The 62,591-nt window shown below is 48.4% G+C and overlaps 3 protein-coding genes across 8 annotated transcripts; 2 read left to right on the top strand and 1 right to left on the bottom strand.

Annotated features, from left to right (window-relative positions):
- Positions 1-1,980: 1,980 nt before the first annotated feature.
- Positions 1,981-48,147, top strand: PLS3 (plastin 3). Of its 6 annotated transcripts, none has more exons than XM_078380724.1 (18): positions 1,981-2,123; positions 2,313-2,375; positions 31,480-31,583; positions 34,520-34,608; positions 36,015-36,178; positions 37,216-37,345; positions 38,292-38,424; positions 38,949-39,030; positions 39,755-39,920; positions 40,148-40,290; positions 40,727-40,822; positions 41,806-42,001; positions 42,305-42,383; positions 42,521-42,635; positions 43,939-44,072; positions 45,154-45,277; positions 45,907-46,031; positions 46,303-48,147. In XM_078380724.1, the coding sequence occupies exons 4-18, from the start codon at positions 34,542-34,544 to the stop codon at positions 46,433-46,435; spliced, it is 1,887 nt and encodes a 628-aa protein (XP_078236850.1). In that variant the 5' UTR covers positions 1,981-2,123; positions 2,313-2,375; positions 31,480-31,583; positions 34,520-34,541; the 3' UTR covers positions 46,436-48,147. The 6 variants fall into 6 exon arrangements, with proteins under 6 accessions (XP_078236850.1, XP_072837518.2, XP_072837517.2 ...); XM_072981417.2 differs by having other exon boundaries at positions 1,983-2,123; positions 41,806-42,006; positions 42,310-42,383; XM_072981416.2 differs by lacking the exons at positions 1,981-2,123; positions 2,313-2,375 and adding an exon at positions 4,459-4,597 and having other exon boundaries at positions 41,806-42,006; positions 42,310-42,383.
- Positions 48,148-50,335: 2,188 nt separating this feature from the next.
- Positions 50,336-51,928, bottom strand: LOC110080160 (uncharacterized). Its single transcript, XM_020795839.3, has one exon. The coding sequence runs from the start codon at positions 51,662-51,664 to the stop codon at positions 50,351-50,353; it is 1,314 nt and encodes a 437-aa protein (XP_020651498.3). The 5' UTR covers positions 51,665-51,928; the 3' UTR covers positions 50,336-50,350.
- A 3,790-nt stretch (positions 51,929-55,718) lies between these two features.
- On the top strand, positions 55,719-58,541 carry AGTR2 (angiotensin II receptor type 2). The gene is made up of 2 exons (XM_020795806.3): positions 55,719-56,016; positions 56,584-58,541. The coding sequence occupies exon 2, from the start codon at positions 56,621-56,623 to the stop codon at positions 57,806-57,808; it is 1,188 nt and encodes a 395-aa protein (XP_020651465.3). The 5' UTR covers positions 55,719-56,016; positions 56,584-56,620; the 3' UTR covers positions 57,809-58,541.
- The last annotated feature ends 4,050 nt before the right edge of the window (positions 58,542-62,591 follow it).

The following is a 62,591-nucleotide window of genomic DNA, read 5'->3' as shown; positions in this document are numbered from 1 at the left end:
GCAAACGGCGGTGAGAAGCAGCTTGATGGGTTTTGGAGTACTTTCCTCTCTTCATCCAGCACAAAGGAGCAATCTGCAGGAACCACTGATGGTGCTGCGCAAGGGGAAGACCTTTCTTTAATTGCACCATTGATGCATCACTAAAATGCTTTTTCTCTAAGCAGCAGAAGAAAGGGCATCGGCTAAAGGTGATGGTCAGACGGACACTTCTGGAAGAGGTGACACTGCAGGGCCAGTCCAGATTTTTTTGGGGGGGCGGGGGATACAGCACACTAGCAACATCACAGTAGGCTCACAAAGTTGTTGTGAACATCGTGGGCAAAGCCAGTGCGGTCGGGCACTTTGAAAGCTTGAACTATATGACCTGTAACGTTCCCATGACAGAAGTCAGCCATGAATTTATTAGACCTGACATTATCTCTCTGCCTAAAGCATTTTCCCATATTTATTTGTATGGGGGTAGGAATAACAGCCTATCTCGGAATGGGTTGTTGTAAAGATCACAGAGATCATTTGAGTTTTAATTCTTTAAAAAAAAACCCATCAACAACCACACAAACATTATTTTCAAAGTAGCATTAAAATGTGAAAGAGTGTCCATTTTAACACAAACGCATTTGCAAGCTCTGGTTTTAAGCTCTTTGATGTTTACTGTGAATATTGTGGTTATGACAATGTTTTGGATCATGGCATGATTTGGGTGGTTTTCACATTGGATACATTTTCTCTTTGTTTGCTTCTTTTAACATTATGTTTCTGAAGATTCTGAATCCTGTCTTTAGTGGGAAAGGATATAATCTATTACAAAAACGTAACATATAAATTGACACTGACCTTTTCTAGGTTGAGGGACCCATTCCCTAATGGCTGCATATAGGGAATGTGTCCCACAAAATAGAAAAAGATCCCTCCTCTACCCTTAGGGCACTGGCCTGCTCATATCCTGTACATGCATGCGTGCACTTACACATCAAATCGTCCCAGCAATGAGGGTGGTCAAACCAATGAGATCAGAATATCACGCACAACTCCTGCTCAAAAAGATTCAGATTTTTGCTCTGTTCCTACACTACTTCTACATCTTGCAATCTCAGATGTGAAAAACAGAGAGGTGTCTCGAGGGACATGGGTTACCACCAGACTTGGCACAATGCAACCTTCCGAAGAAGATGCCATGGCGTTTGGTTAAAGACTAGACATTTCCAGGCAGGGCAGTGTTATTGATGGCCTGCCTCTTAAGAGGCACAACCAAGCATATAATAAATAAGTTATGGCTTTGAATCTGGGAATCAGCACAGCTCTTAAGGAGGACGCGATGTGGCAGAGAGAACACAACCCGGATCTGCATTATCAGAGGGGGGAAATAAGCAGCAAAGGCAGGGCAAATCATGACACGGAGACAGACGAAAGAAGAGAAGGAAGCTATGTCTCTTTTTGATTCAGAGGATGACTGAGCAGGCGTAGAAAGGCACTTACATGGAAAAGTAAGAGAGGAGGAGAACACAGCGGGTTGAGCGAAGGAACTGCAGATGGTCTGTGGCAGAATGACTTCTTTCTCATATTTATGTCCCATGCTCAATCCCACTTAAAAAGAGGTGGTAGTAAAGCATAACTGGCTGCAAGACAACAGAACGGATTAAAGAGGTTGCAAAAAAACATCAGTTTTATTCAGTAGCATTCAAACCCTCTCCCCCACCTCAGAGTTTCCAAAACCCAGGACTTGCTTAGTACTTAGGTTTGACCAACCCTCTTGCTTCCAAAACAGCAGGCCTCACCTAAAGGAAGATATTTTCCTGGTGGCTAGATTATGCTCCAGTCTGCGGACAGCTGCCGTGCAACTCAGCTGGGACAGAGCATCAGCTGCGGCCACTTGTTCCTTTTTTGGCTCCATGGAGGTTTTATGTTCCGGGGACAGGTGCTAACCAAGGATGCCTGCACCAAGCCAGCAGCTGTTAAAAAGCCTGGTTATCTGGTTTGCAAGAGGTATAAATTTCAAGGAGTGCAAGTCATAGAGTTACTCTGTTTCACCAAGAGTATTTATTTGGCACAAGGTCTTATGGGCTGCAAATGACTTTATCAGAGGCCAGCTGTGGAGACAGGACATGAGCGACTGCTTCCAGCAAGTAAGAGCATTTAAACACATCTTTAGCTGGGTCTGGGCTTTGCTTGAAGGCTACGAATTCTGGTTGCTAAGTGCAAGTAAACCATAAAAAATTCATCCCAGAGTGCTTGATCACATGTAGAATTTATAAAAGAGAGGTGTGAGAAAGAAACAATTCAAATCTATTACACCCCTTCCTTTTTTTTTTCAGGGAAGGGAAAGCCTTATGTGATGGACATCTAGACTTTCTGAAGTAACTGGATGCTCATTGCAGGTACATGCAAATATCTGGGGGTTTGACGGGAAGACTCAAAATATACCTGTTTCAATCGGTCATAACTAAGAACACTGTGTCTGTGGGCTTCTTTAAATAAGGTTTGCTGAACCCATTGACTGTTAGGCAGGAAGGAAGTAGATCACACTTGAGATGAAAATAACATTCACACCAAGGCCTGTATCTACCAGATGGATTTGAGTCACTCAACCCATAACTGGCGCTCACCAAAAACAAAAACCCCAAAGCCCGCGGACCCTGTTTGGTCTGCAGACTGAGCATGGTTTACACACCCATAATACTTGTGAGTTCATTTGCCTGTTTTCTTTTAGAAAAAGCAGCTCACGGCAGTGCAGGCCTGCTGAGTGGAGGGAAAGTAAACCCTCACATCTTCTGTAACAGTAGAGTACTAACTAGAATATTGGGGGGGGGGGGATGTAATTATCCCATGGCACTGCTTGCTACCTGACAGAGGAACAGGTGGAAGGAGGAAAGAAAAGCAGAGTTTCTCAGGATGCTATGCCTGTTGCTTTCAGTGCTGTGTCATATGAATGGCAGCTCTGGGTACGATGGAGAAGAGAGGTGTGTATGTCTGGGTTTGCGTGAGACAGGGAAAACAATTATCTTGACCCTTGGCAAATCCTTTTCAGACTCTCTTTCATTATAAGCATTGTGCAGATTTTGTCTCTCTTTCGAGCGATCACTGAAGTCCGGCAGCTGCGGGTAGGAAGCAGAGATGCAAGCCAAGGGTCTTGGAGAGAGAATATACGGATCTCCTTTGGAGAGGAAGGTCCTCGCCTCCTTTCAGGTCATCCTAGTGGTTGCCAACCTTTGAGAAGCCAGGTATGCTTGGACCGCGATTCCCAGAATCCTTCACCACGGCCCAGGGTTTCTGGGAGTTGCAGTCCAAGAACATCAGGGTGACCCAAGGTCGGGAACCACTGGGCCTTTTCCCAAAACCTCCTGTTAAAGGAAATGTAGATAAATGCTACCTTTCTAACAATACCGAAGTTTGGGAAACTTTTTTTTTTTTGGGACTACAGCTCACCAGGCGCCTTGGGAGAGTCTGGGAAGCATAGTTTGAAAAAGAAGGACATTCCTCCAGGCTGGGGGCTTGGCAGTCGTATCTAGATTTGCTGCCCTGCTGTTAAGGAAGGAAGGAGAAGGAGGCCACAGCAAGTTACAGCAGGCGCTTTCGTTGATTTAGAACGGAATAAATATATCAATTAGGTCTGGGGAGAAACAGGAAGAAAGAGAAACGATTTGCAAAGCAGCAGGGCGTATCTAACAGAGGAAATTGTGGTGTGTGTTTGTGTGTGTGTGTGTGTGTAGGGAGAAGTGTTGAAAGCCCAGAAAACAGTGGCTCACATTTCCCACCGCTGAAACAGCCACCCTGCCGTTCTTCTTCCTTCTGCTGGCAAGCCGCAGGCACCAAACGGAGACCTCGTTGAGCGCCCCTCTATTGTTTGAAAGGGGTCCTGAGTCACTGACCCGTGTTTCGAGGCTGTGAGCAAAGCAGAGCCTGGGGACCAGCCCTAAGGGTCCTGATCCAGCAGAACGGGTTGCTCTGCCTTCTGTGGGGCTCACTTTTCCCCCATGTTTTTGCCATCCTATCCATCGCTCTGTCGAAGAATCTGAGTCCCACCAGGATGGAAAAGAAAAAAAGGCGCCCACTTGCTCCTGAGAAGGAGGTTTATCCACCTGTTGGCCTCCTGTTTTTATATTTATTGCATTTCTTTGTTTAATTCAAAATCCTAGTCACAAATTAGGAAGTCCAGGTGCACCCCCAGATGTTTGGAGGCCCACCTTTCTTGGGCATGCATGCGCACCCAGGGATGTTGGGGGGCGGGCGGGAGAGAAGCTTCCCTCCCGCGGGCGCCTTCACACGACCCTCAAACCCGGCGCCCGGGCGGAGCATCTCGCTCGGGGTGCGCGGGGGGGGGGGGAAGAGAGAAGGAAGGCGGTGCCTGTCCGCCCCTGGGCGGCGTGCGCCCTCTCCAATCCCCTCCCTCGGGCCGCCTGACGGACGGCGCCTTGGCCCAATCGCTCCTCGGCCCGGGGCGGGGCGGGGCGGCTGGAGAGGACGAAGCGGGGGGGGGGGGGAAGGAGCCCGGGGAGGGCCGCTCGTGTCGGGCTCGCGCGGTGCCAGGCGGAGAAGGAGGCAGCCGCGCCGGGACGAGGAGCGAGGACGAGGACGCGGGGCGAGGGCGCGCGCGGGCGGGGTGAGTCCCCAGGCTGGGGCGGGGGTCGCGCTGGAGTCTCTCGGTCGGGGGGGGGGGAAGGATGCCGGCGTGCGCGGGAATTGGGGCGGGGGTCGCTGGAAGGGGGGGGGTCTTTGCCTTGGAAGCGGACTTTTCCCGCGCCGGGAAAAAGGGGGGTGGGGGTCGCGGGGGTCCCCCCCACAGACACCCCCCCCCCCGGGCGACGGAGGGCGCTTTTCCTCTGCTGGGCGGGGCGGCCCCGACCGGCGCCTTGGTCCTGCCGGGCCCCGATCCGAAAGGAAAGGGAAGGAGGCACGGTCCCGGGCGCGCCACTGCCTTCCGAGCAGATCGTGTTCCGGCTCCCACGGCACTCCTCGGGCTTCGACGGCCCCGGGCGCTGCTGATGGAAGTATATCCCCCCCCCCCGCGGGCGCCAGCTTGGGAGTCCTGCAGGGCTCTTCGTCAGCCTTGCGGAGCCGAGAGGCGAGAGAGGCGGCCGGCCTCGGATCCTGCCGCGCCAACCTCGAGCTAGCAGGGAAACCCCCCCCTCCGCCACCGCCCCCCCCCCGTCCCGCCAAGCCCTTGTGGATGGTATTTTACCCACTCTCATTTCTGCGGATTTTGTCTGCGGGCTTTGTTTCCTTTTGCTGCTGTTGTTTCGTACAGGGAGATGTTTAAAAGGATTTGGGGGGGGGGGGGAGAGAGAGAGTCCTGGAGCAGGGAGAAGACCGGGGGGGGGAGGCTGTTCGCTATGAAGCCTCCAGCTTCAGAGGCAGTCTACCTCCTCCCTGTTTCAGTTGCTGGCTGCGGCCACAAAGGGCTGCTAACTGTCTTCACTTGCTGCTCTGGGGGGGTGTGTGCCCTGATGGCGAACCCCCCCCCCCGGGGGTGCTTGGTTTGCGAAGCCTGAGTAGGTGGGCTTTGGGTCCCCCCAGCAGCGGTCTTGCCCACCTTTCTTGCTCTTTCTGTGGCTCCTGCATTCATGACTTAGTCTGTTTACATCTTGCCTTTCTTCCAAAACTGGACCCTGGGGCAGTTCACAACATAAGTAAATGCAGATATGAAGAAAAACTGTAGTTTACTGTATTTTTTTTTTTAATTACTATGTTCAGACAGTGACTCTTATGGAGGCCAAACAGAACCAACCTTACATGGGAGGAGGTAGAAGTAGGTTTAAGGTGGATCCTGAAGGTTGACAGAAGTAAGTTTAAAATTCCCCCGAGGTGGAAAAAAACCAAACAACCCAGCGAGGACAGTGTTTAATGCTTAGTCCGTGTGGAATGCTGACCGACTTGCAGGAGAGGCGAAGGAATGGCCAGAATCCTGATCTGCAGCATTTCATGCTGCAACTTTCTGTTGCAGGCATCCGCTTGCGTCCTTAGGTTTTGTGCTGCAAATACAGGCCAGGATTGCGAAGGCTCTGGAAACGGTGGGGTCCGGTTGCCCATCTCTGAGAGAGAGAGAGAAAAAAGGGGGGGAGGCATTGTATGCATTAGCTGACTCATCCACTCAAGAGTGCAACCGATATGGCAATTGTTATGTAGGTGTGCGCCTTTTCTGCACTACGTGGGGAAACTGTGACCAGCGGAACCTTCCCAGAATGTCTGCATACAGCGGAAAACCCAAATGTTTCCATTCCTATCACATGTGTATTAAATAGACACATCATTACTAATAGCAGGAGTTTGTGTGGGGAGATGGAGGGGCGGCGTTACTTGGATTGTGCCATTTTTTTAAAAAAAAAAGTTAAAACCACAATACATGTTGAGGTTGAACTTGCTCCATCCAATTTCCTGCACTGGGGTGTGTGTGTGGAGGGGGGGTAGGTGGATTAGCCACTTAGAGTGGTCGTAATTGTCTAGATAGGCAGGATATAAATACAATAAATAAATAAAATTAGATGATTCTCCGTGTCCCCTTCCAGCTCCATGTACCCTTTCCATTGTCCCCAGTGTTCAGGTGCCGTCGGCCGGCGGGCAAGCTGGCCTCGCTCCATGTGCAGCGAGCGCCTCCAGCCACACCCTGTTCGACATCCAAACCTCTGGTGGAGCCGGAGTGCGGTTTGGCCTTTTCCCTTGTGAAGCCAGTGCATCAGGGAGAGAGGGAACGAGTGAACGAAAGGTGCCAATGGGGCTTCTGGAGCAGCCCCTGGCTTGCCCATCAGAGACCCCCTCTCCAAGGGTCAGTTAGCCCCCCCCTTCGGGTGTGTGGAAAATTACGCGAGCCTAGCCTCCAGTCCCAAGGCTGGATCAGGGGAGGAGAGTCTGCCTGGTCCTGTCCGGGGGGGGGGGGCAATGCTGTCCGACATCCGTGGGCGGCATTTTGGAGGTGATTCTGCTCCCCTGTATTCAGCCCGCAGGCCACTTTTGGCAGGGTGTGGTACAGAGTGCCGTCTTTTTTCCTTCGCCGTTCCCAGAGTCAGGGAGGTGGGTGCAGCCTTGGTAATCTCTTGACCATCCCGGTATGTCTGACTGGACTCAAGCGGTGTGTGACTCGGGGACTTCCCTCCACCAACCCATCTCTGTGTGTCGCACGCTCCCCAACTGCAGTCTGGAGCCTCGACCAGGGCTCAAGATCTCCCCTGGGAAGAGATGGAGTGCCAGGCGAATCGTGGCCTCTGCTGCTGAGAGTCCTGCCAGCGGCTTCTCTCCTCGCTCTCCAAAGTGAAGGGAAACTCCCATCCTTAGTGCCTTCCCTGCTGAGCCACGGCTGAGAGGAGAAAACTTTTCTTCCCTTTTGATTTGAATACTAATAATTTACGTGCCGTCAACCTGATTGTGATCTCCCCCCCCAACCCCCCGGATTTTCTAGATACCCAGCACAGCTCGCCTGAGGCTGCACACCCAGGCCGGCTCTTCTCCTGGGATGCCCAGTGAGGAATCAAACTCCCAAAATCTGACTCCGCAGCTAGAGGTCCGAGATCAGTTGCTGCACAAGTGAGCTTGGCTGGACTTTTGGGCTCCGGCAGTCCTTTAGCTCCTAAACCCTTGGCGCCACGCCCTTCTTGAACAAAGGCCCCGCTCCTGCACCACTGAGAACCGGATGTACTTCCTCTCTACTTGACTTCCCCCCCCTGCACACACACACAATCACACACACACACAGAGAGAGTGCCTACAGAGATGGAAATGCCCAGCCTGGCCCCCCGTGCATGCCACCTTGCCGTTACTCTGTATTTATTCACTTAAAACAGGCTTACAGTTCCGAAAGAAGTGAAGCAGAATCGGGAGGTGAAAGAGGGAGGGAGGAGTGCAGACGGAGGCACAAGGCTGAAAGTTACACATCCAGGTTGTGATCTAAGCTGTGTGGCTCTGGAGCTTGGTTGGCCTTGCAAATGAGGTCTCAGCTAGACCTTCTCATGCACACACTAAAAGACTCCTTTGCGCTAGATGTGAGCGTTTCTTTCTCCGCTTCTTCAGCTTCACTGTCATGTGGCCTCCCTGGGAGACCCTGCTCTGCTTCTGCAGTGCTGGAGAAGTCTTTCCTGAATGGCGTTATTCATGAAGTTCTCCGTTTTCCTGCTGCATGAAGGTCTCCAAGGGCAGTAGTTCCGATAGATACTTGCTTTGTTGAGCCACCCTTGCAAATGGGAGACTATGCCGATGGGAAGAAAAGGGGGGGTCACTCCATGAAGGGAAGGCACGGACTGTGGGGGTGACCCTTCTGATTTTCTGTAGACCCCCAAATGCACGCTTGGTGTGCTGAGACATGTGGCTGAGCTTTTTCTCACCAAAGACCAAGGACAGCTGCGGTGCTGCTCCTGGACCATGAGCGTCTGGAAGGGGGGAAAAAGGCGAGTCTACCCAGTACATAATTTTACAGAATGGTGCTTCTCTTTCTGTTTCCCTGCCTTCTTTCAAACCAGCCGTTGGAAGCCCCTGGCTTTCCAGTTAGCTGTCAGAAACGGTGCGCTTTCAGAAACGTTGTGCACTTAACGGGTCCACTTTTGGAGATGGCCAAGACCTAGGAGTGTGTTCTTGCCAAATAGACATGTGCATCCTGGCGTGGAAACCTGGCAAACACCAAATTAATCAGCTCCTTTCAGTGGGGCTGAGAGTCCTCCGGGAAAATGTTGTCTGTATTTGCTTGGAAGCATCCATCGCAAACTCTCCTCCGTTCTCTCTCTCCCCACAGAATATTTAGCTCTCCAGTTGTTATTAGACTATGATTCCATCAGCCCCTGAGTAGTTGGTTGTGAGGGATGATGGGAGGTGTTGTGCAGCTGCCCTCCCGGCTGTGAAGAAGTATCGAAGAGTCCCCAAGTAAATGCTGCTGAGTTATAAGACCAAACGGCTCTTAATATGTTGCACGATCGCGATGGAATGTGGGTGTGTGACCCAAACTGGACTTCCTGTTTTTTGCTCTTTTCTCCAGATAACTCTGTTAAAAGCAACCGTTCTCTCCAACGTTAACTTCTTAAAGAGAATTTTATTTAGGGAAGACGGTTCTCCTGCATTTAAAGAAGCAGCTGTAAAGGAGATTCTTTTTTCTTTTTTTTTAAAAAAGAAAGATAATTGGGATTTGGTGTGAATCTATCACAGAAGTCACTGTTTGATCTTTCGGCAGTATAAATCAGGAATTGTTTTAGAGTAGGAAGGGTCTCGGTGCAGGCCCCAGATGCGCTCCAGAAACATCTGGAGGGTTACACTATTCCTGCCCCTGCATTAAAATTTTAAATGCTGTGTTTTGAGCAAGGGAGATCGGGGGGGGGGGGGGGGGAAGTAAGGCAATGTTGGAGTCACAATAGAAGGGAATGGAATGTACGAGTCATAATTTTTAATGTTTTTGCACTCAAACATTGCAGCTGTGGTTGTCTGAGGTCTTTTTGTTTTGTTTTGTTTTTGTAAACAAACTGGTGGTGCGATTACTTTGTTTCCTTAAGGAAGGAACCTCGATCTTGTTTGGAGGCCTGACTTGGAGTGCCTCCCTAAATGGAAGTAAAATTATCACGTTCCCAAGACAGGGCCTTCTCAGTGCTGGCTCCTTTCCTGTGAAATTCCATCCCAAGGGAAGCCGGCTTGTTCCTGCTGCCAGTGCTTTGTTCTTAGATGGGTGACTTATTTCGCCAAGTCTTCTAAAGAGCAGTTGCAGCACCTCCTGCTGGTGTGTTGTTGTTACGCTTCTTGTTCAAGTCTCTGTCATATGTTGGTGGTCTTTGGCTTTTATGATTGTTTTGCTGTCTCCAATTACTGTTTTGTTACAGTATTTATGTCTCCCACTTTTGTATGCATTTGGAATGTTGTTTGTCTCTGTGCAACTGTTGCAGCGAAAATAATTCTTTAGATGGTTCTCATTTTTTTTGTAGACAGAAGGGAGAGATGAGGAAATAGTGCCCGATGCTGGAAAGGAAGCTACAGCTGAAAGGTGACTCTTCTGCTGTAGGTCTTTTAAGAGGACCTTGGAAAACCCGTATCAGACAAAAAAAAATGAAACAGAAACAAAAAACAAGAGACAGAAACATTGTGGCACCCTAAAAGCTAAAGGCTCTGTTTTACTGTGACCTTTTGTGGTTCATTTCCTTGATGGACTTGATCCTCGGAAATTCACATTAAAATACAGCAGGTAGTCTTTAAGGTTCCACAATATTTTTGTCTCTCGTTTTCAGTTTTTTTGTCTCTTAAGCTTGCACGGACAAAACAGGGCTGCTCCTTCAAAAATCAGATTGCATGTCTGGTTTTAGGGATTTTTTTTTCTTGCAGTTTGACTTGTTTGGCTGTCTGCAAAACCCATAGTAGCAGTTTCACATTTATCTGAAGGATGGCATCCATAGTTATTTTAGGATATTTTAATCATCATCATCATCTTAGAACTGCAGAGCTAGACAGGACCCTATGGACCACTGAGTCTAACGCCCGTCGAAGAGACCCAGTGGGGGAATCAAACTCCCAGCCTCTGGTTCCACAGCCAGAGACTTGAACCCCTGAGCTATCCAGCAGTAATGCAAAATGTCTACTAAAATGTTCAGTTTCGGTATGCTATTTTTAATTTTCTCTTGGCTGGCCATGACTTTGAATTTCCTTTCATTCTGGAAACAGCACCTGCATAAACCACTTATTTTATTTACTGTGCCAAGCCGGGTTCTTCCTGACTTAAGAGTGGCTGCCATTGAAAGGACATCCCGTGTGAGTACAGGACTGGCTGGGGACAATGGGAGTTGTTGTCCAGTCTGGAAGAAGAAAGTAAGAGCTGTGACTTCAGTTTGCGTCATGTCCTGTTCCCCCCCCCCACCCTCCCTGATTCTGCACACCTTTTATATTTCCCGTTGACACCTGACATTCCACTCAGGGTGAGCTCAGCGCTGGTGTGGTTTTATAGCATTGTGGGGCTGTAAAAATTGAATGTTGCCGAATGCTTTGTTTCCATCAGTTTGGGCTGTCCTGACTCAACAGCACATCTTAAGGAGAAAGTTGGAAGCTCCTTAATATTCCTCCCCTCCAGGAGAGGACAAAACACATTATTTTGCTTTCATCAAAGCCCCTGTGATTTATGCAAACTCTCTCTGCAAAAAGCTGATGGAGCAAAGCGAATATAGAAGGGCGAACTAACGGCTCAAGCAAAGGTGCCGGTAACATCCCCCGATACGTCCGGTCCTTAAAAGTCGGCAGTTTTTGTGCTTTTGCACAATTTGGGTACAAAAGAGGTGTGTGTGTGTGTGTGTGTGTGTGTGTGTGTGTGTGTGTGTGTGTGTGTGTGTGTGTGTGTGTGTGTGTGTGTGTGTGTGTGTGTGTGTGTGTGTGTTGGGCCTTCTCTTTTGCTACGCTTTAACTGCTAATGCAGTTGAGCAGCGTTTGATTTCCTTTGCCAAAGTGCTCATAGGAAAGGAGGTTATGCTACATTTCTCTCAACCTCCCTTCCTGTCACCTCTTGACAAGATCCGTCTGCTTCGAGAGACAGAGAGGCTGGAGCCATGGCCACGAGCCAGCAGAGTAAATGTACAGCAACGGAGGCTCAAAAGAAGCCCGGGAGCTGCTGGAGAACGGCTGTGATGGAGCAGCCGGGCTCTAGATTTTAGCAATGATGTTTCAGCGGTTGTTTTGGAACAGAGCCACGTCCCCCTGAAGGTTTTTTGAAGGTACACTTTCCTGACCTAGAATATTAGCTGAAATGTGTATGAAGCTTTAAACTATAAGGTGGCTTGGAGAAAGCTGTTACTCCAGCCTAGCCCAACTAGCAGGGGGATTGCGAAGCCAAAATTCCACTTTGATAGAATTAAGCATTTTTAGCATTAATTTCTTTGGGACGTGTGTGTGTGTGTGTGTGTGTGTGTGTGTGTGTGTGTGTGTGTGTGTGTGTGTGTGTGTGTGTGTGTGTGTGTGTGTGTGTGTGTGTGTGTGTGTTTTTGCACAGGGAAATCTTTCTGGCCTTGGTCTATTTCAGGAACACCCATGAAACAAATCTATGGGGACAAAAGCAGGTGTTGCTTAGTGGATTTTCAAGTGGTGGGCTTTGCACAGCACCTGTCCAAATAAAGCCTTTTGGGGGGGGTCTGAATTTCACCACGGCATCATAGAAGGGTGCTTGTTATTGCTTAGCAGCAGCCCAGCCATTTATTTTTATAAATTCTCAGGCTTCTCTAGGGCATGAAGGTTAATCGGTCGGCGTAGCAATGCTACCCGGCAGGCTCTTCCCATCTCCCCTTTGAAGTGAGCCAGTGCACAAAAATTTTTTTTTGTTCTCCTCCTCCCCTGTTTTAGAACAAATGTTGCCAACAGCTGCTTCCTGATGCATGTGTGTGTGTGTGTGAGAGAGAGAGAGAAAGAGAGAGAGAGAGAGAGAGAGAGAGTCAGAATCACCAACCGCCTCAGTTAAGGGGTAGTGCATGCTGACTGGCTTTCCTCCTGTTTGGTCTTGGCGAAGACATTTATAAATGATTGATTGAGAAGACACAAGGCTTTAAATTAGTAACTTTAAAAGCCACATAACTCTAGAAGCACAGCTGCATGAAAAAAAGAGATGCCATCTTTATACAGTCCTTCAGGCGGAGCTGACTGGCAGAACACCTGTTTTGCATGAGGAGATGCCTCATTTCCATCTCCCATCATCTCTGGGAACGACTAGAAAAAAATCACCTTTCAGGCGTCCTGCAGATCCATCACTTCCATTCAGTGTTTACAGGACGAACATAGAGAGAAATTGCCTAAGGGAAGATTGCCCAGCAAATAGGCATGGATTTCCATATACAGTGGTGCCTCGCAAGACGATTGCCTCGTGGGACAATTAGTTTTTGCAATTGCTGTTGCACTTTGCAGGACAATGGTTTCCTATGGATGATTTTTGCAAGACAACGATTTCCCCCCATTGGAACGCATTAAATAGATTTCAGTGCATTCCAATGGGGAACCGCATTTTGCAAGACGGTGTTTTCTCAAGACAGTGATTTTCACGGAACAAATTAACATTGTCTTGCGAGGCACCACTGTAGTTCAGGGTTTCTTTGTGTTTCTGCTATGTAGAATCATGGAATTGGAAGGGGCCTGTAAGGCCATGGAGTCCAACCCCCCTGATCAGTTCAGGAATCCAAATCAAAGAAGATCTGACAGATGGATGTCCAATTTTCCCTTGAATGCCTCCAGTGTTGGGAGTGCTCCCCACCTCCCAAGATCATGGGCTCCATCGTTGTACTGCTCTAACAATTAAGAAGGAATTTTTTCCTGATATTCAGCCTAAATCTGGCTTCCCGTAGCTTTAGCCCATTCGTACATGTTACATCCTGGTCTTTGTTTTAATTGTCTGGTCTGGATTCCTTCTTTATGTTATTACTTGAAGTAATAAGGCTATGTAGAGGTTTTGCCATAGCTTGACAAGTTCTGCAAGAGTCAGCCGGTGCAACCCTCAGTGCCTTCATCCAGAGTTATGAGAAGCCCATTCATTCATTAATTCATTCAATTTTATTAGTATCCCATCTTTCTTCCTAAAACAAGACCCAAACATTACACCACTGCTGAAAATATAAAAGCACAGCAGCCACTTGCTAAGACATAGAAACATCACAGGAAGCAGCCTTCCACAGAGTTAGACCCTTGATGCACCTAGGCTGGCATTGCCAGCTCTGTCTGGCAGCAGCATCTGCTCTCCAGGGTTCCTGGCATAAACCTTGCCTAGTCCTGCCTGGAGATCCTTGATCCTTACTTGTTTGAGATCCATCATTCAAAGACTAGCCCAGCCTCCCTCACTCTGACTTCTGAAAAATCAGACGAGATTGGCTATATTCCAAGCAATGCAGTGGCAAAAGCCACTTTTCTTAGAAGTAGATGTCATACCCTTTCCCTTTTCGGTTTCATGTCAGTTGTCAGCCTCTCTTGTACTTCAGCCCTCCGGTACTGCAGAACACCAGGCTGCTGAATAAACATGGATGCATCCATTTGCATGGGCTGTGGGTGCCACTCACAGACAAGCATTGTGTACCAATATCACCTGTCAGTGCATGGAAAATGTGGCTAGGCAGGTGCGCCTGTCAGGTTTGGTTCCTTTGTGGCAAACACCTGTGTATGTTCCTGGGGGGGGGGGGGGAGAGGATGAAGGTGTCTATAGAACAGCAAACACTTCTCCATTGGGTTTAGTACAGAAGGACCCGAAAACTGATCCTGTGCACATTTTGAGTTGTTTTCCATGCAGCTTCTTTGCAGAACTAATTAACTTGTGTAGTTTAAATATTCAGATGCCTCACTTTGAGAGAAAGAGCTGTTGGTCTTACAGCCAAAATCCTGTTGCGCAGTTCTGCCTGCCCAGAATCCTGTTGGGCAGCTGTGCTTGGCAAGGATGTCGCTGAATCCAAACCAGCTCCAAAGTTCTTAAGTCAAGTTTTCTCCATCCTTCCTACACTGCTTTTCTTACTCATTTCACCTCCAGGGATCAGGTGCAACAATCTGCACATTTTTTTTTTTGGAGGACTTGCGGTTGTGGTTTCCTCTTCCCTTCAACCTCAAACTCCAGGAGAAAGTACAGGATCCAAAACAAGAGAGAACTGGCGAAGTCCGAGCTGTCGACGCTGCCCACCTTTCCTGCCAACAAATTCCGAGGGCAAATGATTTTTCCTTCCCCGCTCGGTTTTTCTGCAGATGTTATTGTAGTTTAAAACCCCAAAGAAGTGATGTCACTTTCTCTAAATAACAGAAGATGGGGGGATCTATAAATAAAGGTCGCCAGGCATTGGCTTTTTTGGAACATAATGGTTATTTTGGCTTTACTAACGTCTGAGGCACACCCAATGCTGGGCTACTGCAGAAAGGAAAGGGGGGGGGAACCCTTTTCCTGTAAAATAAGCAGCTGTTTACACTGTGTTCCCATATCCATAGTGGATCTGAAACTGTCTGGACCTTAAAAGGCTCTGAAGAATGTCAGGAGCTTCTGGGCCAAGATAACTCATGGAGACAAGCTGAAATATTCCAGGTAATACCGGATTGTCTTCAGTGTTACAACTTAGTCTCTCTCTTTCTCTCTGTCTCTCTTTCGCTCTCTCTCTGATCTGTGTATGAACTTCTACAAACTGATTTCCAAACTGATAACTGACTTGTAACTTTTGCAAGGACAGGGTGGGAACGACACCTTTATTGGACCACTATGAAGTGTTACAAAAAGCATTTGAAGGATCCTAAGTTAGACCGGGCATTGCAGGTAGTTAAATTAACATCCCAGTACGGAAAACTATAAAATGTTACAAAAAGCATTTGAAGGATTCTAAGTTAGACTGGGCATTGCAGGTAGCTAAATTAACATCACAGTATAGAAAATGACAGGTGGTTTGCAGGTCTTCAGCTTAGAATCTCAGTTTTACCTACCGAGTTTGCAACTTCCTTGCATAGCCAGGATGATTTCTCGGCTTTCTCTGTTTCTACTCTCCAATTCGCACTCTCTGCCCCGCCTTCTGCAACAAAGTTCTGCAGGGCCCTAGAGGGACGCAGAATTCTGCAGGGCTCGGAATCTTCCTTTCTTAGCGAACTGGCCCCATAAGAAGAGTTCCCAGTCCTGGTTGGGGATTTTGCTCATAAATCGTCTAGTCATATTTCTTTTCTTGCAGATTGTCACCCATCACTTTACAGGACTAGAAGCTGTAGAAAGAGTTATCCAGGATCAGACCACAGACTTGCCTGCCCTGGCTCTCTCTGGCTAGGGACAACCAGGCCGGGGGGCAATCAAAAGCCTTCCTTGATGCATGCCCTCAGCATTTGTGTGCGCGCATGTTTTAAAGATGTACTGAATGGTCCTGGAGCCAAGGGGGTTTTGTCTCCAAACTGGATCTTGCAGACTGATTCCAAACATTTTGACTGTTAGTTGAATAAGTTGCATTAGAAAGAGTCTGGTGAATTCAGGCGGGCAGCAAATTCCCGCTGTTCAGGCTGAGAGTTTTGTTTGGCGCTGCCTTTTGGAAGGCGGTGCTCCTAGTTTTTGAAGTCTGTTGGTTCAAGAAGAGAACAGGCTCCCTGGCCATTCTCCCCTTGGGTAGGTTTCTTTCAGGTGGAGACCCAAGGGTAGGAAATCAGGATCCAGCAATACTGAAACTTTGCAATGGAACAGTGGATAGTTTTGTACATTTCATACCTCAGGAGGAGATGAGACAGATGTTGACTCAGAGGCTGAAGGCCGCCTCTTGCAGAGGATGAAGGAGCGCTGTTTTCCTGTCTCTGGATTCCTTGTTTCCTTGTCTTTTCTAGTTCCACAATTTTAACAGAGCAGTGAAATGAACTAAGCCAGATGCGGTCTCGTCAATTTCACCTAGGAGGAAACTGTTTCAAAAGTGTGGGCTGTGCTGATGCCAGGAATTGTTCGGAGGTGTTATAATAAAGCAGAAAAGTCCTTCTGCAATTGTAGGCTGATCGCTCTGGAGGAACAAGCTAGCCTGTGGTTTTGACTGTATTTGTATTTTACACACAGGCAGGCAGGCATGGACACACACACATCTTTTTTTGCATGAATGCTTGAGCATGCATCCCTTACCCTGCCTAGAAAAGGGGGGGGGGGGAAACGAGACAATCAGCGTTCTCCAGTAAGACCCTAAAAAGCTGTGACTTCAGACCGAGGAAGGAAAGAGTCTGCAGAAGGAACAGATGCCCCTAATATTTGTCTTGTGGTTTAGTTACGGCCAAAAGGTTGTTACTATGCCAGCTTGTTTTGGTAGAGTTAATTTGTATTTCCTTTCCTCATTCCACATATTCTTGAGATTCTGTTTTGGAGAAAGGAGGAGGAGGAGACAGCCCACACTTCTGCAGATAAGTGGCCGGTATCTGCTCAGGCAGGTAGGCAGGTAGCCTCTTGTCTGCCGTACGGAGAGGTAAACACTCCAGCGGGAGCATGAAACGCACTTCCTTTCTGGCCTTTTATGGAAGCAAACTTATTGTAGATGACGAATCTCTCCTCGTGTCTTGCATAATTACCTTCCTGTGGCAACTATCTTGACTCATCTGAAGTCACGGGGTTGGTCTTTGGGATGATCATGGCCCTTTGCTTTCTGCTTAGCAATTTAATATGGGTTCCTGCCCTTTAACCATTCTCTTCCAACTTCTTAGAGAGATGTAAAGCCCACGACTCTATCCACAGTTACTGTATGTCCTGGCTTGCTACCTGGCCGGCCGAGGAGGCGCTTAGCCATGCGGACGGAGAATCCCCACTATCCTAATTAGTTCTGCCTGCCATCATCAGTTTTGTGCTCGGGGCTGTGCGTATAAGTAGGGACATAACTGCTCCAGCTCCTGCAGTATAGTACGAGTTTTCAGTTCCCTTCCCCCAAATCTATTCAATTCGTGCGGCACTTTTCCAGACATAAGCGTTTCCCTCCTTAAACTGATGCCTTTTTATGAATACTTTTCTAGGATATAGGCCTGTGTTCATGCTCTCCCCTTTAATTTCTCCATGCATTTGTGATTGGACTGCAGCACAAAATTTAAATGTATGTAAATACAGATTGAAAGTAATATTCTGGCTCAGGGACAGGTCATAGAAGTACAGCGGCTGCATCCACCCATTCAACTACCCTTCCTTGCTGCGGGCGTTTTCACCAGCAGTCCCAGAAGTAAGGTAAGATGGGTGCTAACATCTTTTAAAAGCTGAGGGAGACTGCTAAGAATGCGCTCCTCCTTTTTCTCCTCTTGAGTTTTCGGTTCCCTTTTACAGAAACAAAGATGCAGAATTGTCGGCTCAAAACTTAATCTGAGCGCAGTGCAGACAAATGCCTCTCTCTCTCTTGGAGCCTCTAATAAGCTTCTTCCACCCATTCATTTCCTGATGCTGACAAGCTGAACAAAGCAGAAGGCATGTTTTAAATTTAGCTCTGAGTCACTGGCTATACTGCAGTCGCCGGTTAAATTGTACAGAGGAGAGTTAAAGACGAGAAAATTCCTCAAAGTGAAAGCCAAAGAGACTTCCGGTACAGGCTTACTGGGCAAATTCTTGACATGCTTGTCTCTTCCTTGGCACTGTGGGGAAGAGAAGGAAGGGAATCTCTTGGGATAAAGGGGAGCAGTTCTAAGAGACACCCCCGGGGGCTGCAAACCCTCACCCCACCCAGCACAGTTAGACTATTCAGGCCTTTGCTCGTTATTTAGTCCCAGCTCAAATGAATTGGAAATGGTTAGGTCCCTCCTTGTGTAAGATCCCTTGTTTGCATGGGTCCTGCTGTGTGCAAAAAATTGGATATAGGTCTGAATATGGATTTGGGCCCCCAGTGGGATTTATGCAGCCTCAGAGGCTGGGTGGACTACAGGCTAAAATGGTCTTTCTCTAAAACCTTGGAAAAGTTCCTTTTTGGGGGACTACACCTCCCTCGAACCTCGTGATGTTAGGAGGATTCTGGGGGATGTCATCCAAAAATAATGAAAAAGAGAGAGCTAAAAAAAGGCTGGCTGACTTGTTCCTTATTCAGTCTGTTGTAAAGCAGAGTTGGGTAACTCCAGGAATATTGTTTTAAGGGGAAAAAATGGTCAGGCTCTGTTGTGGAGCATTGTATCAGCTCTTTGCATGATCGTCACTGCCTTGTTTGCATGATGCGTCAACTGCTTAGATCACTGGGATGGGTTTATTCTGGAACCCTCTTCTCTAGCGAGAGAGCGGTGGGATGAGAAGTCCTATGTGCTTTTAGACCTTTTGATATTTGGCCAACCTCCTCCTCTTGGTCCTGTGACATGATAGATAAACCTCCAGTCCTGTCTTGGTTTCTCTGATCTCTTCCCTTCTCATGGGTTAATTATTGTACTTTCAACCCTCTTTTGCTTTCTTTTACTCTTGTCCAGGGACTGCAAAGTCTTCTCCTTCCCCTGGGCTCTAGATCGTCCCTTCTTATTTGATTAAAAAACCTCTGACCTCAGTGGTCCTCCTGTTCGTGTCCGTATTATTTGGTGTCTGTCGGGACTGTTGTATTTTAGGCAACTTGCAAATAATAAATGATGACGAGACACTGTTTTCTGCATGTAGGGTTTGTTTTTCTGCTTGTAGATTTGAGAGATCTGGGATCGCAAGGGGACCCTTTCTCTGTTCTTCGTCGCTTGTGAGTATTTAGTCACAGGGCTGGGAGGCAAAGCATGTGTCTGCAGTGATGTAGTGGTGGGTTGGGAGTTTGAATCCCCCAGGGTGCCTGCTTGACAGTGGTTGGACTCGATGATCCAGAGGGTCCTTTCCAGCTCTGCCATTCTAAGAGGACAGGTTATAAGTAAGCCTCAGAGTCCTCAGAAAGAAAAGCTGCTCTGTCATTCCCAGGAGCCAAGGTGAATGCCCTAACGAACCCCTTGCTCCTGTTGTCTCCCAAATGCCTTTCCCTGTAGATCGCAGGGTGGCCATTTTTCAGACCTCTTGAGAGATAGCGCCCTCCAGGGGTTAGGGTACGGGGATAGGGATTTGAAATTACACTTGTTGGTTCTAGACCTTGCTAAGAAATGAAACTCCCTCCTTGAGAAGAGGAGGAAAAACCGGGACAGCAGTTATTTGAGTTCACTGGAAGGAAGCCGGGCACGAAGCACCATAAATAAAAAAGTGAGTGAGACGGTGTTGGGGGAATCCCTGGTTAGGTTGGTGTCTTGGAAAGCAGGTGCTTGAGAGCCTTGCCTTTTGGTGATCCAGTAGCGAAGGACGGACAGGTGGAAAGGGTGGAGCAGCCCTTTCGCTTCTGCAGTATTCTAGGCATTCAGATATCGGAGCAAACGGGGCAGGTGGCCAGGAAATTTGTGCCAAATTTTAGAAGCAGAACAGAAGAATAGAAAAAACATCTTAAGACAGTTCTTCCTACTGTTTAGTTGGGAATCTCTATTTTTGTGGTTTCGATCCTGCCTTCCGGAGCAGCAGAAAACGAGCTTGTTCCACCTTCTCTGTTCATGTCCTTTCGGAGATCTGAAGATGGCTGTCATGTCACTGCTTGGATTCTGCCGGTTTGTGAACGGTCTTGCCCCTGGTAGACCGTGGGGTTTGCTTGTTGCAGGAGAGAGAGAGAGAGAGAGAGAGAGGCCTGGGCTTCCGCGATTCTCTTTCCACTGACCTGGTGTATAGCCAAGGTTTTGTGTCTCCACCTTTCTCCACTTAGCTTGTACAGAAGCAGTCTCTCTGTGCCCATGTTGCAGGTGTCGAATCGTTGCCTTGGGGCTATTTTAACCAGCAAGGCAGATGTCATAGTGTTTACATAATGAAGGTGCCGGTGTGAAGCAGCAGCTAAGGCAAAGAGGAAGGCACTAGTTGATGCAAACCCTGCTCACAGGAGGCTTTGCTGAGTGCCGAGAACAACAGAGCACGTTGGTCTGCTTGCTACCTGTGTTTCTCTGGGTGAGGATGGAGTTTATGCTGAAGTAGGTAAGGATCGCAGGAATGCCAGCTGGGAACAGACAAAAGTCCAAGGGATCACTCTTGGCCAGAAAGCTTCCTCTCTCCCTGCCATTCCGCTCCCAAGTTGGGTAAATGCGTTGCTGCTGTATATCCTCATTGAGTTGAATGGTCTTGTTGACATCTTCTGACATGTCGACAAAGCATCCTCCAATGAGGCAGTCCTGATTTTACCCCCTTTCCTCTTTGAGCTGTGGACCTTCCTCCTTGCACCATATCCACAGGGTTTATTCGTCTCAGTCCTAGAGTTGTTACATTTCTCTAATGATCCGTAGCCAGAAATCTCTGGGCTTGGATGGCAGGTAAAGCCCTCAAAGGAACACACACACACACACAAAGATAAAAAAATAACAATTACTGTATATGAAAGCAGAAACAAATCAAACCAGCTGTGGAGTATGCAACCGAAGTGACATCAGAAGGTAACAGCCAGGTGAAGATCTGAAAGATGAACACGTAACTGTGAGAAAACAGAGGTTACTTGGTGCTAAAGGGGCTGCAGTGTCCCTCGAGGGAAGCCACTTTTTGTGGGAGATGTTCCAGAACTGGGGGGGTCTCTACTGAGAAAGTTCTTTCCTTCCAGTAGCCACCAAACTTGTGTTATCAAGAGGAACATCCCTGGAAGGAGAGCATCCAGAGATTACTTTGAAGTCTTGATAAGCATGTGCTGGAGATGATGATCCTTTGGGTAACCTGGCCACGGGCTGCTTAGGAAGTGAAACGTTCACGCCTTCCCTAATTGTCATGACATTACGTGGTGATGGTGGTGTTTTTCTTCTGTTTACGTCCTGCCTTGCATCCTGGGAGAGCTAAGAACTGAGTTGCAGGTATCTAATCACAAACCTGTAACCACAACTTAGACACGGACGAGCTTACAAGGACACGGGCTATACCAGTGTCTTCCAAAAATGCAATAAAAGCGGTGGAAAAAAGACAATTGGAAAGAGCCATCGGGACACTCCTGCGTTCCCTGGAAACTTGTATGAATAGCTATGGTGCCGACGGGCGCCTGAGGAGACCCTCCTCAACCTTCCAGAGGCTTGGAGGGGGTGGGTTAATAATCTACTTCAGGAAGGGGAGAAAGATAACACCCTCCCTCTGGTTGTAATCTGTGCAGGATCCTGGGTTTTAGATTTAACACCCACACAGGCATTCTCAGGAAGAACCTTGGCAAGCATCTCCCTCTTTAAAAAAGAAGCACTGAATTTCTAGGTCATGGCTGGAGGATACCCGTCCAGAGGTGACTCATTTTCCTGGCGGGTGTGGAGCTTCTTCTTGCCTTGAAAGGGGGAATAAAAAGGCAGCAGGACCTGACTGCCGGATCTCTGATCCATCCCAACCCTTAGGGTTTTAACAACGTGAAGCCTTCGCTCCCTGGAGCAGCATGACTTTGTGCTGGTAGGAGAAAGGAGCCCTCTTCCTTTTCTGCAGTCCATTTCGATGCATGGAGCAGAAGGCCCCTTGCAGGGCTCAGAAAAAAAAAAGATTTTAAGTCTGAGGACGCAAGGCAGGTAAAGCAGTGTGTTTTTTTCTTGGACCGATGCTTTTTGGAGCAAGGCCTGCGTAGGTTCTAAAGCCCCTCTATGTTGTCCTCTTCTTGCAGTCAAAAATGCCTTTTTTTGATTCACAAAACCAGATGTCAGTTAAACCGATGCCCCACCCAGCTGGGCTGGATCTGCCATCTGCCTGCGTCAGGCGAGGAGGAGAGAGAGAGGGTGGTGTGCTGGGGAATTTTTTATTTTTTTTTTTGTCGGTGGTGAAGTTTTGCTGTGTAATGCAAGTTTCTAGCTGGGGGTGGTGATGGTGGCAGCCGCTTTCAATGGCTCAGCCTGCTATCACCACGCTCTCTCGCTCCCGCTCTCCTGTTTGCTGGCAGGAAATGTTATGACTTGCTTGCTTAGGATTACAATTGGAGCAGGAATGCTGGGCTTCCAGATTTAACTTTCTGGGCGTGGGAGAAAGTTCCACACTGTGCCCGGGGTAGGCAAAGGAATAAGGCAGCTTTCCTCCAAAATCTGAACCGGACGAGGTAAGGAAACTAAATGCCATTTGTGATGCAAAGCTCTTGAGTTTGGTTTGGATTCTTCTCTTCTTTAACGTTTTTTTCTTGATCTTTCTGTTTTTACGCCAGTGTGTGAGGCTGCTTGAAAGAACCAGGCAGAACATGTAAATTTAATGGATGCAGATCTGCAGGCAATGCTACTGCGGAAAATCCAGGATGGGGGGGGGGAGAAGGTGTCTCTTTTCTTCCTTAGACCAGTATTTTTGCTTTCCCTTTTAGAATGAACTGCCATGGGCTTTTTGGACTAATAGCTCTGTCGTTCTTATTTGCTTCCTGTTGAAAAGAATTCTTTTTCTTGAAAAATTCTTCTTTTTCTTGAAAAATTGGGTTCATTGGTGTCTGGACATCAAAGCTGGTCTCTGCTCCCGGGCAGTCTTTCTGAAGAGTTGCATAAGCTCAGAAAAGCCCAAAATATGTGGTCTTGGTCCATCAAAAGAGTAGCAAAACCCACAGTCATACAATACCTTTATTGGGACCCACCAGAACATCGCAAAATTGTGAAAAGCTTTTGGGGTTTTACAGACACGCAGTTGAGTAGAAAGAAAAGCTACAAGGGTGGCAGGCCTTGGGGGAGGGGGACAGCATTTGGAAATCCTAGGAGCAGGATCCATGTTTCAGAAAGTGGTGTTTAACAAAAAAAAAACCACTCTCGGAATTGCCCTGGTAGCCTAGGAATGTGGCTATATGGGGACTTCTAGTATCTGTAATCCAAAAAATGTAACTTGGTAAGAGAGAAAAAAGTAATTCGGGCAGAATTGGCCTGTGTATGGCATGGAGTTGTTTCTTCACACGAATTGCCGAGTAAATATATATTTTTTTTTGCTGGTCTGATAATGAAGTTGTAACTTGGCTAGGAGCGTTGTTTGTCCTAGTGGGTATTTTGAAGCTGGAATGAAATAATTGTGTGTGTTGAGGCGCTGCAACGTCAGGAGTCTTTTTTTGTCAGTTTGTTTCCGAGGCTTGTAATGTGTTACTAATTCTGCAAAGCGAATTCAAGGCGGGTTTTGGGTCTTTTTTCTCTCCCCTTGAGGGGAAGGCGGGGACAGGAGGCTGAGTCAAAGTCTGGAGCCTGGAATTCCTCGCACTGTTCTTGCCTCTTTCTCTTCCGAGTTCTCTGATGGTCTTGAGCTCATTTTCTTGGGAAGCTCTTCGAATTTGTGGTTGCAATCCTATACATAACGGGAATACTTCGCTTCCCTTGACTTCAGTGGGCAACCTAACCCTACGCTGGATTGCAACCTATATAGATGATCGCACATGGACTGCAAGGGCCCCTCTCTCTCTCTCTCTCTCTCTGTCTCTTTCTCTCTCTCTCGGCACCAGGGAATCTTGTTGTGTTGTGATCAATCTGAGGCTTCCGTCTTGCTCTCTTCTGTTTCAGGAGAGGAATCTGTAGGTTACAAATAAATGCGAATCCTCCCATTGGGAAGGGAGTGAAAATTTGAAAACCAGAAGCTCTTAATCTTGAGAAGGATTTTCAGGGATCAGGCATCAAAACTGGGAGGAGGAGCATGGTTAATAGCAACTTCCATAACTTATTTAGATATGATACACATGGTTTGCACCAGAGTTGAGCCCTCCTCATCTGCAAGCTGTTTTCTTTGCCATGTTGACCTGCGAAGATTTGAAACCTGACCCGTGATCCAGTTCCTCCCTGAACAAACTCGACACATCTGTTCCCTGACCTGAGCCACAATCTATAAATTGACAAAGGGATGCCACGAAACCTCTTTTGCCTTCTTCAGAGCAAGAGGAATATGGGGAATATGCTGAAACGTGGGGAAATCCCCATTTGAACTGCTTATTTTTAGGTCTGTGTCTCTGCAGAGATATCCCTGTGTTTTAAAGGCCTTTGCCATCCAACATAAGTCAATTAGGCAGCAATCACTGGAAAGCAAAGGTAAAAATTATTTTGATTTACCTGGCAGTTAACGTAACAAAGATATTTACCACACCTGCAGATTGGGAGTAAAATCCGGTGTGATCTTTTCATTTCACCCTGTATGTTCCAACATGGACTTTTGAGAAGTAGGCAAAACAGTGAAGAGAGTAAAATCCCAACGTTTCTTCAGAAATACTGAAAGTTTTTTTGGCCGGTCAGGAGTTTACATCCACAGCTAACACTAGTCCACTCCATCCTGCTGCCATGGAGAAACACCTTTTCCCCCCCTCCCCAAGAGAGTTCCTGATTCCATTTAAATATTAATTATCTCCCCTTTATCTTTTAAAAGTCTTTGTTCACCTGCAAGTGGGTGGAGGAAAGGACAGAGAAAGACCATCCTTCCTGCAGGTCTATGGAGCCCCTTTGGGCTGCCGTGACCCGTAGCGCTCTTTTCTCTGTGGGAGGGACGGAGCAAGAGGGCTGGTCTGGTCTGTCAAGAGGAACTCCTCTGGTCTTTGGGAGATGGCACTTAGCAGGATTTGCTCCCCTTTCTTCCCAGACTTTGCTTTGTTGTCCAGCTTTCCAGGCAGAACTCTCTCTTCGTCCCGCCAGGAGACCCCTTATTCTTCCCTCTTGATCCTCCCATCCAAAGACTAGTCAGGCCCCACTGTGCTTAAGTTTCTGAAACTGGGCATCTTGGCTGAGGCTGATGAAAGCGTCGATCAAGCAGTGGAAGTCTTCCCATTGGCTGAGTGAAGGGAAATGCCTCCTGAAGGCGCAGTCTTGACATCTCCTAGCTGGTTGGAGGTCCATCGTAATAATTCACCTGTTTATATATTAGGTATTTGTTACTCTGAAGACAGAAACCACTAAGCTTGGCTGCAGCTAGTGGCAATACGCCAGTGGGCACCAAGGAATAGGTCGGTCACCCAGATCTTAGGAAAGGGTTTGTTATGTTTGCTGTCGCTGTTTTTAAATGGCTGGAGAACTCAGTTGGTTTGGGTATCTAACTGCAAAGCTAGAGGTTGGGAGTTCGATCCCCCCCGATGGGCTTCCAGGGAGAAGAGCCAGTCCGTGTAGCCTTGGGAAAGCTGCACAGTCCCTGGGATCCCCCCAGAGATAATGGGAAACCACTTCTCTACCCGGGGAATTCTAAGAAAGGTTGCCATCAGTCAGAATTGACTTAATGGCTGTTGTTGTTGATGATGATATTTGCCCACAACCCCCCAGCCTATGTGGTCAGTGGTTGACCTTCTACATGTCTTAGTCCAGAATAGTAACTTTTCCAAGATCTGTTACTGAAATATATCTGAGTGTTTGCATCTGGATGAGGCCCGGGCAGCTAGCTTACTGTTTCTTCACTGTAGCAGGTAGGGACAGGAAGCCCATCATCCATGGGGTCCGTTCCGGCTCTGCAATTGTAAGATGATGATGATTTACAGCCATGGCTTCTCAACTTGGCACCTTCTGCCTGCATGGTTAAAACCCCACATCTCCGCTGGAGTTTTCAGACATTCAAGGTGGGGTAGCATGAACACTTAAAAGACAAAAGGCATGCCACATATATTGACTTTTAGCAAAATTTGCCTTCTGTCTCTCTCTTCTGGAGTATAAGCACCTATGGGAGTACAGAAACAGCTGCTTAATGGTGCGGTTGTGTTTCTATTTTGTCTTAGGAATGGCTTGGCTGGCCGTCTGGGAATTCCTTTTTTTTTTTCACCCTCCCTGTTAGAATGCTTTGTTTATCATCTATAATATTTGTGCCCGGCTCGCTCCTAACCTTTGTGGTCCAAAGACTGCCTCCGTCTGACTCCTTGGGAGAAAATGATGACCTTGCTCAAAAAAATTTTTTTGAACAGCCTCCTTTTTGTCTGGAGGAAATTATGCCGAGAAACAACACTTCCAGTAAAGCCATTGGCCGAGAGGCAGACAAACACCCTCCTGCCTTCTCAAGGACAGGAATGTGAAATAAAGTTCTTTTTTTTTTACAGCTGAAAGGAACTTGAGCAAATAAGAACTATCCCAGGAAGCTGGGCCAGTGTCATCAGGCTAGGGAGACAGGGGTGTCTGTATGTGTGTAGGCATATAATGGGTCCCTGTTGTTAAAACAGCTTAAAGATAAGGAAGCTTAACCTTTTTGAACCCGAATTCTCTCCATAAAGACAGTAAGGAACTGACGCACTTGGATTTTCTGGTTTTTATTGCAGTTGTATTTGCTGTTTTACAGCCCAAAGCAGATTTTTTCCTAACCTGATGTGCTGCAGTTATACTGGATAGCAACGCCCATCATACTTGACCAGCAGCAGGACCACCAGGGAGGCTGTCTGGGGATGATGGGTGCTGTATTCTAGGACAACTGGAGGACAAGAGGCAGAGCTTAGAGAAGTTACCCTCCTTGAACTCTCACAGGTCATGGCTGCTGAGCTTTCCCCCAAATACTGGTCCTCAGGCACTTCCGTTTCTTTCCGTACCTGTGGTTGGCATTTTGCCCAGGTTCGTAGATGACAGTATTTGGAGTTTGGGTGGATTATACGAGATGGCTTTGAGCGTCACACCCCGTTCGTCAGCTTTTACATTCAGGAACCGCTGAGCCTCCCTATGACAGAGCCAGGATCCAAACTTGTGTGAGTTCGTGGTGCTGCCTCCCCACACCAGCTTCCTTGCCTGGAATATTCGAACACAAATGACTGAACAGGGTGGATGTGAGACCCAAGAGGAGAGGAGGAAGATAATTTTAGAAAGCAAACAATGTTGTGTGTGGTCCATGGATTTTTGCATTTTACTGGTTATCTCTGTGCGAGATTGCAGCTCGCCTTGACAACTGTTGCAAAACTGGGAGAGAGGAGACTAGATAAGCCCCCGAGGTCCCGCTTTCAGGGCCCACGAGCCATTTATTATACTTTCAGAAAAATCCGTAAAGTGTAGAAGTGGGAAAACCGGTGTGTTTAGTTTGTGTTTTGGATTGCAGCTGCCCATAGGCCTTGACCACAACTCCCATAAAGATGAGTTGGCCAGGGCTTTATGGGAGTTGTAGTTGTTACAGAGGGGACCACGTTTACCCACCCCCAGTTCTGTAAAATGTGGATAGAAACCCAGGTATTGGAAGCCACGGTCCTTGAGCAGGTGGAGCTGAGCCTTTTCCAGACCAGAACCACTTCTAAATGAAATCAATCTGGAGTTTGTCTTTGCCCTGGTTTCTGCTCGCTCTGGTGTGGCCGGCGAGCTGGGCCTTAGTCAGCATGACCTCATTTGGGCTGGATGCTCCCACTGGGTTGTCCTTTTGGCAGGGCGTTCCTTGACCCTTACGGTTTGCATCCAGCCAGTGGAAGCCAATGCTTGACTGATTTGTGAATAAATACCTCCTCTGATTAAACAAATAGCAGCTTTATCACCGGAGCACACCAACTGTATCAGTCGGTCAACAGTCAACATTGTTCTTATGGGCGAGTTCCGCTGAAACTCGCGCTCCAAGTTAATGCAACCCTTTTATGAGGTGTATTCTTAAAACCGGATTACAGGAGATTGCGACAAGGCCGTGGGGGTTATACATTCTCTAGTTCCCTATTAAAACAAGTTTAATGCGTGACAGGAAGATCTTGCAATAGCTGTGGTGACTGGATTCTATGTAGACCACCTGGAGTAAATTCTGCTTTGGAAGGGATGACTCTCTGAAGCCAACGGAACATGGTATCTCTGTAGGAGGCAATTACGGTAGGTAGAGAGGCTAGCACAGACTTTGCAAGAGGAGGGGGGGGGGAAGGCTCAAGGAGCAGGGAATGCCTTTCCCTACCCCAAAATCATGGAGAGCCACCATGAGCCAGAGAACACAACACTAGCCGAGCCGGATGGACAGGCAGCTAGCCTCCCCTGAAGCGTTTTCCCGTGTGTTACCTGACAGAGCTGTTGGGTCTTTGTCGAGGAGCCGGGCTTACCTGTGATGTTAAGAGTGCCACTTGGCATGTATGGAGAACATGCCTTCTGCCGGATGATCTTGTATCTCAACCTGCATAGGAAGCCATGGAAACGGTAAACAGGCCAAGAACTGCGTTGTGTATATGTGCATGTTTGGGGCTGGCTCTGGGGGGGCAGAGTGGAAAACAGAAGTAATAGAGGGAATAAGGAAAGGGGGGGGGGAAGCAGCAAAGCAGGGGTTTGGGTGGATGAGAGAAAGAGAGAGTGACAGCCAGCCAGAGGAAAAGATGCGTTGAGCTTCTTCTGCGGAAGATGGAGCGAACAATCAGATATTTGACTGGTGTTCTCTGCACCGAACTGTAAGAGGAAGTCGTTAGGTTGCAAGCAAAATCATCGCCCTGAAAGAGGAGTCTATCGTGTAAGAGGACATGTGGGTGGATCCCATCCTTAAGTGGCACCTCAACCAGTTCATGCAGGCTCCTTGAGGTTTTCTTTCTTTCTTTCTTCCCTTTTCCTCTCTGTCATCCTGATTTCCAATCTCTGTTTTACCTTTAATGGAGCATGGGAAGGAAGGAGAAGGTGGTTTCCCCCCCCTTTCCTTTCCTTTTTTTAAAAAGGCCCCCAGCCAAGCAATTTAGAGTAATCTTTCAGCAACAAACAGTGCCTTTGGCATAGAAGGAATTTGATAAACAAGGAAATGGGCCGGTAATCCTTCAGGGCTTCCGAGTGGAGTGTTTCCCGCAGTCAAACTGGGGAGAGGCCATCTGGAAAGGCTGTCTTCCCTCCCTGCAGGATTGTGCTTGGTGTGTGTGTGTGTGTGTGTGTGTGTGTGTGTCTGTGTGTGTTTGGGCAGGGCAGAGTTAAAACAAACTGCACAAAAAGTTTATTTATCTTTTGAGGATGCCTTTCAGGCATTACATTTTCGTGTACAGAAAAATAATAATGGTGTTTTCATCTTACATCCAAAAGAGTGTTTCTTATGCTGGATTCTTGAAAAAATCCACTGTTGGCTTTGTTTCCTCTTCATTTATTCCTAACCTTCACGAATCTGCATTAAATTCTCTAGTTTTTTTAATCGCCACAAAGGAATTAGGGCACTCCCCCCCCCTTCCTAAAGCAACAGAGTATGCTTTTATCATCTACCTGCTGTTTACCTTAGGGTTTGCGTTTTTTTTAAATGATTGGTACTTGGTATTGTTTTTATGACTCATGTTAGACTTTTTAAAGAAAATATTTCATGCCATCTGTGTTTCATTTAGTTCTGTTTTGTTTCATGGCTGTGTATGTGGTTTTTAAAAAATGTAAAGAGGATGGTGACCCATACATTTTGGAACTAAATGTTTACACCCCAGCTTCAGACAGAATCGGTTGCGTTTCTGATTTCCAGCGAGAAGAAGCAGTTCTAGATTGTTGTCAGCAGGCTTTCAGGCTGGCCTTGATCTCTTGGGAACTGCAGGATTTTATTCCGTAAAGGTTTGTGAGAGGAAGCTTGCAAGTTTAGTAGGAGGGCAGCTTATGGTTCCACAGGCGCTTCACGGTGCAGTGGTTGGACTGCAGTACTGCAGTGAAGACTCTACTCACGACTGTGCATGCATTTGATCCCAGTGGATTCGGCTAGCTAGCTCAAGGCTGACTCAGCCTTCCGTCCTTCTGAGGTTGGTAAAAAGAGTACCCAGCTCACTGACAGGGATGAGTGTCAATGGTGTAGCCTGCATAAGCAAATTATAAACCACCTAGAGAGAGCTTTAAGCACCGTGGGGCAATATATAAGCAGCACCCTTTGCTCTCCTTCCATAACATTTGCAAACAGCAGGCTTTGGGGTGGCATTTTGGGGCATCCCACGCAGGCTTTTCCTGTGTTAAAGGCTCAACACTATGATCTTGGAGGGAGGGGACGTGTTGGTTATACCTGCGAATCAGAACTCCAGTTTTAAAAGACAGCCCAGTTGAAGCAGTGGCACTTTTGAGCCGGGTGGGGTGGGGTGGGATGGGAATCTGCAGGAGTTACTCTGGCCCTTTGAAAATATCCTTTTCGCAACTGATGCTTCTGTGGGTCTGCTCCATTTTACAGTTCCTAGTCAAAAAGCATGCAGGTTTCTGCAAGGATCCAGTTTTAACAAAGCACATAACGTGCTGGGGTTCACGGCCTTTCATAACTTACCTCCCACCAGTCCTTCTGTTAAAATAGCCAGCTCAGCTCCTGCTATAAAGGAGACAAAAAACTCACCTTTACCAAGAAGGTTTATCCCTTTACGGACATTCATTTACTCATATTTGTCATTTATTCAGCAAGTACGGAGGATGTAACAATCACAGGTTGTGTCGCTGGGAGTAAACACAAACAAATAACAATTCTGTTAGCAATTGAAAATCATAATGACACTTTTGAGTATAAATACTAGGGTTACGCTAACTGCAAAGTAAAAAGGGTGGTAATTTGGGATGTTTTTAAAAAAATTAATTGAGAATAAATTGGATTGCTTGGCTGGATGTGCTATCCACCATAATGATTCTGTCAATTTTATGCTGTGAAAATTATTTTCCACCGGCACAACTTTTATCGGCCCGCTGGCGTGTTGTGCCATGCATTGAGAACCACGGAGTCAAAGAATGTTCCTGCAAGAACAAGGTTACTACAGTAATGGGATTGCCGAGAGATATGATTTTAGGGTTGATTTTCTTGACTGTTTTGAATATTCTTGTTTATTTCGTTTTTAACATTTGTATACTTACTGTCTTTAGCTTTTAAATATTGTCGTTTTGATGATGTAAGCCGCCTTGTGTCCTTTTAAAGAGAAAGGTGGGGGGGGATATTTTAGATAAATAAATAATAAATGACCAGTTGCCAAAACCAGTCCCAAAATGTGAAAACTAGGTCTGACGGTACCTCCCCGCCCGCCCCACAAGGAGAGTGAGTTATGATTCTTTTTAAATGGGTTTTTTCTCCAGGTCTGTGGTGGATTCTCTTACTCTCTTGAGCAGCTACCGTATTTTAAAAAGGGCTCGGGGACCCATTTACTGTATTTTATTCTGCCCCATCTAGAGCTGAACTCTGACCCTAAGGGTCACGTCTGGACGGCCGCCGGCTGGCTGTGCTCCACCCCAAAGCGTTTTTCTTCTGTGGATTTACTACTAAATTCAACTTGCAAAAGCTGGCACTGACCTCACCCTTTGCTGCGCGTTTAATAGAGTCAATGAGGCATGATTAACCAACCCGTCTCTCCATCTTTCTCTCTTTTCTGTTTCCGTCAGGTCCTGAAACACGTTGGCACTGATTCCCCCTCCTGTTCGTCACCCGCTCTGCTTCTCTGTGTTCCCGGCTCACAGACGGAAGCCCCCCGTTACAAACCATACAGGTGAGGAAAACTTCAGAAACGGGCAGTGTTTCCATGGATCGGTCGCATCCAGAACCTGAGAATGTTCCTTCTTATGCACTGCGAGTCCCAGAATCCTCCCTTCCCTCTCCAAGGCGCAGGACGATGGATGTGGTTCCTCTATTTCCTTTTCCTCCGTCTGTTTTCATCCTTGCACAACAACCGTGTAAGGGAGGCCGGGTGGACCAGAGACCGGAGAGCTTAAGAATGGAAGGAGGTGCCTGAGCTGTTTCTCTCCAGTCTTGTTCAAACCCTTAGCTTCTGCACTGCAGCGGATTTTGTTCTGTCTGTGCCTTTTCCCCCTCTTCATTTTGTCCGAATAAGAGGGTATTCGAGTTCTGTTTATGCCGAGCATACCAGAAGCACCTAATAAGCTCTGGACAATAACAAAAATAATTCTGTGCCATTCAATCCATCTGGCTTAGCTAGGCTACATCGGAGGTTCAGCTGCCTTCCTGTGAGTAGAGCCAGCCTGCGTGGCCTTGGGCAAGCTGCACACTCCCAGGGCGACCCAGGAAGAAACTTAAACCGCGGAGCTATCCGGCAGTTCCTTCAATGCCTCCTGCGCGGCTGCTACTCAGCAAGCGCCAGCCCCAGATTTCAGCCCTTTGCCCACGGCCTTGGGTGCACCGGGCGACCGACCGCCTGGGAGTTCCTGCCCTGATGTGTTTACCAGCCTTTCCTCCCCTCCCAGCCCCGGCCTGCCCTGCCCGCCTGGTTCTGTTTACCCTCCGGTTAAAGTGTGGGCGTTGCTCTTGTTTTCAAGGGAGATGCCACTTCCCGGAAGGAGAGAAGCGCAACGGCCGCCGTCACTCCTTTGCCCACTTCTCGCTGGCTTTAATTATCCCCTCTCGTTTAAGTGGGGGCGGAATTGATCTGCCTGTCGATTTGGCCGGAGCAGTTGATGACCCAGCTTAAAAAAAACAAAACCAAACCAAATAAACAAACACACCGTCCACTGCGGAGCTACATTTTTGCCACAATAACCGAGTCCTCGGTGTGATCATGAGCAGTCGCAAACGGTGCGGCTGGAATGTGGCCTTTCCCCTTTTGCAGTGGTTGGGCCGTCATCCCCCCCCCTGAGTGTGCACATGTGTGCGTGCAGGAGTGTGGAGTCTCTTTCCACCCCATCGTTTTTGGATTCCCCCCTCCCTCTTGCCTGCTTGGGGAGGAACTGAAGCTACCCTGTGTGTGATGCGGTGTGGCAGTGGGTCTCCAATGTGCTTATCCCTGGAGGAGAAATGGGGGTGGTGGTGGAGGAGGAAAGGTGCTCAAGCCATCCCCCCCCCCCCGTGCCCTGGAATCACAAGGGATGAGAAACACAAAGCTTAGCAGAAAATGGATGTTTGCTAAGCAAAACAGGAGAGGCTTGGGCTAACTTTGTCTGTTCTCATAGAGCCTCCAGCTTTTCATTTGACCATCTATTGCTGGCCAGAAATGAAGAGTTAATGAATCTCCCAGGACTTCCATCATCTAAGGCAGGATCTCCCCTAAAGCTAAAAATTCGGAGCAGGGTTGCAGCACGGAGAGTCCTAGATCACTTAAGCAAGGAAGCCAAGCTGCATGCTGCAGAGAAGGGGCCACTTCCTCCCCTTTGACACACACACACACACACCCCGTCAACCTCTTGAAAAATCTGATCAGGGGCAGGGTGGGGAACTCTGTTCTGACAGCCCAGATTTTGGGTTGGAAATGAAACCTACGCCAATTATCCCAGTAGAAAACACAATGTTTTTCTGCGGGCCAGACTGAAGAGCGCCAGTAAACCTGTCGTGTGTGTGCGTGTGCGTGTGTGTGTGCTTACCCTTTCTCCTCCTCTCTCTCCTCTCCCCACCCTAACCCTCTTCAAACTTGTAACGGATTCTTAAGCACCCGGAGCCATCCGTGCCAAACTTAAGTGTCTGCAGCTCCAGACAGGCTTGGATGCCAAACGCCTCAATGGCCACTCAGCACACTCTAAAATCCGCCGTGCAAAACAGCAAGCAGGGCCTGTGAAGTCGTTCTGCAAACAGCCAGATGTGTGTGTGTGAGAGAGCGAAAGAGAGAGAGTGATGCCCTTTGGTGCCCTGTTCCAACGGAGCCTGGGCAGGGGGCCATCTTTCGCCACCCAAGAGAGCCGGCCGGTGTAAGCCACTTTCTGGCCTCCTCTTGGCTTTTCCGGCAGGCTCCGTAGCTCCCTTCTCCTTGGAACGCCATCCTCGGTTCCAGCTTTTTGCAGCTGGGCAGCCGATCCCAGGGTGTCTGACTACAACCTCCAGCCTGTTCACAGACAGCACACCAACTAGGGCTTGTTGCTGTTTAGTCGTGTCCGACTCTTCGTGACCCCATATGGACCAGAGAGCACTCCAGGCCCTCCTGTCTCTCCACTGCCTCCCATAGTTGGGTCAAAGTCATGTTGGTAGCTTTGATGACGCTGTCCAACCATCTCGTCCTCTGTCGTCCCCCTTCTCCTCTTGCCTTCACACTTTCCCAACATCAAGGTCTTTTCTTCTCATGAGATGGACAAAGTATTGAAGCTTCAGGACTGGGGCTTAGGGCAGATCTAATCCCATCATGTGTAAGACAGCTTGGGGAAGCCTGCCTTATTTGTTTGTTTGTTTGCTTGCCTGTTTTCCTTAAAGGAGAGCATATGTATGTGCAGCCCTTTTCCTTCCTCTGATCCACTGCCCATGCAATTCGCGCATGCCGCCCAGAGCAATGGGTTTCTGATCTCGCGACTGCTTGTTTAGCCCAAGAGGGCTGTGTGGCTCCAGTTCTCATAGCTGGAGAAAATCAGCTGGAAAAATGTTCCCGAGTCAGGCTGATGCTGAAATCCACTTCTGTGAGCCTTGCAGCCTGTTCAGGCGCGCGTTTCGTCCGGTTGAGGCCTGGCCTTCCTGCTTGATTCATAAGCCCTTTGCTTTTTTCGCCTTTTGCAGGTAGACGTTTTAATGCATAAAAATGACCAACGTTACACAGATATCCAAAGACGAGCTAGAGGAACTGAGAGAGGCCTTCGCCAAAGTCGGTAAGTGGTTTTGAAGATCGGCGTTTGCCTTAAACTGTGTGAAGCGGAATTTTGTGTGTGTGTGCATTTGTTCATTCATTTATGTAAACATTTCGAAAAGATGAGTTGCAATCAGCAAAAAAAAAAAATTCACATTGAATGAAGCTAGGACAGCTCCAGTCCTTCCTAACAATGCAATAATTTTTTAAACAGTTTGGAAACAAGTTAACTATTGAAGGAGAGCAAAAACCAGCCAGTGAGGGCTGCAGATCATTCTGCTTTCATCGCTGTTCCCACACATAAGAAATATACTACGTGTAGTGCACTTACCCAGATAATCCCATGTGACTTGACTGTGACTTAAAAGAAAGAGAGGGACCAGAATTGTAAAAATTCTCTACTGTGTTACCAACTTCTAATGTGATGCGGGCCAAGGGGCTGCATGTACGCCTGCTGTGCCTGCATGGATGCTGTCCTGTCATGCTCATAATACAGGGAAGAGGGTGGCCGGGCAAGAGGAGAAGGGGTGGCAAGCTTAGCTTCCCTTGGCAGGGAGTTTTGCCACCTGAGAGCAGCCACTGCGAACATCCTTCAAACCACCCCTGTGAGGGTAGCGAGAAGGTCTCTTGCCAAAGTCTTTGGGAGATGTAGAAACCGGGCTGTCCTTGCAAGGCTGTCGGAAGCCAGGAGGGTTGATGCTTTTCACTTCCATCTTTGCTTACTGCTTTTCTTCCCCAAATATGGGACGTCTCAAGACTGCATTCAAAAGGCAGTTAAAATGCAAGAAAGAAAAGGGTGGAGGCATTAAAGCGTAGTTCAGACAAATGGATAAACACGGCAATGTAACTAAAAAAGAAAGAAAAGGAGGTGGCATAAGGATGTATCTGGGGGGGGACGCCAGTGGTGGGAGGCTCAGGCGTCTCTCCCTTTCAGCCTTGGTGGGTGCTGCCCTCTTGTGGCAAGACCTTGGCCCGGTGGCCACAAAAAGAAAAGAAACGAAGCATCTCTACCAGTCAGCCCCAGCCACACAAGGGTCATAAAAAAGCAGCAGCTACTTCCCCACTCCAGGTTGTCCCCCCCCCCCCGAGGGGGTGGTCCTGTGGCTGCCGCCTTTGTGCCTGTGGGCCTTTGGCAGGAAGGGGGTGGATCGCTCCCCCGCCCCTCAGGGCCGAACGTGGGCAGGGTGACCCGACGGAGCTGGCTGGTCTGAATAATTCAACCCGTACAGGAAAAGGAACAAAGATGGCCCCAGGCAATGTTAGGAGTTCCATGGAAGTCAATGGCTTTTTAAAAGCAACCTTCCTTGGGGTGCTGTCTTGGCATAGCCTTCAAGAGCACCCGAAGGCAGCACTCTTTAGGCACAATATTTCACCCGGGGCCTCCGTTAACCTGGTTTCTCCTCTTTTTTTTGGTCCTTGGCACGGAAGATCTGAACAGTAATGGGTTTATCTGCGATTATGAGTTGCATGAACTTTTCAAGGAAGCTAACCTTCCCCTTCCTGGATACAAAGTGCGGGAAATCATCCAGAAGCTCATGATTGATGGGGACAAGAATAAAGATGGGAAGATCAGCTTTGAAGAATTTGTTTACGTAAGCCTGTTTAAAACTCCCTGTTCTTCGTCCGTGGTGCCTTTTCCCAGAATGTCAGCGTCTGCTCCTGTTGAAAAACATCCTCCGAAAGCCACCTGTTTTCCTGTCCCAGGGTTAAAAACTATGGGGATAAATCGCACGTTCTCACTTTATCTGTAGGTCCACCTAAATATCCTTCTTGTCTCTCGATTCATAATGAAAATAAGATGTCACGTTGTAGAGCGGAGCCCAAATGACATTGGACTCAATGAGAATTTGGCATTATTCCATAGCTCAAGTTTGCTGTTTTAAGATTTTGAGTCTCCTAGCTCTATTTTTTTGGGGGGGGGGAAACCACCACAAAAAAAAAACCCACCAGTCTCAAAATAACCAGACAGACTGCTTTTGAATCTGACGAGAGTCTTAGAAACAGCTTACAATATGGCACAGTGAAGTGTTATATTTTGTCAGACTCTTTTTTTTTTGTTACCTTATATACCTTGTTGGAAAGGCACCGCTCTCACACATACCTGAGAGACGGTGTTACCAAGTTTGGGTCAAACGGAGGTTCCTAGAAATGCCACAAGAACACCCACCCCAGCCTTCAAAGGAAGTAGCCCTAAGGAAGAGAGGGAGCCCCCCCCCCAGATCTGTCTGGTCAAGAGGGAGCATGCCCCTGTGGGGAGGAGAAAGGGGTGGGATGGAAACTTTTGGGCAAGGTCAGGGGCTGGCTGGAGACCTAACAGGACCACTTCACGGGGCGAAATTTCCTTGCACGTCTTGGTTTCCCTGCGTTGCTTAAGCCTGTTTCTAACTTGCCGTACTGGAACTCAAGGCTGAACTAGAAAATCCTCTCCGTTGGGAAACCTGGATGGTGGCGAGGAAGAGGAGGATTGAAGCTTGAAGGTGTCTCGTTTTCTGAAAACATGGAATGCCCTCCCACGGGTGGCCTGATACGAGCTTTCCGAGTGCTGTAGGGGAGAAAGCCCGTCCGGCATCGGGTGGCCTCCTTTTTGCTGGCCGAGCCATGGAAGGTCTCCCTGTGTTTGTACTCGTAGATCTTTCAAGAGGTGAAAAGCAGCGACATTGCCAAGACGTTCAGAAAAGCCATCAACAGAAAAGAAGGGATTTGCGCCATCGGGGGGACGTCGGAGCTCTCCAGCGAGGGCACCCAGCATTCCTATTCAGGTAAACTTGGGTCGTGCACCCACCCACCCATCACCTTTGGGGCCGATGCCGTCCGCAGCTAGAAGCCCCCGGGGTCGGTCCCTCTGTGTGCCCTTGGAAGTTAAAAGCTGGCACGTGGGCAGTGGAGGCATGAACGCAGCGACATCGGAAGCTGTCTTTTACGGAGTCAGGCCCCACGGATCTGTTTAGCCTAGTCTTGCCCGTTCTGAGCATCGTCCAGGGCTCCCCAGGGTTTCAGCCTGGATTTTCCCCCTAGAGAGACTCCGACCGGTTGGGCTTGGGACCTTCTGCAAGGCAAAGCATATGCTCAGCCACCAAGCCCGTGACGTCCCTCCACAGAGCATGTGATCTTTCTTAGCCCAGTGCTGTCAATGAGGGTTCAGGCAGGATTATTTCTTAGCCCTACCTGGAGATTCCTCCCACTGGTCTCCCTTCCAACCCTGCTGAGCTTCCAAAATCGGGAAATGATTTTCCTTAAAACCGTCTCTACGCCGGTGACACCAGCCTGTCATACAAGCCAAAGCCAAGGGTCCATGTGGAGGTGCATGCATTTCACTGGTGCATGCATTTCACGCATGCTCTTGTGGACTGTTCCGGTCACCCTTTTCTTCCTCTGCTGTTTGCATGGTGCAGTTTGAGCCGAGGAAATTCCCGGTCTGCGGTTCCCTAAAACTGTGCCAGTTCCAGAAGGAACGTCCACATTTTACTGCTGTGCGGGCAGAAAATCCAGTACTTTTCCACTCCTACCTCTCCTTGTCCCTTGGCTTCTATCCCTGTATGATTTGGAAACTAAGAGAAAGGCAGCCACAACGTTTTCTGGAGGTGGATATAAGATTTGAGGCAGTGGGGTGGGGGGTTTATTTTATTTTTATTTTGCCAGCATGACATTTTAAGGTGGTAAACGCACAGGCCTGTTCAACTACCCCTCTCTCTCTCTCTTCTCCAGAGGAAGAAAAATACGCCTTCGTGAACTGGATAAACAAAGCTTTGGAAAATGACCCAGATTGTAGGCATGTTATTCCAATGAACCCGAACACCGATGATCTCTTCAAAGCCGTTGGGGATGGGATCGTGTTGTGGTAAGTGGCGAGAGAGTGGAGGGTTGTTCTAAGCTACAGAAGAAACCTGGAAAGACGTAGGAAGGAGACAGTTGACAGTTGACCAGTAGCGTGAAAGGCTTCTTGAGTTCAAAAATTCATGTAGTCCGTGACATGGGGAGTGTTTCCATTTTCCGTGGAGGATATTTCAGTATTCTTGTCCCTTTTAACCTCAGTGTGGCGTTGTTTCTCAAGTAGTTGGTTTTTTTTAATTTCATATTCCTGGTTTTCATTTTATATATATAGATATAAACATTTTAGTAATAAGAACTGAGAACAAAGAGAGCAGATGTAACTTTCAGCTAAATAACAACTAATCATGTGATTGGGTGTACATTAAATACAAGTTGAACATTAAACCAAATTCTGTATACAGTTGTAAGGAATTTTTTTCCTTTATCGGACTTAGTTATCTAATTAACAACACAAATTATAAAATTCCTGGACAAATTTATTCTGAATGTAATTCTTTCCCCCCCCCCCTCTTCTCTTCCTCTCTCTGCCAGTAAAATGATCAACCTCTCTGTTCCTGACACAATTGATGAAAGAGTAATCAACAAGAAGAAGTTAACGCCATTCATCATTCAGGTGAGGGGGGGGGAATCCTTGTTCCATCTTCCTCTCCCGCCCCCCCCCGAAAGGTTTAAATAATGCTGGGGTTTGTGCATTCAGCTGAAAGAAGGGGCCTGAGAAAGAGGAGCGTTGTTTGCCTTTAATAATTCAAAGAGCCTTTGTAACCATCCCTTTGTTTTATATTGAAAGACGGCCTTCCCTCCAAAGGGAGAGTGTTCTGTAAATATTAATTGAGGGAAAGCGAACTGGGACTGCAGATAATGAAGGCCATGTTTAGAGTTGATTAAAACGGAAAGGTCTTCTGGAGCAGCACCTTGAAAAACAATCTCAGCAGCTTCTCTTCCCCCCTCCAATATTTTGGGTCAGCCTCTTTCACTTCTTCCCTCCCTCTATTTCTCTGGGTTTTGTTTTATTTTTTCTCTGCTGGGGGTTCACCAAAGCATTATCTTGCTTAGGCAGGGAAAGGCCACTTTAATGACCAGCATTTAATATTGTTTACCATTTGCAAGTGCTTTGTTTAAAGTTTGCAGGAGAAGTAGAGAGTTAACTGCCTGGCTCTGGCTAATCTCTTGCCCGGCCGACTTCCAGTCGGCGCCTTCTGGTGCAAGAGCAGCGCCACGTTGTAGCAGGCCCTTTTTTTCGGGGGGGGGGAGAGGCTGTTCTCGCCGTGGTGGATCTGACCCCCTCAAGGAGAGCCCAAGAATTGTGTCCCCCGCGTGAGCACTTCATTTCCCTGCAGGAAAACTTGAACCTGGCGCTGAACTCGGCTTCCGCCATCGGCTGCCACGTGGTCAACATCGGCGCGGAGGATTTGAGGGAAGGAAAGCCGCATCTGGTCCTCGGCTTGCTCTGGCAGATCATCAAGATTGGCTTGTTTGCAGACATAGAGCTGAGCCGGAATGAAGGTACGCCCACCCGGATCTTTGCCCACTCGACTGGCAGAGGAAATCGCACATACAAACACACACCGGGGGCCAATTTACTTGGACAATACTTTTTTAAAGAAGGGTTTGAGTAACATTTCGAGGAGACTTGGAAATTAGGAAGGTTTTTGTGCTCCTGGTCCCAGAATCTAGGGGTCTAGTTCAAGTGTTCCTGCAAGGTTACCCCTTCTCTCTCCCCCCCCTTCCAGCTTTGGCTGCTTTGCTTCGAGACGGAGAGACCTTAGAGGACCTTATGAAGCTCTCCCCAGAGGAGCTGCTCCTGCGGTGGGCAAACTTCCACTTGGAGAACGCCGGGTGGCACAAGATCAACAACTTCAGCTCGGAGATCAAGGTAACATCGGGGCGAAAAGAGGCTGCATTGGCTGGGGGCGTCTCAAAACCAAGCCTCTCGCACATCTCTGTGGTAGAATTGGGTTGGAGATTTCAGGCGGGGGTGGTGATTCAGAGCTAGGCTCCTTTCTCGGAAAGCTTTGCCTTCTTTTGGAATCAAAAGTATTTCCCACCTAACCTTCTTCATTCTCTCCTTTCTCATGCTTCCCTGGATTTTTGCTGGCCTTTTCCTCTCTCACCTTCGTCCTTTCCTTCTCTCCCCCACCCCCCTTGCTATTTCATTTTGACTTCACAAGCTTACAGACTTCAATAACTCCGTTAAGGTACTAAAGCGATTCATACTTCCCTGGTTTCGCTAATTCCATGGCAATCCTGTCTTCATTGCCTGTTCCGCTTTGCTGCCGCCGGCTGATAGCTCTTGTTTTGATCTCCTCCAGGACTCCAGGGCGTACTTCCATCTCCTCAACCAAATTGCACCCAAAGGGCAGAAGGAAGGAGAGTCACAGATCGACGTCAACATGTCCGGCTTCAATGTAAGTACCTGCACTGGGGATCCACTCTGGCTCTGCAGAGTCCTGTGGCGTCTCCCTCTCTGGGAATTTGTCTCTTCTGAGTGGGAACAGCAAAGAGCTTCCTGGTGCACCAAGGACCAGCCGGTTTTATTTGGCATAAGCTCCTGTGGGCTGCAGCCAGCTTCCTCGGCCACATCAGATAAGCCAGAATGTTGTCCATGGAAGCAAATGGCCACGGCGCCAGGAAACCCTTTATCCTTTTACCTGTCCAGTTATCAGATAATATCTAAAACAGGCTGTTTTACAAAACCGTCACGAGCTACACTAACTTGTTTCATTGTGCAAACAGTGATTACAGACTACCAATAGATTTTTTTTACGAATACTTGATTGCTTCATAGCCAATTGGGCTATGTGGATAAACAGAAATGAAACCACTCTTTTAAGATAGTATTTGCCATCTTATATTAACACATGATGCGGGTGGCACTGCAGGTTAAACCGCTGAGCCGCTGGGCTTGCCGTTTGGAAGGGGAGCAGTCCGAATCCGTGCAACAGTTTAAGCTCCCGTCGCTTTGTCCCAGCTCCTCGCCAACCTAGCAGTTCGAAAGCATGTAAAAATTCGAGTAGATGAATAGGTACCACCTCGGTGGGAAGGTCACGGCATTCCGTGTCTAGTCACGCCAGCCATGTGACCATGGAAAAGTCTGTGGACAAACGCCGGCTCTTTGGCTTACAAAAGGGGATGAGCCCCAGGCCCTAGAGTTACAGGGAAAAGGTTGCAGAGAAACCTGGCCTTGCGGTGAGGTTTCCTCATTTTAAAAATATTTAAATCTTCATTTTAAAAAACTTAAGCTTGAACCTTGATTATTGCTTGACTGCTGAGAGGGCGAGCTGACCTGGGAGCAGGTAGGACTGGCATTTTGTCCGGTGGCCATCCTCGCAGCCTGAGGGCTTGCAGAAGAGCTGCTCAATCACGCGTCGTGTCCTTCTTCCCCCTTCAGGAGAAAGATGACTTGAAGAGAGCAGAAGCGATGCTTCAGCAGGCAGACAGGCTGGGGTGCCGGCAGTTTGTGACCCCGGCCGATGTCGTGAGCGGCAACCCCAAGCTGAACTTGGCCTTCGTGGCTAACCTGTTCAACAAGTACCCGGCCCTCACCAAGCCTGAAAACCAGGACATTGACTGGACGCTTCTGGAAGGTGAGGTGAAGCTACATTTCTGGGGAGGGCCAACAAAAGGGTTTTTTTCCTGGAGAATGGCTGGGTGTTTTAGATAGTTTACTGCATCCTTATTTATCCAGGATCTCACGGCTTTGCTTATTGTCTTACCTGCTATATTTCTGATAATTTTATGATTCCATCTTCATTACTGTAGACACCTTGTTACTGCTTTTGAGTTGTGTTTCCAAAATGCCCAGGTCCGTGTTGGTTTGATCTGGTCATTGTACCGCACCCCGCTTCCTTGAAAAACGGTTTGTGGATTTTGGTTTTCATTGTGCGCAGGTGAGACCCGGGAAGAAAGAACCTTCCGCAACTGGATGAACTCTTTGGGGGTGAACCCCCACGTGAACCATATCTACGCGTAAGTCTGCCATCGGTGAAACGAACGGGCTCTGGTGCCGTTTCTAAGAAGGGCGGTGGGTTTTCTCTGTTAAAAACAACAGGGGCAAGCAAGCTAACGAAAAGGCAGGCTAATCTCACTCATGTTTTCTGTTTCAGTGACCTGCAGGATGCCTTGGTGATCTTACAGCTCTATGAAAAAATCAAAGTCCCCGTGGACTGGAATAAAGTCAACCGGCCACCCTATCCGAAACTTGGAGCAAATATGAAGAAGGTAACAGTGGCTCTTTGCCCCCAAATGCTCGGTGGTTTTTCCAGAAAACTGGGGCACATTAGCTTGTCCACTCAGTTATTCACAGCTTGGAAATTATTCGTTAATAGTGGCAAAGTTACTTGTAGGTAACAAGTTGCTTCTTGTAATAAGGTCCCGTCATCACAAATGAGGGATGCAGTACGAAAAGTAACATAACAAGTGCAGAGTCCAGGAAGAAAAAAAGAAAGTGTGGTCCCGAAAGCGACACAAATGCAGGAGTTATTCAATACCTTTTATTTGACCACTAAATATAAAACTGACAGCAAGCTTTCATGGATGAAATCCACTTCCTCGGGCTGTAAGCACACCTCCTCCATGGGTGGGGTGGAACAATTATCCCCAAGTTGATCTTACGTATCTGGGGAGTGAATGTGCATTTTTTTGGTCTAAAGAGCAATGTCTTCTACTTACTTTTTAAAGTTACTTTTAAAGGGTGACATCATCATCATCTTAAGAAGGTTAGTGCCATTCTTTTTACTATCGTGAGAGAATTTTTTTCCTCCTCTCTCTCTCCCCCCCCAAAAAAGAAGTTAGGAAAAATAACAAAACAGTTAAAAGTCATGCATCAGCTTGAGGAAGTGCAGTAATATTTAACTTCAATGAAGTACTCTCTAAATTAATATAATGAGAAAGAGGGATGAATTAAGTTTTGTAAAACTAGCCCTCCTGCCTCTGGAAGCCTTTGTGAGCCTCTGCCACAGAACAGCTGTGTTGATGTAGAAGGTTCGGAGGGAACGGCAGACTTGATCTGAGCATTTGGGTGGGTGGTCCCACGCACATCCAGTGGGCTCCCAAAAGCACCTGTCCTGCAGTTTCCTTTTTAATTGGAAACGCCCTCACCGAGTGACCCTTGATAAGCTTCCAGGGAATTCCAGGGATCTTGGAGAAGTCGCGTGGAAGCAGCTGCTTTGATCTCTAGCTGTCAAGGATGCAGTCGAGAGAGAGGCTGGCCTTCTTAACGTTGTCCCTTGATTTCTGTGGCGTAGGGGGGAACCTATAGTTAGGTTGCCTAAGGACGTGGTTTGCCTGCAGAAATCCCAGGTGCATAACCTGACACGTGAAGCTGAGAAGATGGCAAAAAAATAAAAAAAATTTAAAAGAGGCTCTCCCTCTTCCTGACTCTGCATGGAGAGCAATGCTAGTCCCGCTGAACAGTTTGATGAGATAGACTGAGACGGTTTAAGGTAGCTCTGTGCTTCCCCTCACAAAATAATAACCCATTTCTCCCTCCCTCCCACTCTTTCCCTTCTTTCGGAACAAACAGCTGGAAAACTGTAACTATGCCGTCGAACTAGGAAAGCACCCGGCAAAGTTCTCTCTGGTCGGCATCGGTGGGCAAGACCTCAATGACGGGAACCCCACACTCACGCTGGCTTTGGTGTGGCAATTGATGAGGAGGTATTGCCAAGCCTTGATCTCGCGAGGGGGGGGTCAATCCTTCACTTGTAGAACCGACGCCTTGGGAGTGGTGGTCTAGCTCTCCTCTTGCAAATAGGAGTTGTTAGAAAGGGAAAAGGCAATAATGCTGGGAAAGGTGGAAGGCAGCAGGAAAAGAGGAAGACCCAATACAAGATGGATGGGCTCCCTCAAGGAAGCCACAGGGTTGAGTTTGCAAGAGCTGAGCAGAAACTGTTGAGGACAGGGCCTTTTAGAGATGGTTCATTCATGGTGTCTCCATGAGTCAGAGGTGGGACTCGATGGCCCAGAACAAGCAGGAAGAGATTGGGGCTTTTCCTCCTCCTGCTTCCCTTCTTTTTCATTTCTCAACTTAATCTGATCCTCTGCTAAAACTGATCTGCAGAGATGCTTATGTAGCGGTCCTGGAAACCATTGAGAGGCATGGTTTATGCCCCAGAACCACCCTAGTTGTTTCCATTGGCCTTACCCTCTGAGTATGTGTTTGGGTATCGACTTCCCTCATTTATTTGTATCCTAACACTATTCTGCCAAGAACATCATACAGTAGGACCCCCTATCCGCAGAATCACTATCCACTGATTCACTTATCCACTGCCTGAAAACTGCGGGGTGCGTTCACCAGAACTGACCATTAGAAAGAACGAGAGACTATAGCATTCAATATTTCCACATTTTTTGGCATCCACGAGGAATCTTGGAACCGATTCCCTGCAGATACTGTGGTCCTTTTGTACGATCTCTCCTGCATCCGTAACCCCATCCATGCCAACCCCTTCGACAATAGCAACAGCTCAGAAATAAGTACTCTTTTGGGCTAGAACTCCCAGATTCCTCAGTCATGGAGTTGTAGTTCAGGGGAAAAAAGAAGCAGAGTTTCCAACCTCTGGCTGCCTTAGCATATAACGTAGCCTCCGGGCGGCTGGTTTTGTCCCCAATTGAACCGTGGAAAACTTCCATTTCGCTGGTTCATTTGGCCCCTTTTCCTTTCTCAGTACCTCTCTTCAAAAGCTGCCATCCCTCTTTGCCTGAGGAGTGACACAATCTGCTTTTCTCTGCTCAGATACACTCTGAATGTCCTGGAAGATCTTGGGGATGGACAGAAAGCCAATGATGATATCATTGTGAACTGGGTGAACCAGACGTTGCAAGCAGCTGGGAAATCAAGCTCCATCCATAGTTTTAAGGTGTGTGATGGAACTTCTCTCTCTCTCTCTCTCTCTCTCTCCCTCTCTCTCTCTCCCCCCTCCATCTTTTCCTCCTCTTCCTCTCCCACCCCCAACCTTTTCTCTTTCTCAAACAAGCTGAAGAGGTAGCTCGATTTCTGACTCTCCTCCCCCCTGCTTTTTTTTTTTTTTTTGAAAGATACTGGATATATTTTGGGGCAGAAATACCCACAACTACATCCTGCAGGCAAATGCCCCTGCCACTAATCTTGTGTCAATAGGGAAAAAATATCCCATGGAATTGAACTGGTCTACATATTAAATCAAAGCAAAGCGGGCTACTTGTATACTTACAGTGTAGCGCTTCAAGCAATCTCTGGGTGGTTTACAAGTTAACCACACAGGCTACACGGTGGCCCCCACCCCAGGCAAGCCGGGTGCTCAATTTACCGACCTCGGAAGGACGGAAGGCTGAGTGAACCTCAAGCCATCTGCTCGCCCAAGGTTTGTGAGCAGAGTTTTGGCTGCAGTGCTGCAGTTTAACCGCTGCGCCATGACGCTCCTTACTGTTCTCCCCGATCCAAAAAAAGAGCACACAACCCTCTGTGGTTTTGCATGCTGTTCATGCGTGTCTTTTTGCTGCCTCCTAGGACAAGAGTATTAGCAGCAGCTTGGCGGTGGTGGATTTAATTGACGCCATCCAACCTGGTTGCATCAATTATGACCTGGTGAGAACTGGAGACCTGTCAGAGGAAGACAAACACAGTAACGCCAAGTAAGTCTTCTCTCTCTTATTTATCATCGATGTTCACCTATGGTGGGGCGGGGCGGGCAGGAGAAACCGAAACGTTTTGGATGAGTTCATGCAGAGCGTTGGAGATCTTTCTGCTTTAGGAGGAGAGATTTCTGTGACCTGCCCGCTCGTGGCCACCGGCTGGGAAAGAACCAGGCGGTGTTGTTCTTTAGAGGGTCAATGGTCCATCTCGTTTTGTCTGGTTGGCAAACAGAGTCCATTTAGACCTCTCCTCCGTCCTCCCGCCCCTTAGGTATGCCGTGTCGATGGCGAGAAGGATCGGAGCCCGCGTGTACGCTCTGCCCGAGGACCTCGTGGAGGTGAAGCCCAAAATGGTGATGACCGTCTTCGCCTGCTTGATGGGCCGAGGAATGAAGAGAGTTTAAGAGAGCCTCGCCTCCCCGAACCCAAGCCTCCCCGAAACCTCCCCCTTGTCTGCCCTGCCCAGTCCAGCTGTTCCCAGACCGAAATGCTGTCGGCTTCAAGGACTCGTGATACGTGGCTTTGTTTGTGTTTTCTGGAAGGACTCTTCCCTTTTTGCTCTGCCAGGTGGGAATGCCAGGAGGATTTTCCGAGTGGAGGGGCAAAGCATAAAAAAAATAATCAAACAGACATCTTTTCCAGGGATATAAAAGGTTTTTTTTTTCCTTTCTTCTTAAGTGCCCGTAGAAACCACATGTGTATCTTCCTGAATCAGGCTGCTGCTGGCACAGCAATAAGTGTGTGTGTGTGTCGTTCCCCCCCCCACCTCCCGGGCCCCCTCTTCATACGCTTAGTTCTAAGGTGGGCTGCCGGCATCAGTCTCTATTGCGATACCTCCCACTCTGCTGTCTTAAAAAAAACAAGGAGGGAGAGAGAAAGAAAGAAGAGGAAGACAGTTCGTTTTTATTTGTTTCTAGTGGTCCAAAAGCGTGATGGGGATTGAGTTTTCACTGCTCTTGTTGCCTTAATGAAAAACGGGAAGTCTGAGCTGCGTGGGTGCCGTACGCGAAAGGGCGGAAAGAGAGATAAAGCATCGCCCCTGGCTCACTTACAGAAGTTCTGTTTTGCAGTCAGCACAAATTATGTGCAGAACGGCGTAATTTCTATGGTTTTACATCACTCGTTCTGAAACTTTTAGCAAGTTTTAAGGAAATTCTTTTCAGCAAGAAATGGTTATCTGCCATCTCTTTGGCTTCTGAGATTTTTAAGTGCCGTTTGTTGCCCCCCATGCTTTCGAGCCTGTTTTTGCCTCCATGAGGGCTTGAAACTTGGGCTTTGTTTTTACGTAATAGCTTTGCAACCTAAGAAAACTGTGTTATGTGCCCTTTTACCACTTTCTGTGGAACGGCGCCTTACGCACAGCTCTGCCCCCCCCCCAGTTCAGGGGTGCAAAGAGGTTAAAGGAAGGCCGTGGTACCCCCAAAGTTCAGTCTTCCAGCAGTATTCTCAAACCTTGGTGCTGCTCTTTTTATTTCCTGTACAGCGCAACAATATTTTTGATTACAGAGGCGAGTGTGGTAAGTTTTATTTTTTTGCTAATTTTCTTTTTATATACGGGGAAAAAATATTTTTATGAGAAGTACCATCTTCAGAGGCCTGTCGCCTTACCCATAGCGTAACTGAACCCAGAGAATGAAATGAATACATTTTTATATGTTATCTTGGCTCTGTTTATGTTTTGCCTGGATTTTTTTTTTCATGTGCGTGTTTCATTTCCCCCCCCCCTCCAGAACCTGCATGAAAAAAAAAACACCTCCTTTTTCATTTTTGTTTTAATTTAAGATGCCATTAGATATTTGTTAGTAGAACGGTGCAAGAGAGAGCTTTATGGATCAGGACCAGGTCGATTCCTCAAAAAAGTAGGGAGTAAGTCGTAACGTGAAGAGTGGAATGTGCCGAGATTTAAGAAACTTATTTTTTTTACAAATTTTAAAACAAAACAAAGGAAAACATGGTCACCAAAGAGGAGGCATTTTATCCATAGGAGCAAATGTACAACTTTGGCTTTTTGGCAAGCTGTTCGCTATCCCTTGAGGCCATAATGCTGCCCTGAATTATTCGAAGCAATGTAACAGGGTGGCAAAGCAGTAGTGGAAATAAAGCCATTTAAATACAAGCCCGCCTGCTCTTTGTTAACAAAGCATTTCTGCCTCTCCGGTTTGGGGTCTCCGGTTTGGGGGTTGGGTGGGTGGGATATATGGCCTGAAGGATTCTGGGAAGTGCAGTCCAGAAAGCACCTATTTCCAAGCCCTCTCTTGTGTCTTTCCGCCCTCCTGTCTCCGGTTGCGACAAGGTGCGTCACAGATGGGCGCTCGGTGTTTCAAGCTAATCAGCATTGCTAAATGTTAACGGGTGCTGTCACTGATTAAAAGGCTAGGAACGTCTTACTCCAACATGGCTGAAGAAGGGCTCTAATGACAGAAACACAGATGCAAAATTTAAATTAAAGCCACTCCGTTGGGATAGCCACCGTTTGACCGCCAGAGGGGGCTTCATCTCCGTTCTCACCGAACCCCTGAGTTTTCAATGTGGGGCTTCCTCCCCCCCCCCTGATCTTTTTGCAGCTTTGGCAACTATCCGCTTGTTCCCACCTCCCCAGCCCTTGCGCCTCATCAGATCCCTGTCAAGAGGGAATGTGCAGCATCTGCCACACGCCCACACAGTGGAACCGTGGCCGGCTGAAAGAAAATCCCCCGGTACAGAAACTGCTTTCCTGGGTCTTCCCATCATTTCCCCGCTTTCCGTGGGCAAGAGAAATAGATGGTGAAAGAGGCTACAGGGGCATCGGAGAACAAGTGTCCTCACAGATCTGTGAAGACAGCCCTCTTAGGAGTCTACGGACTCTTGGCTTCCCCGCGCTCAAACTCCAGAACACCAAACAATACCTTCTGATTTGAAAAGAAAGAAATCTTGATTTTTTTTTGGGGGGGGGAGACCAAGCTGGGGTGGAGGGCCAAAGGGTGGGAGCTTGTGGGGGGGGGAATGGTACAAGCTGAGGGATGAGGAACACTGGGAAAAGTTTCCCCCCAAATCAGTGCTGAAACCAGTCCCTGAAGGTACGCCATGAGCTCTAAAGCAACCTTTCCTGTCTGGGAAGCCAGGTTGGTCCACAAAGAGCAGTCCTGATGCCCTGAAGAACAATGACAAAAAACAACAGGAGAACGAGGAAACGGACACGGGGTCCCCAAGATGAGAGAAATGCAAGGGTTGGGGGGGGGTGATACCTTTTGTTGGTCCACTAAAAAAAAATCAGACCAACTGCAAGCTTTCATGGGAAAAAACCCCACTTCCTCAGGCTGAGCACCAGCCCTTCATAGAGAGGGCTGAGCAATCCAGAAACGGACGGTGCTTCTCTCTGAGAGGTGATCTCAGTCCTCCGGCCTCCTGGCAGCAGGACTGGAATATTCAAAACCCCCAAAGGCTGCCCGACGACTTCGGGACTGCCCTCCACCCCACTCACTTTGCCAGTTTCAAAAAAAATTAAAAAAGTTTGTTTGGGGCTGTAGGGACGGGGGTGGGGGGGGGACTAAGCAACAGAAAGCCTCTGGCTCAAGTGAACAGTTATAATTTGGTTTATTTACCACGTAGAAATAGCCCATTGCGCCACATCAAAGCCAAGATGATGTTTTTTACCTGGTGAGCATAAAGAGATGTTTCTTCATTTTGCAGTCAAACAAAGGGAGGTAAGTTTGCACACGAGAAACCCTCCTGCTGTAGCAATCACACTGAAAAGGGAAAGGGGATTAAGCCTTCCCTTTTCTAATGATAGGTTCTCCGTAATATATAGTTCAGCTACACATTTTTTCCTGCAATGGACTGACACGGTGACCCTCTCAAAAAAAAACAACACTCAAGGCCAAGCCTTGGGGAGGCACAGGGGGCCACCGGAGGCTCACACCATCATGTGTGGGTCACCCAGTCGGCCAGGAACTGGGAGTCCCAAGTAGAAGTAGCAAAGGGCTCTCGTCGCCTGCCAGCTCCGATGTGAAAGCCTCATTTTCACGGACTTGCCATATTGCAGATTTAAGGGGAGGCAAGCGGAGCCTCTTGCTTGACTTCCTGAACTGTTCTCCCTCCCCCTCTTAATCAGGCACGTCCCACCCCACCCCTGACATATAGTGAAACGAGCCTTTCTTAACGTGCCAGCCGGCTTAACGGCCCTTTGACTTAATCTAGCAGGGCAAAGCTGGCCAATACTTAAAAGAGTGGCAGATTAACAGGCGTACCACATTTTGCAAAAGAAACCCAACCTTCTTTAATAGGCAGATGGAATATATATATATATAAAATACGGAAACAGATGCAGAGGCATCTACAGTTCAGTTGCAGTGGCACCTGGTTGTCACTACGGAGAAAGCAGCCGAGCACCAACAGGTCAGAAGAATGCACAGCATCTTCTCAAATGTGGCAAAGAAACCAGGTGCCCTGTTTTGGTAGGACCCCTCACAGTCCTCTTCTCTGATGGGTCCCGATGGCGGAGGACAGCTGGATAAGGTGTCCTGATCAAAGAGATCAAGGAGGGACATGTTACGATCCATCAAAGAGGCACATTGGAGGCCCTCGATGACCCCTTGGTAGGACGAAAGCCAAGGGGCCAAGCGGAGCATGGCGCAGTCACACTCCCAGGGGTTCTGAGACAAGAAGATGTACCTCAGCTTGGGTAGGCCCATCAAGAGGTGACTAGGGAGGCGACTGAGGTTGTTCCGGCTCAAATGGAGGAAGTCCAGTTCCCCCAAAGGGGAGAAAGCAGAGCCGGCGATGGAGAAGATGCGGTTGTTGTTGAGGTACAGCTTCCGCAGGCTGTGGAGGCTGCTAAAAGGGCAGCGGATCTCGGTGAGCTGGTTGGCTTCCAGGTGCATCGTCCTGAGACGAGTTAATCCACTGAAAAGCTGATTAGGCAAATCGGAGAGGCGGTTGTGTCCTAAATTTAACACGCCCAGCCTGCCCAGTTGAAAGAAGGCATCCCTCTGGATGGTCCAGATGCGGTTCTTCCGGAGGCTGAGTTCCTTCAGGGCTCCCAGGTCCTTAAAAGAGTCCCTCCCGATGGCTTCGATGTGGTTCCTCTCCAGCGAGAGCCTCGTGAGGCGGGTCAAGCTGCGGAAAGCTTCGGGGACGTAGCGCATGTTGTTGGCGGTCAGGTTGAGCGCTTCCAGCGAGGGCAGGTGGGTGAAGACAAACGGGTGGATCTCGAAGAGGTTGCAGTGGGATAAGTCCAAGCTGATGAGGTTCCGGAGGCCTTCAAAGGTGTTGGCGTGCAGGTAAGTCAGCCTGGGGTTCCTGCTGAGGTAGAGCACCCTCAGGTTGCACAGAGACCTGAAGGCCCCCGGGTACAGGAATGTCAGATTGTTGTGGTCGAGCCAGAGGCTGTTCAGGTAAGTCAGGTTGCTGAAGGCATCCCCCGTCAGGAGGCGCAGGAAGTTGTGGGAGAGGTTCAGGGAAATGGTGGAGGCCGCAATCTCCTTCGGGAGGCTCCTAAGCCCGACTCTCTTGCAGGAGATGATGGCGTCCCCAGAGCACTTGCAGGAGGAAGGGCACGCCAAGGGGCTGGCGCCCAGCCCGGGCCCCAAGGACCCTGTCAAGAGAGATAGGAGGAGGAGAAAGACCTGCATATCCTGGCATCGGGCATAGAGCATGGACCGCCTCCGGGCAGACAGAAACGGTGGACAGCAGGCGGACTCGGCTAAGACGCAACCCTTTTAATAAGTGAAATGAACCTTAGGGAGCTTAAGACAGGCATGGGCTGGGGCGGGGCGGGGGGGGGATGAAGGTCTTAGTCAAATGAGAACTAATATCTCCCTGTGTGTACATTAGATGAGGCACTAGAAGAGGATAGCGTATGGAGGACAGCAGTGTTGCAGTGTTGGGAGCCAGAGATAAGCGAGTACATCAGGGCTGCCCCTTGTTTATGCTGATGAATGGAAACTCCTTCCTTCCTTCCTTCCTTCCTTCCTTCCTTCCTTCCTTCCTTCCTTCCTTCCTTCCTTCCTTCCTTCCTTCCTTCCTTCCTTCTCTTGCAAGCCCCCAGCACCTTTTAAGGCAGAAATGGTCCTCACCCCAGATGATGTCCTGCAATGCCAGGAGTTTCTGGCCTGCACTCTGTCCTGCCATGGTGGGAACTTTTGTCAACTGCATTGACTTCAGCCTCTGAATATCTTGAACCCGCCAGTTCTTTCTCTCTCGAATATGCAGAGATTTGTGACGGCTGACAAATCCTTCTAGTAGAGATTGAAATGAAATGCGGCCCCGTTGGCGCTGATTAAATAGGAACAAACAAACAAATGAAAATGGATCAAACCCAGTAGGAAGAATTCTACCCATCAATGAGAGGAACTTGTTATCCATCTTCACCAGATAGATGATGAAGAGACGGGCTTCTCGGAAGAGGAAGAGCCGGCAACCTTAGTTTTATTTATTGTCTTAACTTGTATTTATTGTCTTCCCTTCTTAGAGGTGTTTCATGTGGGTATCTGGGGCGGAGCAATTTGTTGTGCTGTCTTACTGTAAAACCCAAGAGCGGAATGGAGGCGTAGGGTCTTGTTTCAGTGTCCTCCAGATTAGCGATGGGCACAAACTGACGGTTCGTTTATGGGCTGAACAGCTGCTTGGCCCTTCAGAGCCCCATCGCCTCTGGCAGGCACCCACTGGCCTCCCCGCCCCGCTTCCTCCAGGCCCTGCCTCTGAGTGGGCACCCACTGGGGGGAGGCAGGAATGGGAAGTGCCAATGCCTGTTTGGCCAATAAATGGACTGTCACGAACCTCTGAATGGGCAGATCGTGCCCACCTCCAGCTCCAGATCCAGTTTAAAATCTGACAACTTGAACTCCGCCTACCTGGCCAACCCAATGTTGCGCGTGCAATCCATCCTCTGTCACCAGGTGCCAGGGTGGTGCAAAGGGTCACCCTTGTATCTCCTCCCACAAGTGGGAGCCCATGGTTTTTCCATCCTGAATGTGCTTTTGAAGGCTTTGAATTCTAATTCTTTAAAAAAACAATACAGGATCTTGAAATGGAATGGTCACAGACCTTGCCTGATGCATCCGGAATCAGGGTATCGTGCCTAAATTACCTGATGGAGGAATTACAGGCAGCTTCTGAGTTCCTGCAAGTTTTTGATTAGCAAACAGGAACGTAAGTCTGGGAATCAGAACAAAGAGGGGGGTCGAGATTCGCTTGTGCGCACCGAAAGGAAGTCGGCTGGGGCTGCGGAGGGTTTGACAGCATTGGGAGCACAACAGTTGTGAGATAATCCAATGGCTTAGATCCTGCCAGGTCCCAGCTGCTGCCCAAGCAGCTTTGCATCGGGGTTGTCTTGCTCGCGGCCGCCCTGGGGAGGAAGAATAAGGCTGAGGATAGGCGGCTGAAAATGGTTCTGCTTTCCTTCAACTCCGGGCGCCTGTAAATCTGTTGAGTCTCCTGGCCAGAAACGCCACCAGACCCCCCAAGGGGTGCGGATTACTGGATTCCTGCAAACTGAAGGCGTCCCGTCCTTCGGCTAGAGACCCTTGAGGAGAGAGCTCATCCTTGTGCCTGATTTATTCACAGAGCTTGGACCCCTTCCATCTTCTGAGCTGTAACTCCCAGAAAGCCCCTCACTGGCAGGAAGTGTCTGGGAGCTGTAGTGCAAGGTATGACACCTCCCAGTTCTGCTGGCTGGACAAAGCAACAGCCCTGGACATCAATTTTGCCCAGATTTTAGTAGATCTGATTTGGTATCTCTCCTCTGCAGTTCCACGCTCCCTTTGGCTTTTTTCCAAGGACATCTACGAAGATAATTCCTGGCTCCATCTTCTGCAGAAATTCTAATCATTCCAACACCTCCTTCCTTCGTGATTTGATGCCTCCTGCTGGGCTCAATTTCTCTGTGAATCATTCCCTGGTTTTACTCCCTCTGCCCCACATGGGAGATCTTGCCCCCAACCCCTGGCAGAGTCATCCTAGACATGGAGGGGGGGGGGAAGATCAGCAAATCTTGGCACCTGCGGTCAATGTGCCCCCCCTCCAGAGGTACTGATGTACAACTTCCATGATCTCCTCATAGAACAAGGCCCAAGACCCTATTGGTTTGGGAAGGATGGGGCTTGCAGTCCCACCCAGTCTGTCTGGCAGGTGTCAGACTGCGGAAGCCGGTCCTCAGTGTAGGCACACCGCATCTTTTCCACCCTGCATTGAGCGAAAGGGCCATCCATCCATCCATCCATCCATCCATCCATCCATTTCCACAATAGGACTCCTGCAGACTCAAGGATGTGGCTTCGTTTAGGGGATCAGTCCATCTCATATTTAGGCTTCCTCTTTTCCTGCTGTCTTCCATGTTTCTCAGCATGATGGCCTTTTTCCAGAGAATCCTGCCTTCTCATGATATGCCCAGAGTAGGACAGCCTCTGTTTAATCATTTCTGCCTCCAGAGAGATTTCAGGCTAGATTTGCTCGAGGACCCGCTTGTTTGTCTTTCTGGCTGTGCAAGTCACCCACAAAGCTCTCCTCCAGCAGCGCAGTTCAAACAAATCACAGCCCAATCCCTGCTTGTCCTTGTGATCGCACAGAAAAGGGCAGAAATCCAAACACAGGGCGAACCTTGGCTCACAAGAGCTCACCATCCAAAGAATCGCCTGCCGGTCTGGCTCATCCCACCTACAGTTTGTTGTGACTCATGAAGAGGGCGACAGGAAAGCAAGGGGCGAATTCTTTGAAAAACATTTCAAGTTGGCAACCTTGGACAGAGAGAGCAAAATGCAGGGAAAGGTTGTTTAGATGGAAATATAAACAAAAGGGTGCTTGGCAGTTATCCGGGAGAACAGAGGGTCTGCCCAGCCGGCTCAGCGCATGGCTGGATCAGACCTCAGGAGAAGGCGAGATCTCTCTCCCCCACTTTGCTTTCACAATTGCTAGCAGGAAGCCAACTAGCAAAGAGAAGAGCACCCCAAAGGAGAGGCTGGAGGAGGGCAATATTTTGTATGGGCCAAATAATTTGCGCAGAAGCAAAATTAGGGATCGATTGGCAGAATTCAAGCCCGATTCTACGGCATCTTTCTCGACAGGAAAGAAACGGAGCTTGGGTCTAAAGTCCCAAGCCCGGGTGCACACACCAAGGATGTTGGCAAGTTTTGGGGTCCACACCCTAAGCCCCAAAACTGAGTCCCTATTAAAAATGAACTCCCCTCCCCAAGAAAAAAAGGGGGGAGTGGGTGGGTTCTGACCCGTGAGTCAATTGCAAGGCATTGAACAAAACCCCCTGAGTCGAGTGCGAGTCGAGTCCCCGAGGCCGTGTACCCATCCTTGGCGCACACATGCGCAGGCATTTCCACAGACAGGCAGGCAGGCAGGCTCTTTTAGAGTCAGATGCAGGCAAGGTGGTCGATCCTGGAGGAAAGGAGGCCGAAGGAGTCAACTGGGCGCTAGGGAACATAGCCTGAGATGATGGGGTGGGGGTGCGGAAGCAGCACCCCCACCTCCCCTTACAGATGACCCCCCACTATCTTTTAGCCTGAATGCTGAAGGGTCAGAATGCCGGAGGAAAGCAGGACAGGGCAGAACTGGTGGGAGAGAAAGGCAGGGCGAAGCCTCCTCTCCTTCCAAACAGCTGTATTTGGTGCTGGGCCTGTCCTTCCTCTCTCTCTCGGCCCCTCGTCGCTTATTGGCTGCAGAGAGAGAGGTATATAAAGCGTCTCCCGGCCTTCCCGCCCAGAAGCCGCAGATCCAGCACAGCTGTAACTTTTGCAAAGGATTTTCTGTTCACCTTCCTATCTGCGGGGCTTTGTGGAGAAAGCAGGCACATCTTGAGGCTTTACCATAAAACTGGACCGCTACCTTCCTCTGGACAGGCGTTTCATTTCCAGTCTTAAAATTAAGGTGCATTCAGCTCTGTGGGAAGAAAAAGCAAGCCGGAGAAAGAAGCTAGAGACGGTTAAGATTTTGCTGAGCGGCCAGACCATGGTGGCGGACCCAACGTGGTCTACTGTTGACTAGAGTCTGAACGTTGCCCAAGGTAAACCACTGTTTCTTTCATCTTCTGTTTTGAGTTTTATTTTGAAAGGTTGGCTTGTTTGTTTGTTTTTTTTAATTATATTGTAAGATATTAATATCAGCCACTGTCTATCCTTTAATATATGTATTAAAGGAAGCTAACTTATGGGAATTCTTCTGCATCAAAGAGTGGTATAGAAATCATATAAGCAAATATTTATATATATCACTATAAACCTTATGTGCCTGCACATTATAAAGGATCACTTTTCACAAAAGTAAACTGACCTGCTGATTCTCCGTTCAGCTGAGTCAAAAATCTGAAGGTAGAGTCATGGTGTGATAAGCATTAATCTTCTCAGAGGGTAAACTAAGAACAATTGTAACGTATTCCTCAGACGTTGTAGACATTTCCTTGCTGAGCCGTGATTCCCAGAGTCTTCCGGCCAGCAGGAAGCATGGAAGCTGTAGTCCAAAAGAGTAACTTTTCTAAGCACCTGTATTTCTCAAGTGTGCAGTTTGTGATTCCGGGATATTTTCTTTTGTTCCTGATTGCATTGCGCTTTATTGCTTCTTCTCTCCGAAAAAGGCCTTAGCGGTTGAAGAAAGTGCAGCCGACAGCTTGCATGCCTGAGAGATCTCGGCCAGCTCACGTCCCTCTGCCAGAGGCCAACATGCACTCCAGTAACGATTCTCTCGCCACGGCTACCAGAGGGACCTTCCAGGATCTTCTCCACCCGTCCCCAACCAACGTCTCAGCCCGGTCGTCCCCCTGCCCCATCCTCCCCTCCACTTACCAGTTTGTTCTCATCCCGGTCCTCTACTGCATCATCTTCATCCTTGGGCTGGTCGGGAACAGCATCGTGATCGCCGTGCTGTGTTGGCAGAGGAACCCCAAGACGGTGGCCAACGTCTACCTCCTCAACCTGGCTGTGGCGGATCTCCTAGCTATGACGACAGTCCCCTTCTGGGCCGTTTACTACGCCTACGGATACAACTGGCTTTTTGGCTCGGTGATGTGTAAGCTCTCGGGCTCCGTCCTCTGCCTGACCATGTTCGCCAGCATCTTCTTCATCACATGCATGAGCATGAATCGCTACCAGGCCATTGTCCACCCATTCCAGTCCCAGCAGGGGACGCTCCAGCAGGCGTTCGCCACTGTGCTGGTGGTTTGGGGGCTGGCCGCCTTGGCATCTCTGCCCACCTTCTACTTCCGGGACACCAAATACATCAAAGAGTTGGACGTGACCGCCTGCATCATGGCTTATCCTTCGGAGAAGTACTCCGACTGGTCGGCGGGAACAGCCCTGATGAAAAACACCCTGGGCTTCCTGATCCCTCTGGCCATCATCATGGCGTGCTACGTATGGATCCGCGTGCACCTGATGAAGGCTCGGGGTTTTCGGAAATCCAAGCAAATGAGGGACCACGCGTTGAAGCTGGTGGCCGCCGTGGTGGTGGCCTTCTTGATCTGCTGGCTCCCCTTCCACGTCCTGACATTTCTGGACGCCCTGTCATGGATGTCTGTGATCAGCAACTGCCAAGTCACGTCTGTCCTCGATGCTGCTCTGCCGTTCGGGCTCTCCATGGGCTTCACCAACAGCTGCATCAACCCGCTGCTGTACTATTTCATCGGAAGACAATTCCGGGACAAACTGCAACACTTGTTTAAGCTGAGCCTCTACCGGTTCAACAGTAACCGGGAAATCTTTTGCTCCAGCCAGACCAGCTCTCTCAAAACCACCAAGTCCCTGGTGGGCGCAGAGCAAAGAGGAGACACAGACAGGCCACAGACCCCTCTATGGGTTCCTTGAGCAGCATCTGGAAGGGATTTAAGACAATGTTGGGCATCTCTCTCTCTGTTCTTCCCTTGTTTCCCACAACACCAAACTGTCTATGTTTTCAGTGTCTTGAGAGACTTCTGTGCAGAAAAAGCAGTCATGTGTTTTTATTGTGCCTTTAAAGCAAAAAATCAGGGGTAGAATTATTCAGGGGCAATAAACATCTGAAGAACATGACAATCCCACAGTTGCTTGACATGACCAAGGTGGCTGAGCTGGTCCGGTTTCCTTCCTTGCTGTTTCGTAATGCTCCCATGGGGCAAGATAAGGACACAAAGGGATACCCATTAAGGGCTGCTTAACCCAATAGTTTCCATGTAGCTCTTCCCCCCCCCCCCGCCTTATTATTATTGTGCGTTTTTAAAATGTCTCCCTGCAGGCTGGAGGGGATGCCTGGCAGCTTGAGGGAGGCTTCTAATGGCGAGCTTTAAAAAGCTATTTGATCCAGTTCTGAAAATGGTGGTAAAACCCTATGGGAATGTGTGGTCCATTGAGTTGTATCTCAGCATTCTTCAAAACAGTGGCCTCGGACCACAGCTACCATCATTACCGGTGGCCATGCTGCCTGTAAGAAGAAGGGGTCTGTAGCCTAACACCTCCGGGAGGGGGCTGGTTTTAGGGAAGGCTGCAGTAACCCTTCCTAGCAATTTCTGGGAACAGTGGTGGACCTACATTTTGGGGGCCCCGAAGCTTGAACTGTTCTGTGCCCCCCTTTCTCAACCAAAGTCTTAGAAACCACTGTGATCTTCTTCAATGGGGTTATTCCACAGCAGATCACCACAAATTTCTTTAAAATGTGGGACTAAAGTTGTCTCTGGGGCCCCTCCAAGATTAGGGCCCTGAAATTTAAGCTTCATCAGTTTGCAAGTAGATCCACTCCTTGTCTAGGAAGCTGTAAGATGCCATTTCCTGACAACTCGATGAAACAAGACCTGATGAGAGGATGATGGGTCTGTCCTGCGGCTCCTGGTTTGCCGGCAGATGGTCATCAATCCCCTGCTTCAAACAATCTGAGAAGAGGCCACTAGAAAGGCCCCCGTCCGCCTGCCAGAGCAGCCAGCATGTAAATCAGCTTTGCTTCAGATTTGTCAAAATGTAGCTTTTTGCAGAAGGTCCGTTTTTTTAAAAAAAATGCAGACTCTACCCCACTGTAGGGATTCATGATTTATTGGTGCTCAGCTCTTGTAGAGTGAAATTCCAAACCTTTTCACTTTTGTTGCCAGAGAATTCCCTTTCAAAATCCCATCTGGACAAAACTGAGGAAGTTGCTTTTCGGGAAGTCAACCGGTGTGACACCCCCCCCCCCAAAATAAAGAATTTCCCCAGGTTCTGCACTTTCAAGGAGGCTGGCTAGCCTTAGGATCCCGCAGTTTTGCGACAGATGCTCGATTTATGGAAAGCACCTTTTAAAGTTTTGGAAGAGGTGGCCATGATAGTGTGTGCAAGCACACCAGGCCACGAACAAACGAAAAATTAAAAAGAGACAAAAGCATTGTGACGCCTTAAAGACTAACAATTATATTTTAATGTGAGCTTTCGTGGACCTTCTTAGACCACTTTGTCAGATGCATGAGGTGGAAAACAGGATGAACATCCTAAAACATTCATGCTGGTCTCTTGATAGATAGGAGTGTCTGGCTGCACATTACACACGTCATAATTTATGATGACTTCTCTTTGGTTTTCAGTTCTGTAAAGCCACAGTAGATCTTTAAAGTTCTTCTCTCTCTCTCTCTCTCTCTCTCTCTCTCTCTCTCTCTGCTTTTGTCTGGTTCTGTGTCTCTTGCTGGAATGTTTCCAGAAATTAGGGCACGTGCGAAATGAAACAGGACACCCTTGACTCTCAAGAGTCCAGCGTGAATGTTTTAAGGTGTTAATTCCTGTTTTCCACCTGGTAGGTCTGACGAAGTGGGCTCAGGAGGCCCACGAAAGCTCACATCAAAACACAATTGTTACTCTTTAAGGTGCCATAATGCTTCTGCTTCTTTTCTCTCTTTTTAAATTTTTCTTTTTGTTTTGCCCTGATAGACTCCTCAAAGGTGTGCGAAGGAGACGCAGGCGCGCCCACGGGGAAGGCTTCCTATCACTGGCAAAGACGGTGCTTGTTTACAAGCCGTGTGTTCTCTTAAGAAACATGGTTTGGGACTGCGTGTTCCTTTTCCCCTCCCCTCTCCCCACCCCACTCCGTCCAGCAGCTGTGGCCGATCATGGCTGCACTCCGGCAGGCCCTTGATTTATGAGACTGAACATTGGGGGGGAGCCTTGCAAGGGGGGCCTGCGGCCAGCTGGAGCTCGCCTCTCCCCTTCCTGGCCTGGAAAGGAGGCGGCGAACATTTCGAAAGGCTTTTTTTCGGCACCGCCTGCCAATGTTCTGCCCAAATGGGAGAGGATCCAGCAACCACTGAAGCTCCCTTGTTTCAACAGGCAGGGAGGGAAAACAAATCCAGAGGCTGTAGCGGGGCTGAATTCTGAGACTTCCCAGCCAAGAAGGTCATACAATTTTAGGAAGAATCCTGCCCGAGTCTTTCATACCCGTGCAGTGGCTGTGTCTCCTGACTGGAGAAGGCTTGGATCTGGCATGACCCGGCTCCTCTCTCACTCTGCCCCTTTTACTGGCAGAGGTGGGGAGCCACTGGGGTGTCTCAGGTAGGGTGCTGGACCAAGAGATCTGGATTCAAATCATTGCTCAGCCATGGCAAAACCACTCACTGAACATCTTGCATCCCTTGAGAACACTATTAGGATTGCAGTAATCAGAAGCCACGTGGGGACACAACCTCATCATCACTGGAAGATCCTAGGGAGCAGAGCCCTTTCACCTCCAGATCTCTTGAGATCAGTCCATACAGAAGGGCTCTGCTGGTGGAAGGATCGTTCTAAGGAGACCTGCCTAAAAGTACAACTGCCCCACCTGAGAGGTAAAATCGCTCCACAACTTCTTCAAGAGCTTTGGTGGACTTGAAGCATCCAATGGATGGCTCTCCCGTGAAAGCTTCTGCCACAAAACATGGACTCATTCTTTTATCAGCCACGAAGCCCGTGCTCGGAAAAGCTAGGGGTGGTGGGTTGGTATGGCAGAATCCTCCAGCCAGCCTGCTGGGAGGTTCGTCCGCAAGGTTACTTTCCTAAGCTCTGACAAGATGCGGCAGATGCTAAAAAGCTCAGCCTTCCTTCGTAATCAGGGAGACATGAACTTAAAACTGTATCAGGAGCTCCAAAGGTGGATCTTGACAACTTTTCTGTTCAGAAAGGTGGCAACTCTTTGCTTGAAGGAAGAAGCCGGCAGGCAGGGTGTAAGTGGAGCTGCTCCTCCCCAGGCAGACCGTCTCCAAGTCAGAAAGTAATCTGCAGCCATCTCAACTAGAGAGGAGCACAAATAGGGGGAAAAAATTGAGATTTGTTTTGATTCGTGATTCGTTGAATAACGAATGTATGATTTTTTTCCTCTCTGATGAATCAAGGAAACAATTCACCAATTCATTTTTGCCTTTAAAACCCTATAAAATGGCCTCCCAAGCACCTTGACCAGTAGCTGAGGTTGACTCTAGCCTTTTCCCTGCTCTTTTTGAACAGGGACGGTGCATGTGTACATGCATAACTCAAATGGAGCTGATTAGCTCTCCCTCCTTTCCAAAGTTACTATCCTTTTGCTGCTCTAGAGAGACAGAGAAGTTCCAAGATACTAATCCTTTGATTCCAAGGAAGCAGGAAACATCCTAAATGTGAAATGTACACCAAAGACCTCGGCCCGTGACACCCTGTAATTGTCAAGCTTCATTTTCTCAGCTCTAAGTCCTGATCTGACCTTGCTCTTAAAAAGAAAAGAAAAACAAATAAAAAATAAATATGCTTTTCTCACACTAGCACATTCCTGGCTCCTGGGAATTCCTTGTCTATTGACAGATCGCTTCCGGATCCTGCGTGAGACATTCCACCAGGGTATGTTGTGTGGAGACACTGGTCTTTGTTGGGGGATTCTGGGTTCTGTAGTCTAATATTTCTCCCCAGGTGCTGGACAGAACACGTGAGTGTGGGAGAGATCAACCTTGTGGAATGAAGAAGGGAGTGGAAGTCTTGACAGACGCTTGACTTCCAAGCCGAACAGAATCAGCAACTCTTCTGCCTTTCCTGCTGGGAAGAAACTGATCCTGCCGGCCACTCACTCAAAAGCAGCATTTTTCCAAATACTGGCAGAGGAAACAGTGGCGGGCGGGGAGGGTCTTGCATTCCAGTGCTTGAAGGACTGCTCACAGGCGTGGGGAAAAAACAGTCTTGCAGCTCCGTAAAGACTTTACTTCGGCACATCTTTTCATGTACCACCTGGAGCCCCTTTATCGGATGCCTCTGTGGGCTGTAAACATTTGGGCCAGATAAGATGTGTTACTTTTAAAGACCTGGGATGGCCAAAAGTTTCAACTGAAAAATGCAAGAGTATAGAATACTTTAGAGGCCACAGAAAAAAGCAACGTATCATCTGCGAGCTTTCATGGATCAGAATCACTTCGTCAGGCGTGCACCAGTGTGAAGAACTGATGGACCTTCCATCTAAGAGTAACTTTCCTGGGAAAACCCATCTTGCGATGGGCTTCTGGACATTAAGTTCTTCACACTGGGACACACCTAATGAAGTGGTCCTGATTCATGAAAGCTCACAGGTTGCATGATGATTCCTTTAGCGGTCTATAAAAGTATTGCCTACTCTTTCATTTGTATTGACCACATGGCGCCCTTTTATTACAGTTTCCTTCAAAGGTGG

Source organism: Pogona vitticeps, chromosome 11 (assembly GCF_051106095.1).
Source record: "Pogona vitticeps strain Pit_001003342236 chromosome 11, PviZW2.1, whole genome shotgun sequence".
NCBI classification, from domain to species: domain Eukaryota; kingdom Metazoa; phylum Chordata; class Lepidosauria; order Squamata; family Agamidae; genus Pogona; species Pogona vitticeps.
Note: the sequence above shows the minus strand (reverse complement) of the source record. Positions and strands in the feature narration are given on the sequence as shown.

Coding starts and splice junctions, on each gene's coding strand:
- PLS3 (XM_078380724.1), top strand. CDS start 34,542: ATGACCAACGTTACACAGATATCCAAAGACGAGCTAGAGGAACTGAGA. Junction 45,278..45,906: donor GCTCCATCCATAGTTTTAAG/GTGTGTGATGGA, acceptor GCTGCCTCCTAG/GACAAGAGTATTAGCAGCAG. Junction 46,032..46,302: donor GACAAACACAGTAACGCCAA/GTAAGTCTTCTC, acceptor CCCGCCCCTTAG/GTATGCCGTGTCGATGGCGA.
- LOC110080160 (XM_020795839.3), bottom strand. CDS start 51,664: ATGCTCTATGCCCGATGCCAGGATATGCAGGTCTTTCTCCTCCTCCTA.
- AGTR2 (XM_020795806.3), top strand. CDS start 56,621: ATGCCTGAGAGATCTCGGCCAGCTCACGTCCCTCTGCCAGAGGCCAAC.